This window comes from Tursiops truncatus, chromosome X (assembly GCF_011762595.2).
Source record: "Tursiops truncatus isolate mTurTru1 chromosome X, mTurTru1.mat.Y, whole genome shotgun sequence".
Lineage (NCBI taxonomy): Eukaryota > Metazoa > Chordata > Mammalia > Artiodactyla > Delphinidae > Tursiops > Tursiops truncatus.
In genome coordinates this window covers 110807805-110879893 of record NC_047055.1, presented here as the reverse complement: position 1 = coordinate 110879893, position 72089 = coordinate 110807805, and the positions used below count along the sequence as shown (strand labels likewise).

General features: G+C 40.2%; 1 protein-coding gene and 2 pseudogenes across 5 annotated transcripts; 1 reads left to right on the top strand and 2 right to left on the bottom strand.

Moving 5' to 3' along the window:
- Positions 1-24217: 24217 nt before the first annotated feature.
- On the bottom strand, positions 24218-29414 carry LOC101336788 (nudC domain-containing protein 2 pseudogene; annotated as a pseudogene).
- On the top strand, positions 29249-70277 carry MBTPS2 (membrane bound transcription factor peptidase, site 2). 5 transcript variants are annotated; one of them, XM_073799052.1, is made up of 12 exons: positions 29265-29487; positions 32336-32484; positions 34236-34461; positions 44012-44115; positions 45826-45953; positions 54172-54290; positions 54720-54776; positions 55218-55398; positions 63737-63831; positions 64197-64392; positions 65900-65975; positions 67324-70277. In XM_073799052.1, the coding sequence occupies exons 1-12, from the start codon at positions 29413-29415 to the stop codon at positions 67544-67546; spliced, it is 1629 nt and encodes a 542-aa protein (XP_073655153.1). In that variant the 5' UTR covers positions 29265-29412; the 3' UTR covers positions 67547-70277. The 5 variants fall into 5 exon arrangements, with proteins under 5 accessions (XP_033705277.1, XP_033705278.1, XP_073655153.1 ...); XM_019927700.3 differs by lacking the exon at positions 54720-54776 and having other exon boundaries at positions 29267-29487; XM_033849386.2 differs by lacking the exons at positions 54172-54290; positions 54720-54776; positions 55218-55398; ... (2 more) ...; positions 65900-65975; positions 67324-70277 and adding an exon at positions 48527-53447 and having other exon boundaries at positions 29249-29487.
- On the bottom strand, positions 64691-64800 carry LOC117310534 (U2 spliceosomal RNA; annotated as a pseudogene).
- Positions 70278-72089: the final 1812 nt, after the last annotated feature.

Here is a 72089-nt window from a genome sequence, read left to right as displayed (position 1 = left end):
TTCCCCAGTGCTGTGGTGGTAGGTTGTGGTGGCACCCATCGGGCAGTGAGGACTACTCCATCTGGACAGTGACACGCTGTGTTCATAAGAAGCCTAAATAGACAGTATCTAATCCAAATATTTGTGAAAAGAGCAGTCCCTGTGGCTGGGCTGCTCTTGGCCAGGCAAGATCAGACATGGCATATGTTAGGGTGGAGTTGCCACTTGGGTTATACTTAACATTCCCACATAATGGAGTCTTTGTGAACTTTTGACAATGCATAACCAAAGCATCTTGTTTCTCACACAGTTACTTCAGAGAGATTTTATGGCTGCCTGCTGAATGCTGACATGAAATAGCTTTTGTCTCAACTGCCGGAGTCATGAGGTAACAGTATTTGAAACACAAAGCTTGCTCCTATCTGTTTTAATTACTTTGTGCCTTTCTTGTCCATGAAGTACTAAATACAGAATTCATTTTAAGGAGGCTTTTTATACATATAGATTTCCTTCCGGGCTCCTTTTAAAGCCTACTCATGACTTCATAAAATATATAAAATTTGGGTTAAAATATGAGGACTGTTTATTGGCAACACCTTTAGGTAGCTCAGCCTCTGACGAGGGGAATGCCAAAATTCTAAAAGCTCAGAAATAGTATTTCACCTAAGTCCGGTGTTTGGGATTTGCCTCTGGATGATGTGTGAATCACAGGGCAGGTATACAGTATTTTCAGCCAAAGGGTGACTCTCTAATGACATAATCCAATTCTGGGGCTGCCATTACCTCACCTTAAGCTGATTCACTTTAATGACACACAGTGGGTGACATTAATGATATAATGCAATAAATAATAACCAGTGAATACCCTAAGTCAACCTCTTTGATAATTTTAAATTTGATTATGAAAAAAATGAGCAACATAGGATAAAGACTGTTTGGCAGTGCTAAGATGGAAATCGAAATTTAACATTTAGGATACAGTCCAATAGCCACCATCTTAAAATTTCCTTCTGCCCCCAGTTAGGGATAAGGAATGGCCTCCTCTGAGAGGGTAGGGTACATGGAATGGTACCAGGTAAGGAAGAACCTTCTAAGGCTCAGGTACAGAGCTAACTCTCAAGATTGGCCCTCTGCAAAAGTATGAGGTCAGGAAATTTTGCCTACCTGCAATCCCCCAAATCCCTTTCTTGGCCTGGTCCCCTTCTCCTCACCCTCCTTCCTCTCTCCCTTGCTTTCTCTCTAGTGGACGAAGGGGTGGTCAGGGAAGGCCTCAAGGTCACTGTCTCTTATCTAAACTCCCGGCTCTGATGTTTCAGTTAACCAGGTTGATTAGATCCATTCAGATCTAACCCAGACTCTTAGGAAGTGAATTTGTAGCAGCATTTCAGATTAATAGCTTACAATGGAAATGTAGTTTCCAAGCAGACCAATGGATAAGACATTCCCTCACTTGCAAGACAACCTGCTTACAAGGCAGAAGAAAGCTGCAATAGTCAGGATCAGCTAAGTTAGCCTGTGGTAACAAACAACTACAAAACTTCAGTGGCTGACAACAAGCAAAGGGTATGCCTACTCACACTATATGTCGAGCACAGCTCTGCTGCACGTCATATTCATTCAGGCTGTCGAGGCAAAAGGAAAAGAGGGATCACGAACCACAAGGGAGGGATACTGAAGGGAGAGAAAAAAGGGAGTATTTGGGGGAACAGTAATACAATCTACCACACGTACATGGAATTATTTTTCAGAAAAGCCCTAGACTTAGAGTTAAAAAGCAGGATTCCCTTTCCAGCTTTGCTGCCTAACCAACTCTTGACCTTGGCCATGTCACTTCACCTCTATGAGCTTCACTTTTACAATCAGGAAAATAAGGGACTGAATTCCATGACTCTAAAAGTGCCTTCCAGCTTAGAGACCAGAGGTTCCTGATGGCTATAATAGGGACCCTCTCACCAGCCAGGGCCTGGAGCGCATCGCCAAAATTTTTCTCTAAAGACTATAGGGACTTCCCTGGTGGTGCAGTGGTTAAGAACCCGCCTGCCAATGCAGCGGATACGGGTGCGAGCCCTGGCCTGGGAAGATCCCATATGCCGCAGAGCAACTTAGCCCGTGCACCACAACTACTGAGTCTGCACTCTAGAGCCTGCAAGCCACAACTACTGAAGCCCGTGTGCCACAACTGCTGAAGCCTGTGCGCCTAGAGCCCATGCTCCACAACGAGAGAAGCCACCGCAATGAGAAGCCCGAGCACTGCAACGAAGAGTAGCCCCCGCTCGCCACAACTAGAGAAAGCCTGCGTGCAGCAACAAAGACCCAAAGCAGCCAAAAATAAATAAATAAAATAAATTTATAAAAATCAATCAATAAATAAAGACTCTAAAACTCTTCGGACTCTATCAGAAGGCACCTTATTTGGCTATAAAAAGCCTGATATCTCAACTGGGTTTCCATATCTGAACCCCACAACACAGAAGATGATGCAAGTGACTCTGTTCTCATTTCTCCCAAGGAGAGTTGATAAGTATCATTCTAGATGCACAGGAAAGATAATTCATTACATAGAATGAATGCCCATAGCACACGTGGGTCTAATTCTCTCTTGAAACTCTCTTATAATTGTCACCTGGGTCCGTTATTTGGCTTTGAAGGAGCTCAGGTCTCCCCAAACCTTGTGACAGATTCAGTGCTGTCCCCAAATGTCTGCAAATTCCTTGGAGCTCATGACTTCCTGACCACTTCTTGGTAAGATTTCCAGCCCTTCCTGAGTCTCACTCACACATTTCTTCCTATTCTGTTTTCTCCTCTCGGTCCAAGAGGGAAATACAACCCCTTATCCTTCATTCAGTTGAGGGAAATCAGCTATGCAAAAGCAAAAGAACTCTATGTCGGGCTTCCCTGGTGGCGCAGTGGTTGAGAGTCCGCCTGCCGATGCAGGGGACACGGGTTCGTGCCCCGATCTGGGAGGATCCCACGTGCCGCGGAGCGGCTGGGCCCGTGAGCCATGGCTGCTGGGCCTGCGCATCCGGGCCTGCGCATCCGGAGCCTATGCTCTGCAGCGGGAGAGGCCACAACGGTGAGAGGCCCGCGTACCGCAAAAAAAAAAAAAAAAAAGTACTCTATGTCATGTGTCCCAAAAGTTAAAAACCCAAGTAGCAAAATAGATCCTTAATGTTTTGTTCCCTCAACATTTTTAAAAAATATTTATTTATTTATGTATGTATGTGACTGCGTTGGGTCTTAGTTATGGCGTGTGGGCTCTTCATTGTGACACGCGAGATTCTCTCTTCTCTCTACTTGTGGCATGTGGGCTCTCTAGTTGCGGCACACAGCCTCTCTAGTTGTGGTGCGCAGGCTCCAGAGTGTGTGGGCTTAGTTGTCCCGCGACATGTGGGACCTCAGTTCCCCGACCAGGGATCGAACCAGCGTCCCCTGCATTGGAAGGTGGATTCTTAACCACTGGACCACCAGGGAAGTCCTGTTCCCTCAACATTTAATGCCTCTGTTCTTCTGAGTGAATACTGTCATTCTTTCTATTTCAGTAGTCACCTGAATATTTTTCCAGGTGAACAATCATTCTATTTGCTGTGACTCTCTTTGTTTTCAAAATGTACACTTGAATTGCTTTTCAAAGTCATATATATTTGTTTATGAATACTAGAGTCTCCATTCCCTGTGGATCCCAACACAGTTTCTGGAAAGGGTTGGGAGGGGTGGGGTAGGCATCTTGAATTGTACTCATGAATAAGAGAAATGGTAAAACTGTTAAGAAGTGAGGCACCACTATGGAGAACAGTATGGAGTTTCCTTAAAAAACTAAAAATAGAACTACCATACGACCCAGCAATCCCACTACTGGGCATATGCCCAGAGAAAACCATAATTCAAAAAGACACATGCACCCCAATGTTCATTGCAGCACTGTTTACAATAGCCAGGTCATGGAAGCAACCTAAGTGTCCATCAACAGAGGAATGGATAAAGAAGATGTGGTACATAAATACAATGGAATATTAGCCATAAAAAGGAACAAAATTGGGTCATTTGTAGAGAAGTGGATGGACCTAGAGAACGTCACACACAGTGAAGTAAGTCAGAAAGAGAAAAACAAATATTGTATATTAACGCATATATGTGGAATCTAGAAAAATGGTATAGATGATCTTATTTGCAAAAGACAAATAGAGACACAGACGTAGAGAACAAACTTATAGATACCAAGGCAGGAAAGGTGGGGAGTGGGATGAATTGGGAGACGGGGATTGACATATATACACTATTGATTCTATGTATAAAATAGATAACTAATGAGAACCTACTGTATGGCTCAGGTAGCTCTACTCAGTGCTCTGTGTGACCTAAATGGGAAGGAAATCCAAAAACGAGGGAATATATGTATACATATAGCTGATTCACTTTGCTGTACCGTAGAAACTAACACAACATTGTGAAGCAACTATACTCCAGTAAAGATTAATTATAAAAAAAAAAGAACTGAGGCAAGTTGATCTTTGGCTCTGGCTTGGAGCTGCTCTCCTTTCTTCTCACATGCATATGTTTTAGTAAATGTCAAATGTTTCTATTTCAAAAATTTCTGAGTCTTTGGTCTCACTGCCACATCAATTTCAAAAGAAAACATTCCCCAAAGGCCTGCGTTTACAGCAAATACCAAGTACTGGATGACCTTGTTCTAAAAGTCGTCCCCACTTCCACCACCAGGAATTTCTCAAGCATCCAGCCTGCTGCATCATTACCTGTTCACCCTGCCCCTCATTCTCAGCCTCACTCTCACCCTAGTCCTTGCTTACTTGCTCACTTGCTCTCTCACTCTCTACTTCCCCTTCTCCTCTTTCCTGTCTTCACTCACTCCGGGAATTCCTATCCATTTCTATGTAGGCAATTTTCTTTGTTATCTCCTTTCACTCAATGTCCACATGCTTCATCTTCCATCTCCCAAACAGCCTATCAGAGGACTTAGACCCTTCCCTACACTCTGGTAGCAGCTGATATAATCAAATTTTCATCCTGCTGTGCTAGCTTAAAAGGAATCATTTGGTAGAGGTACAAATACTCCTGCTAGGATGGGTTTGACCAACCTTAGTAACCGTGTCAGCAAATTTCCTATCAGTGATCTTAGCCTCCCAGTATCTGGGAACTGGGTTTCCTATCTGTTTTGGTTCTCTCCTACTGCGAACAGTACACTCCAAAACCTAGGGGCTTAAATAACCATTTCCTTCTCTTTCACCAGCCCCTTGGTTGACTGAGCTCAGCTGGGTGGTTCTCCTGCTCCGCATAGTGTCATCTGGGACTGCAGTCATTTGGGGGCCCAAGTGGTCTGAAACAGTTGAGATGGCTCATTCATGTGGCTGGCAGTAAATGCTGGCTATCCAGTGGGATCTCATTTGGGGCTGTTGACCAGCATACCTCAGTTCTCCTTTACATGGCCTCCCCACGTGGCTTAGGCTTCTCATAGCATGGTGACTGGGTTATGAGAGGGAGTGTCTCAAGAATGAGCAGTCAAGCTTCCCTGGTGGTGCAGTGGTTAAGAATCTGCCTGCCAATACAGGGGACACAGGTTCGAGCCCTGGTCTGGGAAGATCCCACATGCCGTGGAGCAACTAAGCCCGTGCGCCACCACTACTGAGCCTGCGCTCTAGAGCCCACGTGCCACAACTACTGAAGTCCGCGCGCCTAGAGCCTGTGCTCCGCAACAAGAGAAGCACCGCAACGAGAAGCCTGCGCACCACAGCGGAGAGTAGCCCCCCACTTGCCGGAACTAGAGAAAGTCCGCACGCAGCAATGAGACCCAACGCAGCCAAAAATAAAAATAATAAACCAATAAATGTATTAAAAAAAAAAAAAGAATGAGCAACCCCAGAAGAAGCATAAGCTGCCAGTCCTCTTAATGACTGGGCTCAGCATTCCCAGAATGACAGCATAAAGCCAGTTGAAAGGCCAGCCCAGATTCACAGGGAGGGGGGAAATAAGTTCTACCCTTGATGTAAAGAGTGACATGTGCGTAGAGAGAGAGAAGGAATTACTGGGGCCATCTTTGGAGACTAGCTAGCACACTGTCTATAACTCCTCGGCACTTAGTGCCTGCTTCCCCAGTATCTGCTGTCAGATCACTGTGATAACTAGGTGTTGGGAAATCTTCTAATTATCCATGCAGGCCTACGATATTGACATTTTAGATCTTGGGCTATCCAAAGATAATCATATTCTACTAGTCCTTTCCTTGTAAACCAACCTTTTGGTTTGAAATTTTCTTTATAAAGCTCTTAGAATATTTCTTCTGCTTCTGTTCTTATTTTTGGACCCTGACTGTACTGTTAAGCATCCAGTCTGAAAATAGAACCCAGGCCACTTATTTTAACAGGGAAAATTTAATATAGGGGTTTAATAAAGCAGGTGTTGGAGGGTTGGAAAAGCCAAAGGGGAACACTGAGGTAACACAAAGACAATAACTGCAAGAAGTAGGTACCAGCCCTGGGGCTGGGGAAACAAAGGAAAGAAGTCAGAGTTGCTGGAGCCTCGAAGCTCAGAGGAAGGGCCCCATGGAGCTGGGACCCTGAGTGGGCAGCTGCTTGGCTGGTGCTGGTGCCTCAGATGTGTGAGAAGACAGCCTCGTGGAACTGAGGAGAGCATGACGAGAGGCTCCAGGAGTGCTATAAACAACCTAGAAAGTGGAACCAATTGGTGCTGGAAGCCACGGCTACTGATAAAGTGAAGTATAGTCGCCGGCTGATGCTGGACTCAGAAGGAGCAGTCCGTTATCAGTCTCCCAGCTTTGCAGTCTCTCTCCAGTGCCCCTACAGACAGAGCCTAACAGGGACAGCTGGCAAAGCAGAGATGTTTGCAGAGTCCCCGCCCTAGCATCACAAAGAAGAGTTCGGGAGTTGAGAAACAATGGCTTAATAACCTGCGCACTGCTTTCCTCTGAGTGCCAGGGGTTTAACTGAGTTATCTTCTTTCAATGAATGTAGTTTATAATATCACTTATGCGGATTAGTGGGGGGTGGGGGGAGGAACGCAGGAATTGCTAAATCTGTGAGTGAAAATGTACCTTAATCTGCACCCCAGGGACAGTCAGTGAACACTGAAGGGCTCTAATCAATAATCCACCCTCCGGGGTAGCTATGCAAACATGGCCATGTGAATCTGCACTGGGGCTTTTATGTTAACTTAAGGGGTGTTAGAAAGAATTTCTCATTGGTGAAGTGAGTGGTGTTTGAGATATGTGTTGGGCTAGAAAGACTGCATGAGGCTCACAGCTCTTGCATAGTGAGAAAATAAGAATCCAGCGTACCCAGCAGCCTAACATGTTGGCACAGCATTCTGTTTGAACTGGTGTCCTGCGTCCTTCAGAAAGGACAATGTGGCCTGATCTGACTAAAAGACCTGCTCACCTGTCTTCGGAATAGTGCTAAATCCACGTGGATTAAACCTTTGAGGCCAGGTGCTTGTCGGAATGACTAAGGAACTGACTCATAGGAACAGGTTGCCTGTTTGGGGACTGTTGGCTCTAAGTTACTTGTATGTTTGGCAGAATTTGGTCTGTGATGTGCTTTTACAGTAATATCCCTCCTGGTTGTAAGGGAGGAGATCCAGGACTCTCATCTGTCTCTGATCATTAAGTCTTTTCCTATATTAATCCAAAAACCTGGCAATGTCTGAGCAGCCACACTGGCTTAGATTCATTTACAGGAGCTCAAAGAGTGCTGGGGAGAGAACCCCAAGGACTAGGTCATATTTAGGGGGCTGAGTCAGAACAGCATGGGCAGCAGACCATCCATCCATGGACATTCTCCTTCCAGGGCTTCTCCCCGGAACTTAGGTACTGTGTGTGTTGAGAAGTCATCTCTTCACCCTACAGATCATGATCCTCCCAGAACTGCCCCCTCCCTCCAGCCCTCAGCCCACTCTCCCTCACCGCCACTCCTCGCCCAGGCCCTGTCCTGCTGGGCTCCTCTCTCTGGCCACCAGAACAATTCCCATCTCCACTTTGAGGGTTCACTGTCCTCTGGGTGAGTAAATGGGCAGAGTTCCCCAAGGCCATTGTTAGGTAGCTAAGACGAGAGTTTCGCGGTAACTTTTGAAATAATTGGGAGATGAAGGGTCACAACGCAAAGGATGGGAGGTATTACACATTTAGGAAGAGGCTAATCATACAGTCTAGAGTTCTCCACATCCCTGCTCCTGCGTATAAAGTGAAGTTTTCAAAGTCTCTTCATAACCATCTCCCACCACCCCCCAACACAAACACGAACACACACGCTCTGCCCAAAGGGATTACTGATCTCATTTGAGAAATAAACAATTCAGTGTTGCCGATCATGCCTAGAACAATCAGGCCACGTTTTCAAAGGATCGGGTTTTATGTAAGAAATGCAGAACATAAAAAAATCAATAAATGCAAGCGTCAATACCGTGACCTAGGATGATTTGGGCCTTTGGGGGAAATGGGAGCTATTTGGCACCTTCGGTTGTGATTTCTGTTCTACTGTTTGGTCAGGATGGGAATTTTCCAAGGCATTCATGCAGTTCATTAAATATGTTATTGTGTTGGCTTATGTTTCTCTTTCAATTTAAGAATTCAGCTCTTCAAAAACATTTGCCTGAAATGAGTCCAAGTAGTTTAGGCCTCAGAAGCAAATCCATTTTGACTAATAAAAGACTAATTCTCTAAATAAGCAAGATGGTTTTTCTTAAATGAGACTCTAATTGTGAAATCCTATATCCTTTAATCTAGCAAATTACTAGCAGAGACATTTCTAAGCCTATGCAACTTGGATCAGATTTCTCATCATCAGAAAAAGGAATAATTTCTCTATCATCAGAATTTGAAATGAGCTGCAAGAACATGGGCCTCAGCTGGCAATTACCTCTCGAAGTAAACAAATCCATATGCTGGGACCCTGGAAGGTTTGGGTCTCTTCCATGACTTTTCCCATCCCCTCTATGCACCCTGCTACCCTCCCACACCACACCACGCACCAGCCAGTCACTTTCAAATCCTTAATCGGCCTTCTTGTCTGCTCTTATTGGCGACTAGGAATGGCTCCTGTCTTTAACGAAATTTTCTTCCTCAAATTCCAGAGACAAAACATTACTGCTCATATTTTCATGCAGAGCAGCTAGTCAGGGGTGACTCATAGACTCTCCCAACCCTCAAGCCAGACTGTATAAATTGACACACTCTAAAAAGGAAAATTAGCATGTAACATCTGGGTCTCTTCACTCAGAAATGCATCGATTAAAATTAGTCTCCTGGCTATAAACAATAACTTGGAGCAGTGTATCTTACAAAGGCAGATCCTACCACTCCCTCCTGGGGGAGATGCCTTCGTCCCTTGGCATCCAATCAGCCACCAGAGCTGATCATTATTGCAGCTGCATCCTTTGAGTTGTTGCAAACATTATCAGCCCAGTTCTGTCTTTTTTATTATAGCCACAAGGTAAAGTCTCTCTTCAAACTACTAGGGTCACCTGTAGGCTGTCTTGCAGTGTAGTGTGTGGATGACAAAAGTCTAACAAAGGGGAGATTTGTGTAATAAAAATAAACAGCAGAGAGGACTTTGAAAAAGGCAAAGGATATGCAATATTTCATTGCCATGAGTTTTTTGGACATGTCTATATACTAGACTTTTCAAAATAAATTACTTTGAGCAGATCCTCAAACCAAATTATGTTCTTGGTTGTTTGTCCTCACTCATGTATACATTCGTTAAATAAAAACAAAGTGAGCACTCCCTATATGCAAGGCACCACCAATGTTAGGTGCTGGGGAGAGGATGGTGAAATACATCACAGTTTGCAACCTCATGAAGGTCACACATAGCCTATCAGGGAAGACAGTCAATTAAGTAAGAAAAAAACAACGCCTTGCGCTAAAGGCTCTGATAAAATCAAGTGTTGGAGCTTTGGCAATGCAGAGAAAGAGTAACTAATTCAGTCCTACAGGAGGTGGTGACATTTACATTGATGGCTGGGAGAGGCAGATACCCTGTAGTAAGTGGGGGGCGGGGAGACAGAGGTGGGGAAGGGAGAAGGAAGAGTGCGGCAGCACAAGGCAGTAGCATGGATGAAGGCTTGAAAGTGAGAAATAGTATGTCCCATAACTGGACCTGAAAGATGATCAGGAGAATAGAGTGAGAAGAATGCAGTGAAGGAGGTGGAGAGGTTGCAAGAGAAGAAGGTGGAAAATAAGAAAAAATAAGATTGTGAGGGGTTTTGGACTTGACCCTAAGGTCAAGGAAAAGTAGGATTGATTGTTATTCCCAATTCTTCACTCCCTTCACGTTAGAGAAGTGATCATGCCCTCACAACGGGCAGAGTGTACGTCCCTGCCTTTGGGTTTAGCAATGTGACTTGCTTTGGCCAAAGGAAAGTTAACAGAGAAGGCCAGAGGAAGCTTGAAGGAGCTCACTTGGTTTGACTCCCCCTCATGTGCCCCTGCCATCAGCTATGAAAAGGATATGCTTTGGGTAGGTGCTGCCCCTTCAGCCTGAGCCCTAGGATGACAGACACTTCATGAGCTAGAACTAAACCCAGCCAGAAGCCTGAGGTCCTACCCAGCTGAACCCAGCCTTGGTGAGCTGAACTGCCACTAACCCACAGACCCGAGAGCATGAAAATAATATTTCTTTTGGTAAGCCACTGAGATTTGGGATTGTTATATGGCAAAAACTGACTAAAATACAAAACCATGGCAAAGTTTTCCAGAGGGGAATGACATGGTCATCGTTATAATTTAGAACACTCCCTGGCTCCATTATGGAGAACAGACTAAAGGAGAGAGGACCAGTTGGAAGCGGCGTAGAGACCATTTGGGACATGGTTTTGTTAATCGAGAGAGAAATGATGGTGGCCTTGCCTAGGGTGTCAGTGGGAGGGGACAGAGAGAAGTGCTAATACCTGTTTAGTATTCCTTTTGTGCAGTATTCTTGTTTTGTGGGGCTTTCTCTTTCTAACATAAAACCTATTTTCCTCTAAGACCAAGATAAGCACAATCTCTCTAATACATTAGAGCTCAACAGCCTATTTAGCATCGAACTTCATTTGTTCATTCGGGTATTCATTCTACTGCCATTTGTTGAATGCCTGCCGTGTGAATAATAAGATATGACATCCCTGCCATCCCAGCACCCACAGTTCAGGAAGCAGAGACAGACACGTAAACAAATAATTGCAATAATATGTTGGAAGTACTATAATAAAAGTGAGAATAAAACCTACAGGAACATAGAGGAGAGTACGATCCTTTACTTTATTAATGTTCCTGGAGACATTTATATTCATTCATGTGGGCAGGGGGTTTTGTCTGTTTTATTCACTAAAATATCTCAGGTACCTAAAAGAAAATGCCTAGCACCCATAATTAGTAGATGGTTAATAAATATTTGGGTTTTGTGCTTAGTTTCCTAGACTTTGGCTCAGATTCACCCTCTGTCTCTCTCCGGTCTGGACTACCTCAGATAGCATTCCCCGGGGAACCGAGTTGATGGTCAATAGTTGTGAGTAGCAAAGAGAGTGTAGGAGGAAAACTGAGAAGACATCGCACTGGGCCACCAGGAGGCTGCTATTGACTTTTGAGGGCAGAGTTTTGATAGAGTGCTGGGGTAGGAGACCACACTGTAAGAGCAAGTGTCCTCATCCTGCTTTCTTGGTTTTAAGTTCTCCATCAGTGGGGATTAGCCTACTCGCCATATGCACTGTAGATGTGGGAAGGAAGGTACACAGAAGAAGGGCTAGAAGGATGGCTACTACCTTAACGGCATTTACCTTAACGAATTCACCCTGGTCTATGTCTGGCCCTCAGTTGTTACTGTCTATGAGCTTTCTCTCAGAGATCCTGATTCATGCTAACCACAAGGGACTAAATATTATGCACTAATATCCTTCATGATTAATTTTTATTGAGAAATATGACTATTGTGTGGACTTTTTTTATTCTTAGCTGTCTGACCAGTATACTTTTTCCTTTAAACAAGCTATATGGGATGTCTGTTTGCCAGAAGGTGGCTTGAGGTATATGGAATTAGAGCAAAGAAAGAGGGTTTAAATGTTAAAATACAATCAGGTTTTTCTTAACCTGACTTAATTTCATGGTTTGAAGTGTCAGACATTTTGGGGGGTATTTATTGAGACTCCCAGAACCTAAGGTTTACTAACGAGTACACAGGCTACAGCTGGCCCTAAAGCACTGTCGGCTACCCATCCTGAACACTGCTATCCAGAAAGAGCTAGGACTTAGTTTAGTGCACTTCATTCAGTAGGTTTTAGAGAATGTCTCCCCAGGACAGTGCATAGAAAGGCACTGCCCATGTCTACCTAGCTCACCCTGTTGTTTTCTAGGCTCCATTGCTGGCCACCCTTGTTTCTGATTCACACTTGGGTCTCCATGAAACCTCTGTAGGGAATTCACTACATCAAGGCCATGGGACCTTCCCACGTGGAATGTTTTAATACAGCAGGGTAGAATAGGCAAATACAATTTGTTAAGAAAGAAAAACAAACAAACAAAAAAACAGCAAGTGAAGTAGTGCTAAATAAATAAAATTTGCCTGGCTCTTCTTATAAAGCTGGTTGTAGTACTACAATAATGGCACACTGATTTTAATTGGGGGTTACACCTCCATGACAAGGGATTAGGGAAAATTTCACAAGTATTTGTTTGAACAATCTTTGGTCTTCCAATGAACCACAAAGTAAGAAATCATTCTGTCAGTGGTGTATTCACCTTTACATCTGCCCCAACTAACCCCTAATTAAGCAGTTTCAAGATAAAATTACATGGCACTGAATAAAATGTAAGCACAAGCTTACATTTTAAGCTTATCACAATAAGCTTTGATTCTTGTCAAAATCAAGGTAAACAGTATCACTATAGATCACTCTTTTTGTCGAAAATCAGCCTAACCCAGGCACTTACTGCTCTACAGGTTATTGGAACAGAGTAGCTGTTTTCTTTTCTTTCCCCCCACCCCCGCTGCGTTGGGTCTTGCTGATGTGCGCGGGCTTTCTCTCTGGTTGCGGCAAGTGGGGGCTACTCTTCATTGCGGTGTGCGGGCTTCTCACTGTGGTGGCTTCTCTTGTTGCGGAGCACAGGTTCTAGGCGCCTGGGCTTCGGTAGTTGCAGCATACGGGCCCTAGAGTGCGGGCACTTCATTAGTTGTGGCTCACGGGCTCTAGAGTGCAGGCTCAGTAGTTGTGGCACACGGGCTTAGTTGCTACACGGCATGTGGGATCTTCCTGGACCAGGGATTGAACCTGTGTCCCCTGCATTGGCAGGCGGATTCTTAACCACTGTGCCACCAGGGAAGTCCCCAGAGTAGCCATTTTCAATGGATGGTTACATCAGAATCAACTGGTAGAGGGAGAACAGCTATCTCTTACAACTTTTAACACCCTAACCAGAAAAGGAAGTCCTTTCATATTTGTTTAAATCCCTTGGTTTGTTAGTGTTGCTACTAAAATTGGTACATGGTTTCCAGTTTGTCGTTTTTCTTTTAAGGTATCTGTCTTCTTCAGATATCTGGTTATTTTGGCCTATGAACGTACATTCCCTTAGAGGTACTAGCTACTTGGCCTGGTAATATCTACAGGTAATGACTGAAGGCCAGCCCCTAATCTGGGTCAGCTCCAAAGTTCAAGGGAAGTAGCAAAAAAAAAGTACTCCCTATAAGCAAAGCCTCAAGGAAGGCACTAAATATATTATGTGCTGGGGACAGGATGGTGAAATAGAGTCAGTCGCCTGTTAACTCTCGTCCCACCAAACAAATTCTTGGGCTAGAGGTACACCTTTGAACCCACTTGGAGAAGGCAGCCTCCATCAGCTATGAGGGTCTGTAGGGAGTGCACCCTGCCCTCAGCCACTCCGCACCCCAGAAGTGCCTCGGCTCTACTTAAATTACTCCCCTGACCCCACTGCAACCACAGCTGCATGGCTGTGTGTGTGTCCCTCAGAAGTCCTGCGTTTGCTTTTTTTTTTTTAACATCTTTATTGGAGTATAATTGCTTTACAATGGTGTGTTAGTTTCTGCTTTATAACAAAGTGAATCAGTTATACATACGTTCCCAAATCTCTTCCCTCTTGCGTCTCCCTCCCTCCCACCCTCCCTATCCCACCCCTCTAGGTGATCACAAAGCACAGAGCTGATCTCCATGTGCTATGCGGCTGCTTCCCACTAGCTATCTATTTTACGTTTGGTAGTGTATATATGTCCATGCCACTCTCTCACTTTGTCCCAGCTTACCCTTCCCCTTCCCCATATCCTCAAGTCCATTCTCTAGTAGGTCTGTGTCTTTATTCCCGTCTTATCCCTAGGTCCTTCATGACCGTTTTTTTTTCCTTAGATTCCATATATATGTGTTAGCATACGGTATTTGTTTTTCTCTTTCTGACTTACTTCACTCTGTATGACAGACTCTAGGTCCATCCACCTCAACACAAATAACTCAATTTCATTTCTTTTTATGGCTGAGTAATATTCCATTGTATATATGTGCCACATCTTCTTTTTTTTTTTTTTTTTTTGCGGTATGCGGGCCTCTCACTGTTGTGGCCTCTCCCGTTGCGGAGCACAGGCTCCGGACGCACAGGCTCAGCGGCCATGGCTCACGGGCCCAGTTGCTCCGCGGCATGTGGGATCTTCCCGGACCGGGGCATGAACCCATGTCCCCTGCACCGGCAGACGGACTCCCAACAACTGCGCCACCAGGGAAGCCCGCCACATCTTCTTTATCCATTCGTCTGTCGATGGACACTTAGGTTGCTTCCATGTCCTGGCTATTGTAAATAAGAGCTGCAATGAACATTTTGGTACATGACTCTTTTTGAATTCTGGTTTTCTCAGGGTATATGCCCAGTAGTGGGATTGCTGGGTCGTATGGTAGTTCTATTTGTAGTTTTTTTAAGGAACCTTCATACTGTTCTCCATAGTGGCTGTATCAATTTACATTCCCACCTGCCAGGAGCCCTGAAAGTGTCCCAGCCTGGGCCCATCTCATATACTAATTTCTCAGCTGGGGGTGGGGGCTGCCAGACCACACAACTAGTGTAAATACAGAAAGAAAACCACCTGAGGAAAGGTTGTGATTATTAGTTCCTATGGAGCTTCTACATGTGTGGGGTTTTTTAATACATATATGTGTATTTTTTTTTCCTCCACTCAAAGCTCAGGCAAGGGCAGACAAGCTTCTTTGTTTTCTGCCTCAGCTGATGGATGGCTTTGCTTTCTACTCCACTGTAGCCTAATCAGGGTCCCAAGTCTGTACAAGGTTTTTAGTTCCAATTCCCCATCTTGTCTGTGCCCAGAGCCTTTTCTCTGTACCCCAAAAGCTGTTAAAACCCAAACCCAAAGTTACGAGTACTTGGTTACAAAGATGGGCGTACTCTCTTCCTCTTCCAGGAAAAATGAAGTGTCAGCAGCCACTCACCATGGGCAACTGTAGGTCTGGCTCTGATTTTGGCCCTTCAGTTTTTCCCTTACTATCCTAACTATGCATTTAAAAGGATGCTTGCCTTATTTTATCTGCCACTTCTAGGTGGATAAAAGGGATAAAAAAGGATAAAAGGAGCAGAAAGGCTTGCAGATTATCCAAACTGCCACATGGCCGAAATGCAGGTGGTGTCGAAGCTGAGGGAGCCTGTAAACATGGGCGTGTCCACACTCTATCCTCAGAGAGTCCCAGTCTTGCATCCGGCCAGGGGCCAGGGTCAGGGGTACTTTGAAGACACACCCCCACACCAAGCAATTCTGGTGTGTGAACCGGCTTAAGAACCACTGGAACACAAAATCACAAGCTTGGATAATCATATCATGTGAGGAGACTGTTTATATTTTGCAGGAAAACATGCTTTGCCTATTTTTCAAAAGAAATGAAAAATTTATTGGCATCTACAAAGATAAAATGCTTTTGCTACAGAGGATTGCCTTTGGGTGGTTAGTTCTTTTTACAGCCAATTGGATGCAGAAGACCCTGTTGGAATTATGTATCATTATATAGTGTACAATTCCATTTTCTAAAAGGGTAAGAAAAAATAGATGTTTACCTCATATTTCCTGCTTGAAAACTCCTTGGCCAAAATTTTGCTGGGCTCTGAGAACATTTTAAAACTTTTATAGCATTTGCTTTGCCCTGTCAATATGCTGAAAACCAGTATCAGAGATTTTGACCTTTGGCAGTGTTTTAGCTGAATGAATAATAATTCAGCAATTTTTAATTGTGTCACAGATAAGATAACTAATTAGATGAAAATTTTCAAGTGCCAAGTACAACTGCTATCTAATTTGCCGTTCTTACCAAAACCCATTAAATCTGAATAGATAAAATGTCCACTGTGAATATTGTACAGAATATTGTACAGAATTTGTACAGAAGGTACAAATGAAATTTTTCAAGTCACCTATCAGAATTATTTTGACACAATTTATGCTTTATGTAAAAGTAATAAAAATCTAAATTTAAAAATTAGCTTTCTGTAAATTTTATTAGTTATCAAAAAATATTAGAAAATAAATGCAGAATTTTCTTCTCAGTTATTTTATGCTGACAATCCTCATTATCATATCTAAGCAATGTGTTCTTGCCCCAAATTGAAGCAATCAGAAATCTATATTCCATATACTATGTGTTTTATATATGATATCTCATTTATTCCCTGCAAGAACCCCCTGCTCATATTATCCACATTTTACAAATGAGAAATGAATTTGCAAGACCGCACAACTAATAGGTAGCAGAGTTGCAATTTGAACCCAGGCCACTGAAGTCTAGAGCCTGTATGCTTAACAACAAAACTGCATGGCTCTTAAATTTAAAAACTAAAAAACAAAAACACACAAGCAAGAAACCTACTTAAGGAACATTCTAGGATCACAGTGTTTAACATCAAGTTTTGTAGGCTCGATCCCTCCAAATATATCCCAAATCCAATTACCTCTCACTGCCTTCACTGCTTCTCACTGGGACATTGCAGTAAGGGACCTCAGTGGCCCTCATGGCACAGTGTTGGTCTTGGGATCAGGAGTATAGACATCACCTGGAAACTGGTTAGAAATGCAGATTCTCTGCCCTCCAAGTCCCAGACCTGCTGACTCAGAAAGTCTGGGGGTGGGACTGGCGAGCTGTGTTTTCACAAGTCCTCCAGTGGGGTTTGATGCGCCCTCAAGTTTAACAACTGGCTTAACAGAATGATGCATTCGTCCAGTCTTCTGACAGCTTTGCCTACTTCAGACGGTCTCTACTGAACGATCCATCTTCTAAGAGAGAGAGTGTTCTATCTTTATGGAATAAAGTTTCACCTTCAAGAACACAGTGATCTTCTTGAATTCTTCTCAAATATGTTCCTCCTGCAACAGCTGAACTGGATCTGCACACATCCAAAACCTCAGGCCTCTGACCCTGATAATTTCCAAGGCTTCATGTACCCAGTCTATGCATAGAATCTTTTATACTGAAGCAGAGTTTAACACCAAAAATAATTTTAAAGGATTTCTGATGTCTGCTTGTGCCCCTCAAAGAATGTTAAAGGTGACTAAGATTAAAGGACTGAAAATATCAAGTCCGTACATGTCAATAATATACAATAAATTTGGGGGAAACATTTTTTTAATTTTAAAAATATCAAGTCTAGACAAGGACAGGGAGCAGCCAGAACTCTCTTGCATTGCTGGTGGAAATGTACATTAGTACATCTGCTTTGAAAAACTGTTTGGCAACAAATACTAAAGATGGAGATATGTCCACTCTAGGATCCAGTAATTCCACACCTGGACATATACCCAACACAAATGCGTGATTACGTCCACCATCACATATATACAAGAATGTTCATAGCATTGTTATTCGTAATAGCCAAAGACTAGAGACACCCAAATGTTCATCAAGTATATAGTCCAGAAAAATAATTTGTGAAATACTTCACAATGGTAAAAAAATAATAACCTGCTTTGCTACCTACAACAATATTGATCAGTCTTACAGATGTAATGTTGAGTGAAAGAAGGCAGACACAAAAGAGTACCTACCATATGATTCCATTCTTATGAAGTTAAGTAAACAGACAAAAACTAATCTATGGTGAGAGAGAGCAGAAGAGTGATCATTTCCTGAGTGCTGGATTGGGAAGGGGATGAGGAAGAGCTGTGGGGCGCTGGTATGTTCTGTATCTTCATCTGGGTTACACAGGTGTAGACATATGTAAAAATTCATCAAGCTCAATCCTTAAGATTTGTGCGCATGACTGTATATGAGTAACATCTCAAAATAAAAGAAAAATGTGAAATCAGCGAAGATCACGAAAGTGGATCCAGATCATAATTGACAGCAACAGCCCTAGAGTCAGCTTTCCTCTCCTCCCCGATTCCCTCACACACATACTTGCTACAGTCCCTCTGACTGACCAAATCCCCAACCTCTCTCTGACATCCAGCCCTTAGTTTGTCCTTTATCTCTCCCTTCTTTTAACCTTAACTCCAGGTTTGACTTGGCTTTCTACTAAATCCTTTTCTCTTGTCGATCTCTCAGGACCATCCCTTTCTAAGTCCATCTCGTTCTCCCAATTCCGCATCCTGAAAAATCTGAAATAGGACAGCAAGGACAAAATTCTCTTTACTAGATAGTTACAGGGAGAGAAGTAGAGAATGCTCAGCCAGTAATGTATCTTTTCCTCTCTCACACCCTCAGTTATGAAGTTAATTGAACTTTCCTAGGGCAGGAATACCACTGAGTAATTATTTCTTTTGAATGATAGTGGGCACCAGTACAAACAACTGGCTTCTCACGTAAAAGGCAGTAAACTTTGGTCTTGCTCTTCTTAGCAATATCTACTAGCCTATACCAGGAATTCCATGCAGTGTGTTTGTGTGTGTTTGTTTGTTTGTTTGTTTTGCTGGAGACTGTAAAAGTAAAGTTGGGAATTAGCACGGCTTCTGGAGAATAGTAGAAAAGCCAAGTTGCAGTTTCCTAAAATATGAATATTGGCAGCACATGTCAACTTTGAAAGGAACTGGTCATAGGCACAGAGTACAGAGGTAATCAATAGCACTTCCCTGGTGTAAGTTCCCAATGTTAAATTTATAGTCTTAGACCATTTTTTTCTCCCCCTGGTATCTGAGAATATCTGGGGTTTGGCAAATATATTCTCAAAGGTCTGTAGTAACTTATCCTTTTAGAACAGGCCCACAGGAGGTAACCAGGAGCAGGGGGCGGGGGGGAGTAGGGAATTATTATTTAATGGGTTCAGAGTTTCTGTTTCCGATGATGGAAAATTTCTGGAAATAGACAGTGGTGATGGTTACATACCATTGTGAATGTACTTAATGCCACTGAACTGTACACGTTAAAATGGTTATTTTTTAATAATATTTATTTATTTGGCTGTGCCGGGTCTTAGTTGCAGCACGCAGGATCTTCGTTGTGGCATGTGGGATCTTTAGTTGCAGCATGCAGGATCTTTTTATGTTACGTATATTTTACCACCATTTTTTAAAAAAACTGGTCCATAGGGACTTCCATTTCCAGCAATATAGCATATTAGTCATCCTGAAAAAACCTTCCTGGGACAAAAATACATAAAGCATTGGATAAAGTACTGTAAATATTTCATAAATATGTAGTAGAGGTAGTGGAAAGTAAGGGAAATCCTCAGAGGTTTTTGTTTTCTTTTTTTTAAAGGCAAGATGAAAAAACATAAATCCAGAGAGGTGAGATCTAAAGTTGGTGTCTGCCCTGCTGTCATCTGCTGACCTTAGCTATATGAGTGGGCCTTCAGTAGGGGTAGAAGATAAAGCTCAGAGACTTGGAAACTGGACCCTTGGTGAATGAACTAGAACAGACCAACCACTCCCAGAATGTGACCTTAACGAAACTTGCCTCTCTTGGCCTTGGCTATAAATAGAGGAGAAAAAAAGTCTCCCATGTAGTTTTCTGATTACAAACTGGACTCTAGTAGGTTTGAAGCCCATACGTCTTGGTCATTCCTATTGCTCCCAGATCAGTCTTCTTTTCTACCACCTTTTTTAAAATTTGAAAAATTATCATAGATCAATTTTTGGGGTAGAACACACCCAATTCATTCACCTGTTCTTCATATGATATATTTTTCAGACCTCTTATCCCCCTAACAGTATCCCTTTGGGTATTTTCTAGCTTGTTCCAGTATCTCCTTAAGGAGATAGTCATAATGGAAAATAGTAACAGATTTAGCTCAACCGACAGACTAGAATGGAACTATTACCACTCATGATTGACATTTTGGTTATCTACCACTGAATAACAAATTAGCCTAAAACTTAGTGGCTTGAAATGACAACAGTTATCATCTCACTATTTCTGTGGGGCAGGAATTTGGTTGTGGCTTAGCTGGGTCCTCTGGCTCAGGGTCTCTCACAAAGTAGCAGTCAAGTTGTTGGCAGGGGCAGCAGTCATCTCAAGGCTCAACCAGGGAAGGATCTGCTTCAAAGCTCACTCTTGTGGTTTTGCATAGGATTTAGTTTCTTGAGGCTGTTGGTCTGGGGGCCTCAGTTCCTTGCTGTCTGTTGGCTGGAGGCCACCCTCAGTTCCTTGCCACGTGGGCCTTTCATCAGAGCAGCTCACAGCATAGTAATTTGCTTCATCAGAGTGAGAAAGTGAGGAGAGCCAGAGAGAGAGAAAGGAAGACAGAAGTCACAGTCTTTTATAACCTAATCATGGAAGTGACATTCCATCATTTTTACCATATTCAGTTTGTTAGAAGCATGTCACTAGGTCCAGCCCACACACAAAGGGAGGGGATTACAAAAGGAGTGATTACCAAGAGGCAGTGACCATTGGAAGCCATTTCAGAAGCAGCCTACTACAACTGGACATCAACTTCTAATCTGAAACCTAAAATTGTGACCTACATTAAGGATTTAGATTTAAGTGACCCCAGGTTAGTGAGGTCCTTAGGTACTTGGAAAAGTAAATGCCAATTATCTCTGGAGAAACTTACCTCAAGCTCAGGTATTAAGTACTTCCACTAGATAGAGTTCCAACAAACATGAGTTTGCAATAAAAAAGAAAAAAAATGCAAGTCACCATGAATGACAATTAGCAGAAACAAAGAATCAGATCTGCCAATGCTACAGATACTGCAATTATCAGATACACAGTATATAACAAGCATGTTTAATCTGTACAATTAAAAATATGGCTAAGGAACAAGAGAAAGCAAAAAATAGTAAATCAGATTTGAAACAAAAACAAATATAATTTCTAGAAATGAAAAATAAAATAAAATAATTGAAATCAGAAAATCAATAGATGGGTCAAAACAGCAGATTAGACACAACTGAATGAAGTAAGATATAATGAACTGAAAGATAGATTTCAAGGAATTACCGGGACTTCCCTGGCAGTCCAGCGGTTAAGACTCCACACTTCCAATGCTATCCCTGGCTGGGAACTAGGATCCCGCATGCTGTGTGGCACAGCCAAAAAAAAAAGAAAGAAAGAAAGAAAGAAATTACCCAGAATGCAGCAAGGTAAAGACATGGAAAATGTTAAAGGAAAATAGACATGGAGGATAGAGAAGCTGTTACATCCAATCAGACTTTCAAAATGAGATGAACAAGGGAGAGAGAACATTCAAAGAGAAGATGGCTGAGAATTTGCCAAGTTTGATGAAGATGACAAATCTTAAAATTCAGATGACAAATCTTAAACTGTGCTGGTCTTTCAGCTCCACACCCAGGCTTCTATTCCCTGTAAGGTAGCACTGGGGTTGGGTGTCCACAATGCTTTTCCAGGCTCTTCTAGCAGCTGGCTTCCTCCTAGGTTCCACCAATAAGAAATGCTGGTATGTGATCAAAAGGTAGGAGGAGGGTAACAGCAGGAGTTCCTCTCTCTCTCTCTCTCTCTCTCTCTCTCTCTCTCTCTCTCTCTCTCTCTTTTCTCTTCCTTTTACTCCTTCTGGTCCCAAGCCCTTAGCAACAGCCACCCATCCATCCCCAATAGCATAGCTGTTCCTGAGATGGTGGCCACCTGCTCCACCCTCCTAGGTTCTGGTAACATAACCTCCTCCTTTTGGTGCCTTGAACCCTAGGGATGTGCTAGCTATTAATACTTTCTGCTTTCTAATCTCCAGGCTACCTGACCTTTGTTCCTCTTTCAATCTCCCAATACACATGTAGCCGATTCCCTTATCAAATCCTCTCTGTTTTGAAGTACCTAGCAGGGCTTTTGTTCTCCTGCCTGGACCCTGATTCATATGACGAATTCCAAGCAAGTTAGACAAAAGAAATCTACACCTAGACACACCGAAGTCAAACTCAGATCAGTAGAAAGAAACTAGAAAGAAGACAGATTGCCTAAAAGAAGTGACAGTTGGACTAACAATAGACTTCTCAACAGCAGCAATGGAAGCCAGAAAATAAGTCACATTCTCAAAATGCTGAATGAAAACAACTTTCAGTCTAGAATTATATGCCCTGTAGAACTATTATCTACAAATAAGAGGGAAATCAAAATATGTTCAGAGAAGCAGTAAGAGATTAATTTTAGAGCCTGCTGAGTTAAATAACAGGGATGTACTTATGTTTAGTTTACGCCTTGGGATTTGGGCCCTCAACTTTGCCTTTGGAAGTCCAACATAATAGACTTTATGAGAAGGCTTTAAGAAGAGAATTCCTAGGACTTCCCTGGCAGTGCAGTGGTTAAGACTCAGTGCTTCCAGTGCAGGGGCCGTGGGTTCGATCTCTGGTCAGGGCTGTGCGGTGCGGCCAAAAAAAAAAAAGTAGAGAATTCCTTATAGTTCTATGTCTAGGGAAGCTAAAATTAAAGAAAAATCTTATTGACAGTATCACTACAGACCACAAATCAGCATGCTTTTTCCTTTAAGGACCAGATAGTTAATATTTTAGGCTTTGTGGGCCATTAGGTCTCTGTCACAACTACTCAGATCTGTTGTTGTGATGCAAAGCTGCCAAAGGTAATGCAAACAAAGGAGCATGGCTGTTTTCCAATAAAACTTTATTTACAAAACAGGCAGAGGGCTGGATTTGATCCCCAGGCCATAATTTGACAATTCCTGCTACAGACTATGAACTATTTTCAGTAGTTGAAGATGATGGATTTTTCATATTTGCTGAAGCTATAAATCCTAGTTGTTAAGTTCCTTCTAGAAAATATGGTATTGAAAAACTTCCTGAATTGTATTCTGCTATGAACAAAAAGGCAATAGTATTAAATGTGCCATTATACCTTGGACATCAGACACTTGGATATGCAAAAATGACTATAAATCATATTTAAGTCTAACAGTATTGTAGATTAATAATGAATTCAACTCTGATTCTGTTCAATTGTTGAGAGATTGTTGAGGCCTCCCTCACACAGCTATCAACAGAATGCATTCTGACTGAAAAACTACTTGTAGGATGGAAAATCAGTTTCAAAATGTGTCAATTGTTATGGATAATAGAACAAACATGGTAAAGGCTAAGAGTGATTTAGGAATCATAAGCATACAGTGTTTTGTTCATATAACCTTCAGTACTGTAATCTGAAAGCAATTATAACTGTCTATAAGCAGAAAGATAGTGGGCCACTGCCTCATACTTCAGTCAAAGACAAAAATACATGATGTACAAAGGTTATTTTTTTTTCCTAGAAAAGTTTATTGAACATTATTCCTGCATCACACTTATTGAAAGAAAAACTTAATTTTCCCTGAAGGCACCCTGTCATTTCACATGATCTATACCCTAAAGTTTCTTGTATTAAAAATACAGGTTAGGGCTTTCCTGGTGGCGCAGTGGTTGGGAGTCCGCCTGTCGATGCAGGGGACACGGGTTCGTGCCCCCGTCCGGGAAGATCCCACATGCCGCGGAGCGGCTGGGCCCGTGAGCCATGGCCGCTGAGCCTGCGCGTCCGGAGCCTGTGCTCCGCAACGGGAGAGGCCACAGCAGTGAGAGGCCCGCGTACCGCAAAAAAAAAAAAAAAAAAGGTTAAATATGAGATTAGTAAACCGCAGCATATGAAAGTTCATGCCGAGCAAAAACAAGTCCAAAAAAAAAGCTACCATATATCAATAGAATAGTTCCTACAGTATTTGTTTCCTATGTAAATCATATTTGAATGCAATTTTCAGAACCATATTTAAATATATTTTGCAATTTGTTAACTGTAGGCGTCCACATTTTTCTTCCACCACATAATCTGTTCCTTTGATTAAGCTGGCAACATTTGCTAGGATCCACAAAATGCAGCAAGTTCACAGATATTTCTCAAGATTCGAGAAACCTGGTCCACCTTTAGTGTAGTTTCCTGAGATTTCTGCTCCGCTGAAGTTAAAACGAGGATTTTCTTTCTGGAAGCTTTTTCTGCATTTGGTCTTGCACCCAAGGATCAGCTGCATACTCAGATTCCAGAATAGAAGTCCAACAATTTGCTGCATCTCTCTTTGTAAGAACAATACGGACCATTTTTCTACCCTCCAGAGTCCACGGGTTCCCTCATCAGCTATTGTAGAATCAAAGAGTTTGCCCTTGAGGATCTCGTGGCCACCCACGGCCAGCGCCACATGCCGGCTCTGCGGGCCGCACTGGATATCCTGAGCGCGAGTGCCTGGCGACACCTGAACTTCAATGAACACCTCCTCCAAGATCTGGTACCACTGGCCCCACGGCGTTCTGCATGGAACCGCCCCACTGCGCTCCTCAAACAGGGCTGACACACTCCAGTCGCCTCCTGGCCCCGGTGGCCATCCAAAGGTTTTTGAATCGCCTTGTCATATATTTAACAAGATGTTTAAACAAGATGGAATAGCAGCTACTACGTGTTTAAAAGCCATCTAGAGCAAAACTAAAATAACATGCTTTTTAGATGAAAACAATGTGTCAACTTATTAAAACTGCTTGCAGAGAAAAATACTTTGCTTTCTGGAACCTGAGGAAGAAGTCATCAAACTGATGACTTCAGAGTACAAGTATTTCTTACATGACAGTGGCTGAAAAGATTCTCTTATCATTCTACTCCAGGAAGATGCTGAGACTGGTGTACATGAAATGAAACTGAAATATAAATGGAAAACCCCAGATGACTGGTTTCTTGAAGGCCAACTGTATTGCTCCTTTGCCGCAGTTTTAGAACCAAGGTTTAAGGACAAATTTTATTCACATGACCGTGTAAAGCAGCAGTTGCAGGCAAATATTGTGTGTGTGTGTGTCTGTGTGTGCGTGTGTGTGTGTGTGTGTATTTGGAGTAAAAAATATAAGCGTGGATAATACTTTCAGCAAAGATTCAAAAAAAATTTTCTTCACCTGGGACTAGAAGCTTCCGTCTGTGGGACTGCTTCAACCAAACTGCACCATCATCAGCAACCACACCAAGCTGAGGATATAAAATAGAGATGAGGGACTTCCCTGGCCGTCCAATGGTTAAGACTCAGCATTTCCACTGCAGAGGGTGTGGGTTCGATCCCTGGTTGGGAAACTAAGATCCCACATGCCGTGCGGCGCGGCCAAAAAAAAAACCGACATGAGCCTTTATCTTAGTTAGTTCCTATTAAAGAGAAGGGAAAGCTTAATAATTTTGTGGCAGCATCAATACTAGCAGTATCCCATAATGGCAGCACTAACCAAACATTTTCTGTTACACTGCCCTCCATAGATGAAAGAGAGCATCTATTTATGTGGTAGATGGCACTACTGTTTAGTTCCAGGTATATTTTTCTCTACTTCTAGGTATACGGAGGATTACACTCCTTCTGCCCTTTAAATTAGGAACAGCTATTTCACTAGTTTTGGCTCATGAAGCTGGAGTGGAAGGAACGTGTGCATGTCTGGGCCATAGCATTTCGCAGCCAGTGGTAAACACTCTAGTCCTCTCTCTGCTGCATTAAATCCTGAGCCTCACTTTGAGAACTGGGCATGATAAAATGGAGTCTCCATCAGTCTACCAACCCCTGTTGGATATGCAGCACAAACAAAAAATAAATCTTTCTCATTTTAAGCCTGTGGGATTTTAGGGCTTATTTCCTAAGCATAACCTAGCTTATCCTGACTGGTGTAAGTTAGTGTCATAAACATATAGTATAATGACCCCAGAAGCAAACTATCAGCTTACATTGATGAGAAGTAAATACTCGTGAAGGGGATGTCAAACTCTAAAAATCTGAATACTTACATTTTAACAGCAAAATTATAATATTTTAATATTATCTAATTTTTATATTTCATGTTGATTCTGGTATCTCAGAAGTTTATTATATAATAGTGATATTCTGCTTCAGCCAAATACTGATTTTTAACATGTAGCTGGTTTTTGTTTGTTTTCAGCCGTGCCATGTGGCATGTGGCATCTTAGTTCCCTAACCAGGGGTCGAACCCGTGCCCCCTGCAGGGGAAGCATGGAGTCTTAACCACTGGACAGCCAGGGAAGTCCCTAACATGTAGCTGTTTTGCATTCAGCCAAAATGTATTTTTGGTGCCTTCTAAAAAAAAATATACTAAATAGGGCTTCCCTGGTGGCGCAGTGGTTGAGAGTCCGCCTGCCGATGCAGGGGACACGGGTTCGTGCCCCGGTCCGGGAAGATCCCACATGCCACGGAGCGGCTGGGCCCATGAGCCATGGCCGCTGAGCCTGCGCGTCCGGAGCCTGTGCTCCGCAACGGGAGAGGCCACGACAGTGAGAGGCCCGCGTACCGCAAAAAATAAATAAATAAACAAACAAACAAATATATATATATATATACACACATATATACACTAAATAAAAATGATATGAATAAAAGCCTGGCTGTGCGTCCTTCAAGTTAGTTACTTGACAGAAACCTGAAACTATTTGTAAATTAGGTCACATTTCTTCTAAGGAGGAATACCTTGATCTTATGGAATACAGGTGTTTTTTGCTGCCACCTTGCATCCTAGGTCTCGTCTCTTCTGCTGCCACCAGCTGGCTTCCACTACTGATAAATTCCAGAAACCAGCAGGATTCTATTCAGTGTTTTCTTTTTTTAATTGTGGGGGAAGGGAATGTATTTTTTTTTAATTTATTTATTTATTTTTGGCTGTGTTGGGTCTTCGTTTCTGTGCGAGGGCTTTCTCTAGTTGCGGCGAGTGGGGGCCACTCTTCATTGCGGTGCGCGGGCCTCTCACTTTCGTGGCCTCTCTTGCTGTGGAGCACAGGCTCCAGACGCGCAGGCTCAGTAGTTGTGGCTCACGGGCCCAGTTGCTCCGCGGCATGTGGGATCTTCCCAGACCAGGGCTCGAACCCGTGTCCCCTGCACTGGCAGGCAGACTCTCAACCACTGCACCACCAAGGAAGCCCCAGTGTTTTGTTTTGACTGCTGGGTCCCTGATGAGAACACCAAGTCAGTTGAACAAGTAAAATTTTAGGTTGGGAACAGAAAAACACAATCAACTCATTTCCTACATATTTTGGGTAATCAGCCACACAGTAACTGGTTTTTGTCCCAGCAAGTGGTCCAGACAAGGCTTCAGGCTAACAAAAGAGAAGACATTTTAATTCTTAAGTAAATTTTCTCATCCTAGGAAAGAACAGTGTTAAAAGCTACAGTCATTATACAAGAGCAAACAAAGGTCAGTTCAAATACAATAGTGTACCAACAGTCTTAGTGTAGTTTTAAGCTTTAATAACTTCAGAAGTACAAACTCTATGAACTTACACAAAACATCACTTGAAAAATAAAATTATTTAAATTTCTTTCATGCTTCTTTGGTCTCGGGAATTTTTGAATAATAAATGTAATTCAATTTTTTGTTTCAGTCAACGTTTGCCATCCTCAGGGGGACTAAAAAATTTGAAATTTAAAATTACTTGAAATTCACCAAATTAAATAGTGTAAAAGAAATTTAAATAAATTTTCAAGTGATGCTTTATGCAAGTTTTCGGCATTTATACTTCTGAAAGTATCAAAACCTAAAACTGCACTAAGACTTTCGGGAAACCTGTACATGGAAAACTGTGGAGTCACAGGGTGCTTGAATATAAACTTTTATAATTATACCTAGCTTTGTCCAAAATAAATTGAAAGACTTTAAAACAACACATGTACACACATATAGGCAAGAAGATGTAAAACTGAGTCATAAGGTTTCTTGAAGCTAGGGAGATACGGTGCTAAATTATTAAAACTTTAGGAAAGGTATGGGAGAGTGAGGCAAATGAGTAACAGTATCTGTCATACAGGTTCCTAGTATGACACTATATTTTTACTTTGAAGAAGGCTGAGGGTGCAGTTTTATTTGGGATACTTGTTCTTAAGCTAGTATTATGTTCTCAGTATTTCGGTATTAGTATTACTATTGCTAATGATGATTTTCCAGAAAAGTAAAAACAAATAACTTTTAAAGACTTGGGCCTTAAGAAAATGCAAAAAACAAAGAAACAACAAACAAACAAACAAAACTCCATAAATACTAGTTTTCCTTCAGTGGTTCTCAGTCTTGGCTGCACAATGGAATGACCTGAGTTTAAAAAATACTGATGCTTGGATCTCATTCTGAAATTCTGATTCAAGTGGTCTAAGCTAGAGAACAGGCATCAGGAATTTTTAAAGCCCCCTGGTGATCCTAATGTTACAGCCAAGGTTGAGAACCACTGCGCCAGGTCAATATATGATCAGGTACACGTCAACAAAAAAATATGTACAGATGTTCAGAACTTTTTTTTAATGTAGCACCAATCTCAAATTTTATAATGGAAGAGGTTGAGAAAAGAATCTAAAGCTCAAAAAAATCATGTTGAACGAAATAAGCCGGACACAAGAGTATACTTATTGTATGATTCTATTTACACAAAGATTTAAAAATTAGAAAAGGGGTGATGGGAGGGCGAGGAGAGGATTAACCGGGAAGCGAGCGAGGAAAACTTCTGAGATGGAAATGTTCTCTATTTTTATTAGGGTACACAGATATATAGTTATCAAAACTCATCGAAATAGTTGAGATCCGTATTATGTTTTCGCTATATGTAAGTTACGCTTCAATAAAAAGAACGAATAAACATAATTAACTTAAATCTGGATACCTATGACAGAGTCTGAGCGGCGGAGACGATTATTATTTGGGATTACCCAAACCCCACTAGATTAAAAGGAAGCGCAAACCCCAGACCAGAACCGGAGAATGGAGAGCAGACAGCAGGGAGGGCCATAGCCTAAGAAATCGCTAGAGGGCTGGCAGCCGCTGTCTAGTTGATACCTAGACAGCGGCGCCCGAGTGCCCCGCTAAAATAAGCCCCCACGCCCTTTTCCGGTGCGCACACTGCCGTTCGTGCGACCCACCAGAAGGATCCGGAAGGAAACGACGCCACCACGAAAAAGGAGCCGGTGGCAGCTGGGTTTCTGCGCAGATGCTGGGGCTGTAGGCGCCGCGCGGCCGGGTGGTTGCGGCTCGCAGGGAGGACGCCGGCGCTCGCCTTCCCTCCGCTGCCCCCGCCGCTGCCATGATTCCGGTATCGCTGGTGGTGGTGGTGGTGGGCGGCTGGACTGCCGTCTACCTGACCGACTTGGTGTTGAAGGTGAGGGCCTCGGGCCTAAGGCCCAAGCCCGCGGTGCCAGGGCCGGGGCGCAAGGCCCTAGGCCTTTTCTCTTCCCCTGCCTTGTGCCTCCCGGGCTGAAAGCCGTGCGACCGGAACCCACGTGCGGCCTTCCGCGTGGCGCCCGGTCCCATGGAGTAAATAAAGCACGGCTGGCCGCGGGAGGGGTGTGGCGGCCTCCGCAGCTGCCGCAGTATCATTGCGGGGCTTTGCAGGCCCCGCAGCCTTCGGGTCCTGCCCGGGAGGCGCCGGTAGTGGGTTCGGGAGGGGCGGGGCCCTGCCAAACCCCGCGGCGTTGCACCTGGGAGGAAATAAAATATCCTCCTGGGAAAGACTTTGTTTGCCCTATTTGTCTTTAAGGCCACGACCCTCCAGAGACTGGTATTGGAATGAATCTAAATCAAGTTGTGATTTACATCAGTGGCCTCAAACTTTAAAGTGCTTATGACCATCTGGGGTTCCAGTTAAAATGCACATTCTGATTCAGCAGGTCTGGGGCGGGGGCCTAAGATTATGCATTTTTAACCAGTTCCCAAGTGCTACCAATGCTGCCAATCTACAGACCATACTTAAAAGTAGAAGGCTTTAGATAACTAGTTTCTGACTACTCGAATTCTAATTTGTATCTTAGACGCCGTTTCTTCACACTAACCCCGCTTAATACTCCCACCCCCGCCCCCCACACACACCCTGGGTGCACGGTCCATTCTTATTTGGGTAGCAGATATTATGGACAGTTGTCTGACCACATGCTTCAGGCACCCTTTCGGAATTGCATACTGGGGGTGGGAGTATTGTATGCGTGGAATAAAATCATGTAAATTCTCAAATATTTAATGAAAATTCCAATTATGACTAGTAAAACCTTCATGTTATGAATACTGTTTTAAATAGAGTACTGTAGTTTAGTATTGTGTGGTTTAGGCTTAACAGCAAAATGATAACTTTTGTTGCATTCAAACTTGCAAAGTGAGGAGATTATACAGTTGAATCCTTAGAGCAGTCCTTAGAGCTGTGCTCTCCCACTTCGTATCCATTGAGAGCTTGGGCAGATTACTCTCTGTTCCTCCATTTCTTCATCTTTAAAATAGGCATAATAAATGTAAAGCTCTCCTGAGATTATAGAGAGGATTTCATTAATTCATCCACATAGAGCCTTGCTACTCAACCTGAGATTCAAGGACCAGCAGCACTTGGCATCATCTGGGAGCCTGTCAGAAATGTAGAATCTCAGGCCTCATTCCTGACCCACAGAATCCGAATCTGCATCCTCATAAGATCCCCAGGTGCTTTCTCTGCACATACTTGGCACGGTGCTTAGCATGTCATGAGCAGTACAGGCCACTGCTGGTTTAAACAGTGATTTTGTTGTTTGGAAAAAACAAAGCCGCGTGATTTCTTCATGTTGCATGGGTGACAAAAATCCAAAATAAAAATAATTTTTCAAATCTCTATAGTCTCTGGTCCAGTGTGTGAGGTGATCAGGATGTCACTTTAATTTCAGTAAGAGCTCCTAACTTGCTAAGAGAGCACTATTCCTTGAGCGAAAGACGGATCTCTCATTCAGAGTATCCGCTTGGGGAATGGAGAGACCTCAGGTTTTAGGAGCCTGCACCTTCAGCTTCTCTGCTTCTAACTTGGTCTGCTGTTCCATCCTTGGTTTGTCTAGGATTTCCTCAGTAGACACCTGGAGGGGTGTGCCACTCTCCTTTTCCACGTCCTAGAAGACAAGCAGGTTTAATAACTTCACCTGAAGATTGAGAGCAGAGAGCATTATGGATCCAAAGGCAAACAGATACCTATATTCAGACTCAGGTCATTTTATGACTGTGATAGGGCTGAAATATCCTTCTAGATAAGTTTCTCAAATGGATGGGCATCTGTATGACAAAATACTTACCATACTTACTGTAAGAGGTAAGAGGTCAGTGGCAGTGTATGTAAAACAGCCTTATGTTATCCAAAATCTTACATTACTCAAGGACTTCAAACTTCCCTAAAGATAAAACTCTTTGCTAGGCTGCGAATAAGCAGCTGTCTCCCCAACAGTGAAGAATGTAAGAAGTTACTGAGACCAAGGTGGCTTTAGATAAGTTTTGTACTTTTTCATGGTCAAATTCAGCCTAATTTCTTAGGGTTGTTGCTCAGAAGAGGATAGAAAGCACCAATTCCAGCTAACCTGTCCCCTCTGTTGGATTGGCTGGGGGTCTTTTTTAATTACAACAAAAGACCTCTTTCTCTGGTAACAAGGCTTCTAGACCTGTGCTGTCCAGTATGGTAGCCACTAACTACATGTGGCCATGTAGCATTTGAAATGGGGCTAGTCCGAATAGAGATGTGCTGTAAGTGTAAAGCTGACACTGAATTTCAAAGACTTAATGCGTAAGTAAGTAAATAAATAGAATGTGAGGTGTTTCAATATATTAATTATATTCTGAATGATAATATCTTGATATTTTGAGTTAAAAATACATTTAAATTAATCTCTGTTTCTGTTTGCCTTTTAAAATTCGGCTACTAGAAAATTAAAAATTACATATGTGGCTTGCACTTATAGCTCCCATTATATGTCTGTTGGACAATGCTGTTCTAAGCAAAGGCCAGCAAACTTTTTTGCTCGTGGGCCGTAGTTTGCCAGACCCTGACTTCAGCACATCAGCCAATCCAAGACTCTTACTTTAATATCCTGAAGAATAAACATAAAGCTTTAAAATTATAAACATTTGATTAGTCAGTATCTTGCTTTCCTGTAGAAAACACTTTTATTTTCTTAAGCCTTATAAATTATTCTTCAAAATTCAGTGATGTGGAACTTTTCTTTCTCTCTTAGTCATCTGTGTATTTCAAGCATTCTTATGAAGACTGGCTGGAAAACAACGGATTGAGCATCTCCCCTTTTCACATAAGATGGCAGACTGCTATTTTCAATCGTGCGTTTTACAGTTGGGGACGGCGGAAAGCAAGGATGCTTTACCAGTGGTATTCTTTACTTTCTCTTTTTGGTTTAAATTAGTCATTTGTGATCATGAGAAATACTTGTTAAATGAACTGTTTCCATCATTTTCAATTTATTGAGTTTTAAAATGTTGACAATGTAAAAACTTTCTGGCTTTATATAAATTCATGGGATTGCATCATTGTGCTTTTGCATACATTCAAAATCAAGGTTCTGTGTCTTGATCTGGGTGGCGGATACATCGGTATACATATGTAAAAATTCAATGAGCTGTACGCTTCAGACTTAGGCACTTTGTGTAAGTTATACACCAATAGAAAGGCAAAAAGCATATGGAGCATTTTCCACCAGGAAAATAATCCTGGAGAATTCTCTCCCCCATCATGACACATAGAAACAAGGGTCCTGGGAGTCATAGGGCTCCCAAAAGTCTGCCGGCTTTCCTCTATAATTCTTCTGTGATACCCATCCAGGGCAAGGATATTTAAAATACTTATCATCCAGTAAGGCATACACACAAACCAATCAGGAAAATGGCCAGCCATGTTACAGCAGCAGGGTCCTGGAGCCCTCTGGCTATACCAGGCATATCCCTTTAATTTAAAATATTTTTAAAATCATGGTTTATAGTGTTTATGGTTAGGGGGTTTACAATGATCTCTGGGACACCCTAGAGACTGACAGTTTCTGTACTTGACAGAATTTCTAATATGGCAGTAGGGGGCCTTTGTCGAAATTCCTTTCTGTTAAAAATTTAGCTCCAACTAGAGTAGGGCTAAATATAAACGATCAGGTCATCAAAAAGCAGAAAATGCAACAGCAAATCAAAGCAAACAAAATAGAAATAATAAAGATAAGAACAGAAATAAATGAAATAGAAAGTATACAGTAGAGAAAATCAGCAAAGCCAAAAGTTGGTACTTTGAAAAGATTAATAAAATTAATAAAACCCTACCATGACTGATCAAGGAAAAAAGCAAACAAAATAGCTAAAAATCAGAATTGAAAGGAGAAACATTACTATAGATTCTGAGACTTGTTTTATTTTATTTTTATTTATTTATTTATTTATTTTTTGGCCACACCATACAGCTTCTGGGATTTTAGTTCCCCAACCAGGGATTGAACCCACGCCCTTGGCAATGAGAGAATGGAGTGAGACTCATTTTGAAAAATGAAACTATTGTGAACAGTTGTATACCTATAAATTTGACTATTTAGATGAAATGGACAAATGCCTTGAAAAACACAACTTATCAAAAAGTTAGAAGATATAATAGATTATTCCCAACTATAGAGGAGTGATTTCTAATTTCTAATTATTAAAACAGTAGAAGAAAGAAACTGTTGTTAAGTTTTACCATGTTAATATTTAAGCTCATTACAAAATTCAAGTAAAATAAAATGCAAACAAAAGAATCGGTAGATGAAAAAGAATGATGTCTATAATGTGAAAAGAGCTTTCATAACTACATGAGAACAAGATCAAAACAATGCTATGTAAATGAGCAAAAAAATATGAGAGGAAACAAACTTTTTATTGGGAACAACATTCAGCCTCTTCAGTTATGAGAGAATTGTAAATTATAACTGCTTAAAGAGACTAGTGCCCATGCTTCAGTCAAGTATCTGAACTTCAAGTAGGAGAAAGAAGCAGAGTTATTGAAATTTTTAGACATTGTTTTGAAGCTATGAAAGGTGGCTGGTTAATGAATTTTTTAGTCCATGAATTGTGAGGAATTGTACATTTATGTAATTTTTTTCCTCTTGACAGGTTCAATTTTGGAATGGTGTTTGGTGTAATTGCTATGTTCAGCTCTTTTTTTCTTCTGGGGAAAACGCTGATGCAGACTTTAGGCCAAATGATGGCTGACTCTCCCGCTTCTTATTCTTCCTCCTCTTCTTCCTCCTCTTCCTCTTCCTCCTCTTCCTCTTCTTCCTCCTCCTCTTCATCCTCTTCCTCTTCCTCACTTCACAACGAACAGGTGCTACAAGTTGTGGTAAGTGCCTTCTTATTGCTTTAAGTAGCTTTGTTGAAACATAGATATAAGAAATTTCTTTTGGATAGCATAATTCCTATCCATAATATAAATATGAAATAAATGAAAAGTCTCACAATTTCTCAAATTACTTGCTTAAACAAAATCATTAGTAAGAGTATAGCAAAGAATTGTTGCAATGTGTAGTAGTAGTAGTAATAATAGAACAAATGGACCACCACTAAGACTGTCAACAATTACACAAGTATTCGATTTAATTCATGTTGTCTTTTTTTTCAGTGCAAGGTTTTTTTTAAATTGAAGTATAGTTGCTGTACAATATTATATAAGTTGTGGGTGTACCATATAGTGGTTCGCAATTTTTTAAAGTTATACTCCGTTTATAGTTATTATAAAATATCGGCTCTATTCCCTGTGTTGTAAAATATATACTTGTAGCTTGTTTTATACCTAACTTGGTAATTCATGTTGTCTTCTTGAGGTGTTGAATAATTGTTACTGTCAAGGAATAAGCATACTGATTTAAGATCTCTATAATGTAGAAATAAATTGCATCTTAATCCTATGCAAAATGTTCCCGTTTCTTCTTCATGGCTTTCAGATTCTTAAGCAATAATATCCTTTTAATTAAAGGTAAAAGACCTTTTGAATGATCACTGTGATTTCTTGATATGAAGAATAATGTGCTGAGTTGTACTCCTTTGACTGTAAGCTACTTAAAATAATTCCCACTTTAAAGCACATGTGTAGACCAATACCTTATCAATTCATGTTTCCAGAGTTTGAAAGGGTGCTTTACCACTGACTAACTTCAATTTTAAATTTTTTACATTAATAGTTTCCATTTCCGTGAGTCATGGACGTTATGTTTTTAATCGTGTTCTTATTAATGAAATAGACTATATGAGTTAGTGACTTTTTTTTAAATTGAAGTATAGTTGATTTACAGTATTATGTTAGTTTCAGGTGTACAGCATAGTGAGTCAGTATTTTTGCAGATTAAATTCCATTGTAGGTTATTACAAGATAATGGGTGTAATTCCCAGTGCTATACAGTATATCCGTGTTACTTATCTATTTTACTTTATTTTGTTTTTATATCTTTATTGGAGTATAATTGCTTTACAATGTTGTGTTAGTTTCTGTTGTACAACAAAGTGAATCAGCTATAAGTATACAGATATCCCCTCCCTCTTGAGCCTCCCTCCCACCCTCCCTATCCCACCCCTCTAGGTGGTCACAAAGCACCAAGCTGATCTCCCTGTGCTATGCAGCTGCTTCCCACTAGCCATCCACTTTACATTTGGTAGTGTATATATGTCAATGCTACTCTCTCACTTCATCCCAAATATACAAACTATATAGTAGTTTGTATCTGTTAATACCCCTTATTTGTCCCTCCCTTCTTCCTTTTCCCCTTCGATAACCACAGGTTTGTTTTCTATATCTGTGAGTCTGCTTCTGTTTTGCATATACATTCATTTGTATTATTTTTTAGGTTACACATATAAGTGATAGTATACAGTATTTGTCTATCTCTGTCTTATTTCACTAAGCATAATATTCTGTATGTCCAACCACATTGCTGCAGATGGCAGTATTTCATTCTTTTATGTGGCTGAGTAATATTCCAGTGTATGTATGTATGTGTGTATATATATATATATATATATATATGTACATCTTCTTAATCCATTTGTCTGATGGGCACTTGGGTTGTTTCCATGTCTTGGCTATTGTAAATAGTGCTGCTATGAACATTAGAGTGCATGTATCTTTTCGAATTAGTGTTTTTGTTTTTTTCATATATATACCCAGGGGTGGGATTGCTGAATCATATGGTAGTCCTATTTTTAGCTTTTTAAGGAACCTCCATACTGTTTTCCATAGCGGCTGCACTAATTTACATTCCCACCAACAGTGCACAGGAGTTCCCTTTTCTCCACATCCTCGCCAACATTTGTTATTTGTAGACTTTTTGATGATAGCCATTCCGACAGGTGTGAGGTAATACCTCATTGTGGTTTTGATTTGCATTTCTCTAATAATTAGCAGTGTTGAGCATCTTTTCATGTGTTAGCTATCTGTATGTCTTCTTTGGAAAAATGTCTATTCAAGATTGACAGATTTTTTTTTAACTCATCTCTTTGTGGCCTCTACTAGCTGTGTCACTATGGGAAGATTACAAGTCATTTGTAGCAAAACATAAAGAATCTCTCCTATGGTAATAGCTCTTTCTTAGAGGTTAAAAGGATTCAGGTGGGTGAGGCCTCAGATGAGATGATTTATTTCTTCAGCAAACATTTACAGAGTGTAGTCTGCCTACTGGCCTTGTGCTTAGTCCTGCTTATACAGGGAACAAAATCCAATCCTAGCACTTACAGAGCTTTTAGTCTAGAGGGAGAGCTGCTATGCTTTTCTACAGTTGGACAGAGTACAAGGTGCTGCGGGAACAAAGACAAGCCCTGCTGAGGTGTGCCTGGTACTGGGAAGAGAGTAGAGGAGAAGGGAAGGGAAGGAGAGTCCACATAGCCTGGGAAAGGAAGATGGCAGTTGAGCATGCCAGAAACAGAGGGAACCATATAACATGGAAAGGCAGAGGGAATAATAATACTAATAATAAAACCTAGTTAGGGGCTTCCCTGGTGGCACAGTGGTTAAGAATCTGCCAGCCAGTGCAGGGGACACAGGTTCGAGTCCTGGTCCGGAAAGATCCCACATGCCACGGAGCAACTAAGCTCATGCACCACAACTACTGAGCCTGCGTGCCGCAACTACTGAAGCCCGTGCGCCTAGAGCCCGTGCTCCACAACAAGAGAAGCCACCGCAATGAGAAGACCGCACACCGCCACGAAGAGTAGCCCCCGCTCGCTGCAACTAGAGAAAGCCCGCACGCAGCAACGAAGACCCAATGCAGCCAAAAATAAATATAAATTAAATAAATTTATTTTTAAAAAATACTAGTTAATATGCAATGCTTCCCATGTGAGGTTTTTTGTGCCTATTTTATTTTATTCCTGCAGCAATGTAGAGGTAAGCATTGTTGTTATCCCTGATTCACAGATGAGAAAACCAAGGCACAGAGCTGTTAAGTCACTTGCCTGTGATCACAGCTAGTAAATGGTGGGTCCATCACTCACCCACCACTGACCTCAGAGCCTGTGCACAGTATGCTCTACTCTCTTAAAAAAGACCAGTAATTCCTCAAGGAACTATAAAGTAACTTTGACCTGTATCTAAGAGGTATATGGTGGAAGGTATATGGTGTAGGAGATAAGATGGGAGATATAGGTAGGGTCTGTGTTATGAAGGGCCATTCTAAGAAGTTTTGATTTTATCTGTAGATAACAAGTCTATGCAAAATGGACTGGAGTAGGGTTTCACCGAAGATGGGGAGACCATTTAAGAGAGCATTTGGAATAATTCATGTTAGAAGTTATAAAGATCTTAACTAAATTAGTGGTAAGGAGAATGAAGGGGCTGGATTCAAGGGATCTTTTGCAGTGGAGTTCTCAGACCTCAGTCATTAATTGAATGTGAGGCTGGAGGGAGAAGAAAGTCGAGGATGACTCTCAGGCTGCATGGCTGTTTATTGTTTGCCAAGAAAGAGGATAGTAGAGAAAGAAGCAGGCTTGGAGAAAATATGATCACTGGCCTGTCTGCCTGCTAGGATTAGAATGGCAAAAGGGTTTCTGGGGGGTTTTTGGATTTATTTCAGTTTAACAAGTTTGTTTGTGTTTTTGGTTTTTTTTTAAAGACACATTTATTCAGTGCCACATTTATTCAGACTATTACATTTAGCAGTCAACAGCGTGGGTACAAAGAAAAATCTATATTAAAACGCTTTGTTGGAATGCTTTACACTTTCCACAGAATAGAAGCTAAAATAATCTATTATACAATTAGTCACAAATATAGTCCTTGGGGTATTTTTGCCCATACACAGGAGTATTGTCTAAAATAGGGGTACCCAACTCCTGGGCCGCGGACCACTACTGGTCTGCGGCCTGTTAGGAACTGGGCCGCACAGCAGGAGGTGAGTGGCAGGCGAGTGAGCGAAGCTTCATCTGCCACTCCCCATCGCTCGCATTACCGCCTGAACCATCCCCCCCCACACAATCCATGGAAAAATTGTCTTCCACGAAACCAGTCCCTGGTGCCAAAAAGGTTGGGGACCGCTGGTCTAAAACATGTCTTTGTAGCAACTAGGCCCTGCCACCTCTGTGCTTGGTTGAGTTCCCAAATCTGTTGTAACCTGTAGCTTCCCTGTCACTTCTCTGGCTCTCCTCTCCTGCTAAGCTTTGTTTCCTGGCAGTAATTAAAACCTCCTGCCATAGCCACCTTGGTTTCGTGGTTTGGCAAAGTATTGGCCTCATCCCCCATAGGGGCCAGAACTTCTGCCTCCAAAGTTTCCTCCTTTCATGGGTCCAAAATTTGAACATTGATTGTTGTAATTGCCAAAATCATTGTAGCTTCCGCCACCTCCAAAATTGCTTCCGTCATTACCAAACAAACCCATTATAGCCATCCCCACTGCCACCATATCCCCCACCACAGCTGCCACCAGAGCCACCTCGGCCACTGAAGTTTCCTCCACGACCAAAGCTGTCATTCCCACCAAAACCCCCTCCACGACCACCACCAAAGTTTCCAGAAACACCTTGCTCTCTTTGGCTGGATGAAGCACTAGCCATCTCTTGCTTAGATAGGGCTTTTCTTACTTCACAGTGTGGTATTTCTGAATGACAGTCTTGTCTGCAGAGTCATGGCCATCAAATGGTACAAAAGCAAAGCCTCTCTTTTGCCATTGCCTCAGCCAGTCACTTTTTTCCCCATACTATTCAAAATAATCTCTTAGATGATGTTCTTCAGTGTCTTCTTTAATGCCACCAACAAAAATCTTTTTCACAGTTAAGTGGGCACCAGGTCTTTGAGAATCTTCTCTTGAGACGGCCCTCTTTGGTTCCCCAACTCTTCCATCCACCTCGTGTGGCCTTGCCTTCATGGTTGCATCCACCTCCTCGACAGTGGCATACATGACAAACCCGAAGCCTCTGGAGCGCCTGGTGTTTGGATCCCTCGTTACCACACAGTCTGTGCGCGTTCCCCACTGCTCAGGTGGCTCCTCAGACTCTCACTGGTTGTTTCAAAGCTGAGACCTCCAACGAAGAGCTTCCACAGCTGTTCGGGCTCTTTGGGAGACTCTGATTTAGACGTGACAGCAGTGGGGCTGGGGAGACTTTAATGATGCTTACTCAGCGGCGTCCACGAGCAGAAACAAAGCTAACAAAGTTTTTTAAATTTTTTTATTTGATAAATTTGACATGTTACTGTTTGCAAATTTAAGGTGTACAGCGATGTACACCTTATGTACTTTCATACATTTATTTATTGTAATATGATTGCCATTGGAGCAATATTTATCACATTATAGTACAATTTTATTGATTGTATTCTTTATACTGTGCATTAGATCTCTGTAGCTTATTTACTACTTGTTACAAGTTTGTACCCTTAAATACCGTCCTCATATCCATCCCATCCCCTGGTAACCACCATTTTACTCTCTGTTTTTTAATAGATTTGACTTTTTTAGATTCCATATATAAGTGCTATCATACTGTACTTGTATTTCTCTGATTTATCTCTCTTAGCATCATGTGCTCAAGGTCTATCCATGTTGTTGCAAATGGGAGGATATCTTCCTTTCTCATAGCTGAGTAATGCATTGTTTATGTACATGTACCACATTGTTTTTATCCATTCATCTGTTGGTGATCATTTGGGTTGTTCCCATAATCTTGGCTATTGCGAATAATGCTGTGATAAACAGAGATATGCATATATCTCATTGAAATATTTTCATTTCCTTTGGGTATATACCCAGAAGTGGAATTGATGGATCATACCTTAGATGTATTTTTAACTCTTTGAGGAACCTCCATATTGTTTTCCATAGTGGTTGGACTAATTTATATTTCCACCAGCAGTGTGTAAGGGTTACCACATCCTTGCCAGCACCTGTGTTGTCTCTTTTCTTCTTGATGATAGCCATTCTAACAGGTGTGAGGTGGTATCTCATTGTGGTTTTGATTGGCATGTCCCTGATGATTAGCGATGTGGAGCATCTTTTCATGTGCCTTTTGACCATTTTGCTGTCTTCTTTGGAACTACTAAATAGTAGTTCTGTCCATTTTTTAATCAGATTGTTGGGCGGGGGGTTGTTTGTTTTGTTAGTTCTTTATATGTTTTGGATATTAACCGCTTATCCGGTATATGGTTCGCAAAACTTTTCTCCCATTCTGTAGGCTGCCATTGGTTGTTTCTTTTGCTATGCAGAAGCTTTTGAGTTTGATGTAATCCCATGTGTTGATTTTTGCTTTTGTTGTTTGTGCTTTTGGCATCATGTCCAAAGAATCATTGCCTGAATGGTAAAGTGTTAATTTACAGAAGAAATTATTTCTTCTGTTTGCTTTTCAACTTACTCATAGAGCTTACAAAATATTGATTCAGTTAGGAGAGCCATGCTTTGGAACCATTAAGAAGTCAGCTGCCCTCTGTATATCTACCTGGCATGTTTTTGTTTAAGTTTGTTGTATCTCCTGACTTTGATATGAGCTCTTGTAGCTTAGAGCACATACTTTCTGTTTACTCTGTAATTCCCTACAGCCTCATTGAGTATTAATTCCCCAAAACCTGGCACTCTATATGTTATTGAGAGATCAGTATTTTGGTACATCTAATACCCTGTGTGATCACGGCTGAGACAGATGGGCAGTCGAGTATTGTTGCCAGCAAATAAGACCTACCATCTGTTGGTGTAGTCACATGTTCAAATCCTTACCTTATTTCATTATTACATCACTGAAATAATAAAGAGAAGAAATCAATATCCTATTGGATCAAGGCTACTGATTTTTTTGAAATAAAGGTAAGATAACCTGAATACTTTGTGATATAGAGGGAATGTATGAGTATTAATCTTAAGTACATAAATTTAGAGAGGAATCAGAGAAAAGGAAACTACAGATCTGAACAGACAGATGCCTGACAACATGGGAATGGAGCAGATATGTAGAAAAAGGTACACTGATGTTCTTGAAAAGAGTTGCTTAGTAGGGTCTGAGTAGAGAGAACTTCAGATAATGAGCATCATAAAAATATCCTCTGACCATTTACTTCCACATCTGGGACTCTAGGTTAAGGAAACACTTCCAAATTATAGAAAAATTAGTATTCATCAAGCTGTTTATCCTAACATTTATTACTATGAAGAATTAGAAACAACCACAATATGTAATTGAGGAATGGTTAAATTATGAGATTGTCATTCAGTGAAATGTTATGAATACATTAAAAATGATGACTATGAAAGCTAGTTTCATAACTAGAGAAAGGACTCTTGGAATCAATGAATTTAGAAAGCAATTCAGGCAGCATGGTTTGAATCTCCTCTTCAGTTACTAAAAAAGGCTTAAAAGTGAAATTCCTTTGTTATACACAAAAATAAATGTGCAGTTGAATTAAAATTAAAATGTGAAATCATAAAAGACCTTGAAAGAAATAAAAACAGGTTTCTATTTATAGGAACACAGAATGAGAAAGACATATGCATAAAACTAATGGCAGAAACCATGAATATTGATAGATTTGACTACATAACATTTTTTATATATCAAAAAACCAAAAGCAAAATAAAATTGAAAGGCAAAACTTGGGAATGCATCTGTAATGTGTATCACAGAGAATTAATAATTGATACTTGAAGCGATCTTACAGACAATAAGAAAAACATGAACACTCTAAGGAGAAAAAAATTGACAAGTCAGGAGTAGGCTACTCACAAAAGATCTATCAGTGGTCAAAAAGTAGGGGGAATATTCAGCTTAATAATCATCAAAGAAATAGAAATCAAACAATGGGATGCTTTTTATTCCTCTCAAATTGCAGATTTGAATAAAATGAGCTTACCCAAGGTTATTGAAGTGTCTGCCTTTGGAGAGCAGTTTGATATGTATCAAAGTCCTTTAAATTTTGTGTATAATTACCCTCTCTGTTAGGCGTAATGTTAAACAGTGGACAAGGATTATCTCCTGTAATCCTCAGAATTACCCTTTTATGTAAATGTGGTGATTTCCATTTTAATGATGGGGAAATTGAAGTACTGGAGGAATAATCCAAGGTTCTTCAAGGTCCCTTAGCTAGTTATGATGGAGCCAGAACACCAAACCCAAATGATATGTCCCCAGAGCCTGAACCAACCGTGCTTGTGTAACAATTTATTCCCTCCAAATATTTGTGTATATGTGTCCAAATATATTTATCACAGTATTTTATAAGAGCAGAAACCTTTAAAACAATTAAATGCCCAACAATCTACTCCATGAAATACGATGCAGCTATTAAAAATCATGTTGAACCAGAAATACTCATGGGAAAATGTTTGTGATACTATTAAGTGAAAAGGGTAGATTTCAAAACCATATTTATAATAAAAGAGTATAATTTTTTTTTAATATGTGTACATGAAAAGATTGGAAAGACATGCATTGAAACACTGAGAATGGTTTTTTGTTTTGTGTTTGGGGAACAGGAACGGTTTCTATTATTCTTTGAGTTTTCAAGTTTTCCTGCTTTAAACATATTTTGTAATTAATTTAAAATACTAACTAATGAAAGAAAGACGAACTTTCCTCCAGAAGGATACCTTTAGAGTTCCACTGCCTGGATTGTGAGAAATAGAACTTAGGAACGATTATTTATCTTGCAAGAAGATTCTTGGGTATCTAAAAAAATTTTACTGTGCAGCCTTTAAAATAGCAACCTTAAGTGCATAACAGTGGAGCACGTGGGTCCTTAACATGTCTGTATGTTCCAAATGCCTTACTTTCTGCATTAAATTTCAATTTTAGTATAATATTTATGTATCACTTTGATATGATTTTTCTAACCAATGTTCTAGACAAACTGATAGAAGAAACGAAGGGCCTGGTGCTCCCACACCAATAAGGCACTTTATTACACTGCCTTTAATGATCAACTCTCATATAACTTGATAATACTAAAATGAAACTCATTGAAGGGGGGTGGGGACATCCTGTATTACTCACATAAGTACTTGGAGCCTTGCAATAACACTTAGCGGAAGGAATGGGAACTGTAACAAGAATTCCCAAATCGGGCTGCCAGCCCTCGAGGGTGGATCAGCTACTGACTCCTTCACTGCCACTCTGCCTTCCCTGGCACTATGCCAGGCTCCCTAATTCTTTCCCGTGGTAAAGACTTCAGGAAGCTAACGTTTCAACTTTTTAACCTGGTGTTTCCTATTCTCTTTAGATTGGTGGTGTGCTTAGCTCAAAAACTGCCTAGTTCAAAAAAACTGACTGGTGTTTTTATATTTATTATGATAGAAATGGAGAAGTGGACCATCAGTTTTCATATTAGTTTTAGCTTACCGAACACTGAGTTTGGAAGGTTAAGTTTTAGTACAGAGTGAACATCGTGTTCTCTTGGTGCCCAAGTGTGTTTTTATCATTGTGTCTGTGAACAGGTTCCTGGCATAAATTTACCCGTCAACCAACTGACCTATTTCTTCGCTGCAGTCCTCATTAGTGGTGTTGTACATGAAATTGGACATGGGATAGCTGCTATTAGGTAATGATATTTACCTCTCTCTCTCTATTCCATGCAAAGAAGCTTTTCATTTAGGAGTATTTATTACTAAAATCTGCTACATTTGATACTTTTTCTTTCTTTGGATACTGCCCAATGCATATCCACCATTATTATTTTAAGGTAACTTCTCTTTTGTAGAGATTAATATATTGATGAATATGCTCAATTAACTATGTGCACATCTATAATCTGGGTCTTTCTATCCTTTGTCCTTTGCCAGCATGGTTATATCCTCATGGTTCTTCACTATTTTCATCCAATCCTGAAACCTAATCTTTCTATTCATCACTGGATCAGAATGATAACCACTGCACTCAAATCAAAGCCCATCCACCTGCCTTCTTAGTACTTTCTTTGGCTCATCATCTGAAATACTTTCCTGCTTCTACTCATGGCCTCTGCTGGCTACAGCAAGAACACTGAAAGCTCTGGGTTTGTTAACAAATATTATAGCCTATCTAGAAATCCAAGTGGAAAAAGATAAGGGAGGATGAGACCTGGGACTTGCTTCAAGTATCATGCCATGTTCTTGTCTTGACTATCCAAATGTATCATTGTAATTATACCTGAGCATTTTAAAGACTCCTAAATGTGTAAAATCCTGATGTGGGGAGAGATTGAGTCACAACTCCCCTTCACTCCCACATAATGAACACACATACTGATGGCAATGTGTTTCATCCTTTGGGTGTGTGGACCAGATAAAAGGCTTTAGAGGAGAAGATTTAATCACTTCTTATTACTTTCCAGTTGCTTATGAACAAGAGTCTATTGACTGGCAATAAACCCTCATCTTGACAGAGCATATACTGTTACACAGGTGTGCCATGTAGTGGTTTAAGTGGTCGGCTACTTTTTTCTTTTCTCTCTTTCATCTTTACTTCCACCTTAACTTTGCAGCTTTTAGGGTTTTACATAGAAAAGCATTGTTATTACAGTTTAATCATTCATAATATGTTTGTGAAATAGTTTGGGTAATATTTTATAAAATCCCACTGCCAAGAAAAAGTGAATTTTACAGTCATCTTATATAGTTAATGCTAGGTGACAGCACAATATATTTAGATGATGCTTTTTTTAGAGTAGCTGTGTGGTCTTACGAGGCTTTTAAATGTAATTCCAGTTTTAGAGAATGAATTGATAAAAAATAGTTCTCTTGAGGACAGTCTGAGCATTATGCATTTTTAAATGCAGTACTTATTTTTAACATTAATTCAACAGGAATACACTTAGATAAACCTCCACCTTTATAATGGCTAAGAGAAATATAAATATTTAGATAATTTACTTGAATTCTATTTTCTACTATCTCCTTCCCTGAAAATAATTCAGAATAAACCATAAAAATGTTTTTCATTTAGTTTCTCATAGAAATATTAACTATTTCTTTATACAAGTGACTAATTTTAAGTTATTTGCTCAGCATATTGGTTTCTAAAAATTTTTGAAGTTGTTAAGTCTATTTCAGAATGCCCTGTTTTACAAAATGCAATTTCACTGGTAACTAAATCTGTATGCTATTATAAAATTATGATGATATATATCATATATAATTTTTTGACTCTCCAGAGAGACTTGTATTTTAAGCAAGAATTTGAATTACAGTGGGAAGTTTTAAGATTACATGCATTATTAATCTGAAAAATGCAATACTAGTAGTAAATTCCTTTTTCTTATGTGATTTCTTAGGGAACAAGTTCGATTTAATGGCTTTGGGATTTTTCTCTTCATTATTTATCCTGGAGCATTTGTTGATCTGTTCACCACTCATTTGCAACTTATATCACCAGTCCAGCAGCTAAGGATATTTTGCGCAGGTAAAAGACTTAAATTTCTTTATTCATCTGTGTGTTATTAGTGGTTTTATGGAAAGTACATCACAACTGAAAACACCTCACCTTTTGGTTGATAAATTCAGTTTATAAGACTCTCAGTCAGGGCTTCCCTGGTGGCGCAGTGCTTAAGAATCCGCCTGCCAATGCAGGGGACACGGGTTCAAGCCCTGGTCCGGGAAGATCCCACGTGCCACGGAGCAACTAAGCTCGTGCGCCACAACTACTGAGCCTGTGCTCTAGAGCCCACGAGCCACAACTACTGAGCCTGTGTGCCACAACTACTGAAGCCCACACACCTAGAGCCCATGCTCCACAACAAGAGAAGCCACCGCATTGAGAAGCCCACGCATCGCAACGAAGAGTAGCCCCCGCTCGCCACAACTAGAGAACACCCGTGCACAGCAACAAAGACCCAACGCAGCCAAAAGTAAATACATAAATAAGTAAATTTTTTTAAAAAAGACTCTCAGTCAGAAGTGGTAGAGCAAAATAATTTACATTCCAGTATTTTTCATTTTTTTAACATGAATTATTTTTAAAAGATTGAGAAAATGAGAACATATCATGAAAATATGACTAAAGCATTAAATTAGACATAGGAGATCACTTGATAATCATAAGGAGTGTAATCCACAATGGAAATGTAATCGTGAGTCTTACTGAATAAAGTAACACATCATCAAAACAAAAATGGGAAAAGTACAAGGAAAAAACAGAAATGTAATAAGGGAGGCTTATCTCATCTCTCAACACATAGCAGGTTAAGTATGAAAAAGTTTCAATCATCAAAGCTCTAATTAGCAAGGTCAAAATCAACAGTTATGTCAAATCCTATACCATGACAATTTCTTTTCAAGTGCCCATGAAACTTATAAAAATTGGCCAATTTAATTCAAAACCATAATTGCAGTATGTTTAAAAATGATAATGAAATAATGTGTAAAGTTTTGCTAAAAGGAAAAGTCACTGCCTTAGGCAATTATTATGAAATAAGAAATTAAAGTAAATCAGTTAAACTGAAGAAGTGAGAAAAGAACTATAAAATAGGTAAGAAATGATGTAATTAGCATGCATATAGGCAAAAAATAATAAATTAGAAAAAATAGAACTGTTAAATAAAAGAGTTCTTTGAAGAAAAAAAAGATTAAATGGGAGAAAGCATTTATAGACAGAATTAGCAGTCAGATTGGGGAATGACAACTGATAGAGAAATTTTAAACAATTATAAAAGTGTTCTTTGTTCATCTCTGCAAAAAATTTTCACAAACCTGGATAATTATCTTTTTTTTAAAACAGCCGAAATTAACCCCAGTGGAGACAGAAAAAAAATATAAATAGGCTAATTACCATGGGAGAAATTAAGAAAGTTTAAGAGTGGTCCTGAAAGTTTCATAGGTAGAATTCTTTCAAGTCTTGAAGGAATCTTGAAGGAAAAAATTTTTCGTTTCAATTCCAATTTAGTATAAACTTTCCAGGTCGCATAGAGAAGGAAACTAAGAATTTTTTAAAAGTCAGTGTACCACTGATACTTGTAAAGCACAAAAAAAATTCTACAGACGGTTGGTGTATCTAAACAGTGCAAGGATGGCTTAAAATTAGGAAATCTTATTTGAATGTGGTAAACATTAATTACTCTTAAGAGAAAAATATCCTCATCTCAGCAGATATTGAAATCGGTATTTAACAAAATTCAACATCCATTAATGGCTAAAACCCAAAAATCTTTAGTAGAAGTACTAAACAGAAATAGCTGGTTACTTCCTAATGGTATAACACTTAGAAGCATTCCTATTAACGGGCAGGACAAGCATTCCACTGATACTGTTAAAAATGGCCTGTAAATGTGGGTCAGTGCAATCGAATAAGGAAAAAAAGAAGCATAAGTATTAGAAAGGAGTAGGCCTTTCCCGCCCATACTATTATATACCTGGCGGGGGGAGGGGGAGGGACAAAAAAGTCAATGGAAATGAAATACAGAAAAATTCTGTAGAGCCTGGTTGCTGTATTCAAAAAAAACAATAGCTTGGCGCGCTGAGCAAAGAGGCACGCAGCGGCAGGAGAGCTGGCGCACGCACGAGTGTGTGAGCGTGGGCATGAGCATGGTCCTGCACTCTGCTGGGGTGCCCCAGCTTAGAAGCGCATGTGCGGGGTGCCCCAAAGCACATGTGCGGGGCGGGGTGGGGGGGAGTGCTCCAAAGCGCATGTGCAGGGTGCCCAAAGCGCATGTGCCGGTGGTGCCCCAAAGCGCATGTGCAGGGGGGAGTGCTCCAAAGCGCATGTGCAGGGTGCCCAAAGCGCATGTGCGGGGAGGGGGTGGTGCCGCAAAGCGCGTGTGCGGGGTGACGCAAAGCGTGTGTGTGGGGTGACGTAAAGCGCATGTACGGTGGGGGGTGTGCCCCAAAGCGAACGTGTGAGGCGGGTCCAGAAGCTTCCACGTCGTCTGCGTTTTCCGCGTCCCGCACCGGAAGCGCCCTCTCTTTCCTCTGGAGCTCGGGCTTTTCTCTCACAGCCTTTCTTTTCCGCGGCCGCCTTGTCGTTCGTTCGCTGCCCAGTAGCCAAAGCCTCAGAAGAGCCCTCGGCCATGGCCTCAAACAACATTTTCTACATCATGACAGAAAACTCGGAGATGTACGCAGATGCTGTGGAGCTGCACCAGATCCCTGTGGAGACCGTCCCTGTGGAGACCGTCCCTGTGGAGACCGTCCCTGTGGAGACTGTCCCTGTGGAGACCGTCCCTGTGGAGACCGTCCCTGTGGAGACCATCCCTGTGGAGACCGTCCCTGTGGAGACAATGGCGGTTGAGGCAGCCAAGGAGTACGAAGACATCAGCGGCAGCTGTGTCCACGATGGCCACCACCATACGTCTCTGCTCGTGCTGCAGCCTCTCATTATCAGCACCCCAAACCAAGGGGACTGCAACAAGGAAATGATCATGATGCAGATGCAGGAGGAGGTGATGGGCTACTACCGGTCTGAAGACCTGCAGGTCACCAACCTGGAGAACAAGACGGCCATCCTGGCCGACGAAAACAACTGCTTCCAGGAGACCCTGGCTCCCTTGTCACCACCCTCCACGTCCTCCTCGGCCTACAGCCACAGCAGGAAGGACAGTGGCCAAGGCACAAAGCCCAGCGATAAGAATAGTTACGCCGGCGGCAAGGCCAGGGCAGCAAGCAGCTCCGAGGTGGGCAGCGAGAAGTGGGAGCAGGAGCAGGTGCACGTCAAATCCCTGGAAGGCGTGTTCGCCGTCACCACGTGCTCCACGTGCGATGAGAGAGGCCACGAGACTAGACAGGCTGCTGAGAAACGAACTCTTGGTTATTCAGAGTACCTGACGGGGAAGAAGCTGCCTCCTGGAGGAATTCCTGGCCTTGACCTCTCAGATCCCAAACAAGTGGCAGAATTTACTAGAAAGAAGCCCCAGAAAACCAAAGAAGAGCCCCCGAAATCAATAGCTTGCCCTAGCAAAGGCTGCATGAAGATGTTCAGGGATAAGTCTGCTTTGAGAAAGCATCTGCACACCCATGGTCCCAGAGTCCACGTATGTGCAGAATGTGGCAAAGCTTTTGTTGAGAGCTCAAAACTGAAACGTCATCAACTGGTGCATACGGGAGAGAAGCCCTTTCAGTGCACCTTCGAAGGCTGCGGAAAAAGCTTTTCCCTGGATTTCAATTTGCGTACCCATGTGCGAATCCACACCGGAGAGAGGCCCTTCATATGCCCCTTCAATTACTGTAATAAGACATTTACTCAGTCAGCTAACCTGAAAACTCATATCTTAGCACATGCTAAGAATAAAGATAGACAGTAAAAAGGAGAGAAGAAACTTCTCAGGCTCGGAAAGCATCTTCCAATAATGTGATGGGAAATAAATATGCCTCTTTTTTATGTACTGTTTCTAGAAAAGAATTTTTTTAATGACTCTAACACGTCTAAGGGTCAGGTTTTGATAGGTTAGTAAAAGTAAAATTTAAAAGATAAAAAAAGTAATTCTTTATATAAGATAACATTGTTAAGATGTTCTGTCTTGTTCTGTAATACAGTTTGAAAAACGTTATGTTTTTGTAACATTTGGTCACAAAAGGACAATTCATGAAGCTCACATCAAAAGACTGTTGTTTATACAACTGTGCTAAACATGGGACTTTTCACATTCTTTTAAATATCAAGTTCGTCTATTTATGATTTTAAAGTTACGGATTTTCTAAATGTTCACATTTATACTTTTAAGAATACGTTTAGTAGTTCTATATATGGTTTTTCTGGAAGTAGATAACGTTGGAGATTTTCTTTAAAAGAAGGACAGTTACATGCATCTATAAAGTATTTTCCTGTTTAAAAAAGTTATATAGGTTTAGTTTGCCATCTTAATTTAGGTTGTATTCTTTGACATTAACACATTTTGCATAACTACCTTTTAGATGCACTGGATTGTGCAGTATTGAATATTGGATGGGATGTAGTAGTCGATTTAAACCTGTTTTAGTCTTTTTATTTTCCCCCAAATACTACCAGGTGCTGTCTTTTAGTGTCATTTCTTTGCCTGTTTAGTTAAGGAGTGGTGCTCAGTTGTGGAATATGTTGTGTGTGTATTGACTTTTTAATACTTGGTACATACATCCCTTGTAATAGAAAAAGCAAAAAATAAAATACCTGTTCTAAAGAAAGAAAAAAACTTGCCTATATAAATGTTGTACCTAGAAAATAGAGAAAACAGGGAGGGTACGACTGGCATCTGGTGGGTAGAGGCCAGGGATGCTGCTAAACATTTTACAGTGCACAAGATAGTCCCCCACAACAAAAAATTATCTGGCCCAGAATGCCAGTAGTGCCACTGTTGAGAAACCCTGCTCTAGAGAAAGTAAAAATTGTAACAAAAATTTGTTTGGTATACTCAAAAAGCAAATCATTAATGAACAAGAGATTGTTTAAATAAAGGAAATAAAGGTACCTGCATTGCAATTTAGCCATCATGGGCAAATCTGGAATCCAACAGGGTGGTCTGGTACCAGCTGCATCCCTGACAAGAGATAGGAGAGTCCAGCCCAGAGAGTCAAAGAAGCAGTGCTGCTGTGTGCCCCTCTGACTGTTGCTTGGATGAGAAAAGCCAGGGTCGTATGGTGGTGTCATCCTGATAAGGGAGAGGTCGGGTGCAAGCTTTTAGGCCCTCCTGAGGGGTTAAGGGGAAAGTTGAATTTAGCACATGGTAATGGTGGCAAATATAATCAATGGGGCTGGATTATTTTGTGAAATTGTCTTGGGACTAGCAACAGGGTGGTGGGGTGGTATAGCTGTATTCCTAATTAGTTTCACTAGAGTAAATTCCAGTGGGTCAAAGAATTAGAGATTTTTTTCTGTTTGTTTTAATTTTGTTTTTTAAATGATGCTAGGGACTTCCCTGACCATCCAGTGGTTAAGACTGTGCTTCCACTGCAGGGGGCATGGGCTCAATCCCTGGTGGGGGAACTAAGAACCCGCATGCCTCGAGTGAAAATTAAAAAAAAAAAAAAAACCTATGAAAACAATACAAGAAAACACAGGTGAGTGTCTTCTGTAGTCTTGAACTGGGAAAGGCTTAATACAAAAGGAGACATTTGACCTCACCAAAATTTAAAATGTCTGCATAGGCAAAACTATAAACCAAGCCAAACAAACTGGAGGAAATGATTATAATACCTCGTACAGAAGAACAAATTCCTCAGTGTATGTATTACAAATAATAATATATATAAATTAGTTTAAGAAAAAAAAGACAACCCAGTCAAAAAATGTAAACTGATAGTGGATAGAAGTAAGCAATTCTCAGACAAAAATACAAATAACCATTTAATAAGCATGAAAAATGTACAAGCTCACTCATCATTAAAGAAATAGAAATCAGAATGAGATTTTACCTTTCACCTAGCAGATGGCAGTCTAAAGTTATGATAGCATCCCATCCAGTATTGTTCAGAGGGTGGGGAAACATATGCCACTTAGAATATAATGCAAACTTGTTGGAGGTCAGTTTTAATGCATGTATTTTTTGACCCAATAATTCCATTTCTGTGCAATTTTCCATACCCTCAGATGCATTCTTAATTAGATGCATAACAATATGAGCAAAGCTGTTTGTTGCAGCATTGTATGAAAAAGTTAAAACAGCCTAAGTGATCATTAGGAGGGAACCTTATAAATAAGTCAATGTTTTTTTTTGAAATGGATTACTCTGTAGTGGGTATAAGAAGTGGGTTAGATATGAATGTGCAGGTGAGGAAGAAGTCGAAAATATATAAATGAAAAAGCAAAATATAGTTTGTGATAAATAGCTTGATACCATTAGTGTTTTTAAAAGATCTTTCTGGGGCTTCCCTGGTGGCACGGTGGTTGAGAGTCCGCCTGCCGATGCAGGGGACACGGGTTCGTGCCCCGGTCTGGGAGGATCCCACATGCCGCGGAGCGGCTGGGCCCGTGAGCCATGGCCGCTGGGCCTGCGCGTCCAGAGCCTGTGCTCCATGGCGGGAGAGGTCACATCAGTGAGGGGCCCGCGTACCGCAAAAAAAAAAAAAAAAAAAGATCTTGCTGTGTGCAAAACAGAAAATATTGTTTACCCAATATGTCCTGGACTAGAGGAACATTTTACATTGTGAATATGATCCATATTAGCTAGGTATCTGGCTGCTGTAAAAGCTAAAAATAGTAGTGACTTAAACTCTCATAAAACATTGCAAATGTAAGTAGTTCAATGCTGATATGATAATTCTATGATTTGGGGGACTCAGACTCTTTCTGTCTTAGCTCTACTATTCCCAACATGCAGCTTCTGCGTCATGGACTCAGGTTTAGCTCCATCATAGCTACATTCCAGCCAGTAAGACAATCCCCATCACTTCCACTTGCATCCTTTTGCCGAAACAGTCATATGGCCATACTCAGCCTCCTGAGAGTCTGGGAGATGTCTTTTAAGTTATGTCTCTATCATTATAGAACACTGGTCCTCAACCACTGGTGCTATCACCCTCCTGGGGATATTTGGAATGTGTGGGGTGAGGGCAGTTGTTTGCTTGTCTCAGTGACTGGAGAACACTAATGACTTTCAGAGGATGGAGTCGGGAATGCTATATGTCCTGTATTGTAAAGGACAAGACCTGCACAACTAAGAATCACACTGCTTAGAGAGTGGGTAGTGTTTCCACCCTGCCTTATGAGAAAAACTGTACTAGAGGGCAAGGATCGGTATGGGAGGGGGGGTAATCTAGAGGTATGCTAGTGAATGTTTAACATCTAGCCCTGGAGGAGAGGGTGGAGAGCTCTGATATGTAGCATTTGCTGGTTTCTGTGGTGTAAATACTCCCACCGTGGCCAATTTCAAAGCGCCAACTTGAAGTTCCTGAAGGAGGAGTTGGTTAAAGAGGCCCGGTCAGCTGTGGCAAGCTGGTAGGAGCAGGCTCCAGCACACCACTGGGTTCACCTAACCATCTCTTCAGAGATGGCAGAGATAGTTATGTATAGTTATATATAGATATATATATATATATATATATAGTTATATATAGTTATATATAGTTATATATTATATATATAGTTATATATATATAATATATATATAGTTATATATAGTTATATATAGTTATAGTTATATATATATAGTTATATATAGTTTTATATATATATAGTTATATATAGTTATATATAGTTATATATATATATATATATAGTCTTGATGTAAGATACATACCCCAGTTCAGCAAGAATGTTTTTTACTTCATCATAACTTTTATTTGATAGCTCTGAAGTTCCTTTCAAAGATCACAAGTATGTTTTTTTTCACAACTATGTTTAAATTAATATGTATACATTTTCTGAGAAAAGAGTAGTAAGTAGAAGATATTCTATTCATTATATACACACACACCTTTACATATATAATAGAGGTATATATGTAATCGAATATAGATTCTAATAGTGTTAAATCATATTAGCATGTGGTCTTCCTAGTATTGTATTAACATGCTCATTTTAGATTTTAATATCTGAAATGGAAGAAACCTCTAACTGAACATCTGTCTTCTGAACTAATAAGTAGATCTATCTGCCTCACAGCTTCTTCTGGTTACTTTACTAATTTATCAGAATGCCTATGTATTATGAAGTACAACTACCTGGAATGATATCATTCCTGCCCCTGGTTGAGCTTATTCCTTTTTTTCCCTCTTTTCAGGTATCTGGCATAATTTCGTCCTTGCACTCCTGGGTATTTTAGCTCTTGTTCTCCTTCCTGTAATTCTCTTGCCGTTTTACTACACTGGAGTCGGGGTGCTTATCACTGAAGTTGCTGAGGTAAATAACAGATTACTTGGGGTATTTTTTCGCCAGATTTTGTGATGTAACACTTAGCATTTTATGTCAGGAACTTTTTTTTTTTTAAGGAACTTTTATTCAAACTGTTCTCATGTACAGAATGCTCAGTTTCTCCTGAAGAAATTACTGTAATCCTTTCAAATCAAAGAAATAGTTTTGTGAACTACATTGGCTCTTTTAAAATACTGAAAATTGTTTCTGTTCTGAGTTATAAGGATAGTATCAAGACTTTCTAACTGTAGTTTGATTAAATGCATCATTTACCTTTACTGTTTATTTTTATAACTCTGCTTTTGAGTCAGATGTCTTTACTCCTAAGAAGTAAGAAAGATGGAACCTAGGCTAGCCAGCAGAACATTTCGTGGGAGTTTAAATTAATGTCTTCAACTCTGTATTTCACTCCCTTAGACTACTATGATGGTATCAAGTCTTCTCTTCACACTTTGGGACAAGGAAAATTACCTTGTGAGCAACTGCCTCATGTACTCATGTGTTCATTGTGCTGACGGTATTGTCTGCATATTTGGGACTGTGTTTAGATAAGTCTTATAATTTTATCCATTGATGATATAGGACATTGAAAGCATTCTGATGACTACTTTCACAAAAAATTTTAATTAGCAGTTTGGGAAAAAGTTTATCATTTTAATCTTAACTGTTGGCAAGTGGGGTTTGTTTGGTTTTCATTTGTGAAAAATTCAAAATTTTAGTGAAATATGAAAAGTATAATTATTGGGTGTTATTTTGTTAATTTTCTAGGACTATACATCTTGGATTCAAAGCTGGATTATTTTCTACATTATTCAAAATAGTCTACTTAATTAAGTCAGTGTCTTTATTATTTGCTCAGATTAATCATAGCTTGTCTTCACACATTATCTGATTTAATTCTGCCCTCTTCCCAAGGACTCACCTGCCATTGGACCCAGAGGCCTTTTTGTGGGAGACCTTGTCACCCATCTACAGGATTGTCCTGTTACAAATGTACAAGATTGGAATGAATGTCTCGATACCATCGCCTATGAGCCCCAAATTGGTTACTGTATAAGTGCATCAACTTTACAGCAGTTAAGCTTCCCAGTTAGAGGTGTGTATATTTCCTCAGTATAATATAATGCTTCAAGCAGCAGTACTTGCCATTTGCTAATTCTTAGATCATGTCTGTAGATTTATTTTGTCCTAACTTATTTAAAACAAATCAGTAAAGTAATAATAAGCCTAAACTAGTAAACATTCTTCTTGGTAAGTTAGATACTAATATGTATGTTTTGTTTATTATATATTGTTGTTGAACTTCTAACTAATTTCATATTTGATTTTCAGAACTCTAGTATCTAATTCTTTCAGCATTTAAAAAACACTTGTGTTAAGTCAGCATTCAAGCTCAAACATAACCAATTAACTAAATTCCAGCAATTAAATACCCTTGTGCTGTATGGATGGTGGCATGTCCAAAGCTATTTGGGGTAGGGTTTTTTTGTGTGGCAGTCATCCAGAGGAAGTCATCTTGGTGTCCGAAAATACCCACTGAAGTCACATCTGTTGTTCTGTGTCGTAGGCGACAGGGTGAAGCAAGTTTATTCTCAGAAGCTTCCAAATTTATTTTTAGCTCTTCCAGCTCTGAAAAACCAGTCTGCCAACTCTTCATACAAAATTATGGGGACCCAAATTATTGAAAGTGCTGGAAAGCACAAATTATGCTCACAGACTACATCTTTAAGTCAAGAAATGCCTGGATACTTGTCTACATCTACTGGGGTTAAGAAATATGATTAATTATCAAGAATAACTGTATTAAAGTACTGTGTACAACAGTGACAAAGTAGTAAGAACTGATTTAAAATTTTTTTCAAATGTAGTCTTCCATGTATAACCCATTTTTAAGAATTTTTTTTATTGTAAACATTTTTCAAACATACATAAATGTCAAGAGAGTAGTACAGGGAATTCCCTGGTGGTCCAGTGGTTAGGACTCCACGCTTTCACTGCTGAAGGCATGGGTTCAGTCCCTAGTCGGGGAACGAAGATCCCACAAGTCATACAGCACGGCCCAAAAAAAAAAAAAAAAGAGAGAGAGAGTAGTATAAATGAAACCTCATGTATCCTTCTCCTAGCTTCAGCAATTATCAACATTTTGCCATTTTTTTTATCCAGCCTGTCCACTTTTGAGGGAAGTATTTTAAAGCACATCCCAGGTATCCTGTCATTGTATCCATAAACTTCAGCATATCTTTAATAGATGATGACCTTTTTAGACATGACCACAGTACTATTATCACACCTAACAAAATTAACAATAATTCCTAATACCTGCACTCTTCTCTGGTTTTGTTTTTATAGTTGGTTTAAGTTGGATGGTATGCCTTTTAAGTCTCTTTTAAGTTGTAACAATTCCCCCTGACTTTTTATTTTTAATATCATTTATTGAAGAAACTGAGTCATTTGTTTTGTCAAATTTATCATTAACATGTTCGGTATCCCCCAAATTTCCTATAGATGGTAGTTAGGTCCAGAGGCTTGATTAGATTCAGGATCCATTTTTGGCAGGGGCAGAAATACCTCGTAGGTAGCACTCAGTACTTCATATTGCATCTCATGTTTTTCCATGTATCGCATCTTTTCAGTTGGGTGTGTAATCCACAGTGTGTTCTTCTGTAAGAGAAATAATCCATAATTTCATACTTCTTAAGTCCTTTATCATTTTCCTCAAGTTTCTCTAAACTTGGTACAATCTGTATTGAATTACAAAAGCCAAAATGACATCGTAATCAAATAAAGCTCTCTCCAGTAGGATTGTTTTATTTAGAATATCTGCATTTCAGATGTTTAAGCTTTTGTCTTTTTTCAGGCAGACAGAATGGAAGTGAAATTTTTCTTGAAATACTCTGAAACTCTTTCCTTATTAACTTTTTGAGTATTTCACTATTATGGATCATATGCTATATTTTGGAGGTATTTGTTTAAAAACCCAAAGCAGATATTACTCTTCCCACACTAATAAAAAAATCAATCCCAAAATAATAATTCTTCAATATATGTCTCATTTCCTTAGGAGCGACTGTATTAGGATACTTGCTGATTTTACATGATGACTGTATCTGATAAACCCGTACCTCCATTTAATCATTTTTAAATGGAGTACATATACTCAGCCAGACTGTAGAAATCTTAATGACTGTAAATGTAACTTAAAATATATACTAGATTTTTTTTTTTTTTTTTTTTTTGCGGTACGTGGGCCTCTTACTGTTGTGGCCTCTCCCGTTGCAGAGCAACAGGCTCCGGACGCGCAGGCTCAGCGGCCATGGCTCACGGGCGCAGCTGCTCTGCGGCATGTGGGATCTTCCCGGACGGGGGCACGAACCCGTGTCCCCTGCATCGGCAAGCGAACTCTCAACCACTGCGCCACCAGGGAAGCCCTACTAGATTAATTTTAATGGCAGACTTGACCAAAGTGGCTATGGACATTTAAGAAAACTACGGGGCTTCCCTGGTGGTGCAGTGGTTGAGAGTCCGCCTGCCGATGCACGGGACACGGGTTCGTGCCCCGGTCCGGGAAGATCCCACATGCCCGTGAGCCATGGCCGCTGAGCCTGCGTGTCCGGAGCCTGTGCTCCGCAATGGGAGAGGCCACAACAGTGAGAGGCCCGCGTACCACAAAAAAAAAAAAAAAAAAAAAACAAGAAACTATGGATTGATATTATTTTACATGTATCTAGGGACTTTTGTTATCCTACATTATGAGTAGATGGCAAAGATATAGCCAAATATGGTAATGCAAAGTAGCTCATAATCCAAAAGTGATTCATATTCAATTTAGAGTAGAATTCAATATACATAATTCAAATTCTGAAAATTTATACCACTTGAAAACAATAAAGCCACCTTAGAAAGATCTGACCCTGAAAGTGCTCATAAGCTGTCCCAGCCAATCATTTCTGGCCTCATTTCATACCCTGACTCTCCCAGGTGTAATTTTAAATTTTTAAAGATATTCCCTAAGATATTAATTAATTACGGTATTAATTAAGCAGACTAGATGTTCTCCTTAAAATATTAACAGGTATATTTCTGGCAAATTAGAAAAATGTGGTTAATCAACATGAAATGACTATTCATTTTATGAAATTGTTGGGAACTATTTTTTCTTCTGTCAGTCCTTTCTTTTTTGATTTTTAAACATTAACCTGCTAAACTATGAGCAGCACCAACAGAACCAAGGCTGGTTTAATTACACCTCTGCCCTTGGTACATGGGGCAAGAAGCCTAAGGAGCTTGTCCCACACACTCCTTGCAGATTGAATGGCCTTTCCAGGAAGCCCCAAAAAGGACATTGGGTGAGGCTTAGAGCCCTTTGTACCTGGAATAAATCTCTGGTTTCATTCTGCATCAGAACAGAACAAAGTTCCCCTCTTCATATTCAAGCCTCTGCTTAATTTAAGATTGCTCTGTGTCCATATGCCACTTAGTGATTTGAATGAAACTAAAAGTTACAGACAAGAACTAGTTTGTTTCTTTTTGGGGATTATTTTCTAACAAGTAGCTTGCATCCTCTTTCTTTAGTTTCAGGAGACACTCTTCATATATGCCTAAAGCTAAATTCCTTTTTTTCTTTCTTGGAAGCATTGTCTTGAATAAGAAAGACTACTAAGTCCAGCATTTGAATGGCATTTTAAAAAGAGTGAGATTGAATACTAAAGGCAACCGCTCCCTAAAATGAAGCTATGAGTCCAGACACAGGCATCCCCTTTGAATAGCCTATATTCCTGTTCAGAGGAGATGAGGGTATATACCTGTAACTGCCTGGCACAGGGAGTATTGTCCTATCTTATGCATCTTTAACTGAAGTGAGAAAAGGCCGTTCCTGACTTAGTTTACAATAGTAAAAGGAAAACTCTGGAAATCTTTTCCACATAGTTTGAGTACCCAGATTGTTTTTATGCTCAAATCTTCTCTAATGTTTAGAAAAAAGTGTCTGTTCTCCCATTGTGAATATCAAGGTATCATCCAAGGTTTCTTTGCTCTCACCAATTGAAGAGAGAGAGAGAGTTTATAATTTTTTAACTACTTGGTACTAGGTGGTGCTGGTATAAATTCTACCATAGAACTAAGAATAAAGGGACTTCCCTGGTGGCGCAGTGGTTAAGAATCTGCCTGCCAGTGGAGGGGACATGGGTTCAATCCCTGGTCCGGGAAGATCCCACATGCCGCGGAGCAGCTAAGCCCGTGCGCCCCAACTACTGAGCCTGTGCTCTAGAGCCCGCGAGCCATAACTACTGAAGCCCGCGTGCCTAGAGCCGGTGCTCCACAACAAGAGAAGCCACTGCAATGAGAAGCCTGCGCACCGCAACGAAGAGTAGCCCCCACTCGCCACAAAAGCCCGCGCACAGCAATGAAGACCCAATGCAGCCATAAGTAAATAAATAAATAAATAAATAAATAGAATAAATAGGTTTGCATGCCTATATTGGAACTCTAGTTACATTTATATATTTATTAAACTAGGGTAAGAAAATTGTTCAATTCATTTTAGTGATGTAAAAAGTAGTGAGTACTGTGAACTATAGATTGAAAAAGTCTCTTCCTTCCAGCCTTATTCCAAAATTACCTCTGGTCTAGACCATCCTTTGAAGACTAGACTATTTCTACAAGTATCTTAGGGCCCATCTTAGGGTACATTCAGAATATGCAGGTTCTCCTTGTAATGGAATTATGAAACTGTTCTGGTCTTAATTTCCCTAATTCTTTCCCAGTCTGGGGAGATTTAAGGGAGAATTCTAATTTCCTAGAGTTAAACTGAAGCCATGAATGCCTCTGGGACCTCCCATTGCAGTCTTTTTTTTTTTTTTTTTTTTTTTTTTTTGCGGTACGTGGGCCTCTCACTGTTGTGGCCTCTCCTGTTGCGGAGCACAGGCTCCGGACGTGCAGGCTCAGCGGCCATGGCTCACGGGCCTAGCCTCTCCACGGCATGTGGGATCCTCCCAGACCGGGGTACGAACCCGTGTCCCCTGCATCGGCAGGCGGACTCCCAACCACTGCGCCACCAGGGAAGCCCTCCCATTGCAGTCTTGAATGTGCCTTCCAAAGTAGAATTGGATTGGTCTCTCATGTTGATAGCAGTATACTAATGGGAAAATTACCTCTGGCATACCCGTCTTATAGGTTAAGAATTGAGTCACAGAAATTAAGTGACTTGTCCTTTAATGTGATCCAGTAGAAAAGATTCTAAAATAAAATACATTTTTAAATGTACAACTTTTTTAAAATTGATAAACAGAGAAATATCAAGTTTACTTCTCACGTGATAACAAAATAATGGGAAATTCTGTATGTCAGGAGGCACTTCATTTTGTCATGGTAGCCATAGCCATCAGTTTATGTTTTAATTGGATTAATCACCATAGGAAGAAGCCATAACCTAGAGGTCACAAACTGGTGGTAACCTAGAGGCCAAATCCAGCCAGCCTTGACAGATGTGTATGGTTTGGCTTGCACAATATTTTTAAAATTCTTAATTGGCTGCCAATATTTAAGAGGTTTCGGGACTTCCCTGGTGGTCCAGTGGTTAAGACTCCACTGCAGGGGGCACGGGTTCAATCCCTGGTCGGGGAACTAAGTTCCCGCATGCTGCACAGCACGGCCAAAAAGAAAAAAGAAAAGGTTTCACATGAGGGTCCAGACTTCTTTCTCATGGAATAAAATAGATGATCTCTTGACTCTCGGCCCCAAGTTGAGTGGCCTAGAACAAGGTATGTATTCTCTAATTCATCACAACCCCCACCATTTCCTATTTTTTCCACACACTATCCACTTCATTTATTTGATACCTGCTTGGCCCCTTTAAGCTGTTGTATTATCAGACATGCTATATCAACAGTGATATCAAATTCTTGACTTTTCAATTCTGTGTTGCATACATTCCTCCAGGAAAAAATAAGAATCAAGCATCAGATGTAAATTTTTAAAAATCATTACTGATACAAAGGCAAGTGGCATAGAACACCATTTATGTATTCAGTGCATATTGAGTTATTCACCTTATATAAGATACTGAGAAACTTTTCCCTCAAAGACCTCACAGTCTAATCAAAGAATTAGACCATGCCCACATTACGGTACAAGGTTAAATATAATTAATGACAAAAAGTATTGGGAGTTGTGAGAGTTGATGGCAGTCAGTCTTGACTGAAAAGATGAGGACAGGCTTCATAGCAGCAGCTCTTGAGCTGGGCCTCAACAGTGAGTTTAATTTCAGGAGACCGATATAAATGAACCTCGGCGCCACAGACTAGAAGTTGGTCAGGGAACTGCTAATAATTTGGTTCAGCAAGAGAAGAGTATGAGCTAAGGTGACTAAAAAAAAAAGTAGAAGTCTTTATGTTTTAGGCTATGGCATTTAGACTGTTTGGGAGCAGCACAGAGTCTTTGGATATTTGGATTAGAAGAGCTACATTCTCAGAGTTCTACACTGGAAGGTTAATCTGAAGCATTCAGTATGTAGGACAAGTTTGCATATGAGAGCTAGGTGGTAAACTAGATGCGTTAGTACTCTCTTCAAATGGGTCAAGTGAGAAAGAATTGGAGTCTACCCTTTAGTGGGAATAAAGAGAAAAATAATGAGAAGGTAAAAATTGGTGCGACTTGGCAACTGATGAGAAAAAATACTGAGGGCTTTTGCCTGGATCTTTTTTTTTTTTTTTTTTAATCCTAAACACCTTTTTACCTTATAGTTTACCGTTAGGGCTGATGAGTGATTATAGGCACAAGTTTGTGCCATTAGTTGTTCACAGTTTGCTTTCATATTTTAAATATTACTCATCACCCAGAATTTAAATACCCATTCAGTCATGGTAAGAAAACAAGGCAAAACTACCCACACAGCTAGCCATTGCAGAGGAGAAATTGATGCATCTGTTAGTTTACTTCACCTCTGTTTTGTTCTTCGCGTTGGCAACAGTGCGTGTTTAAGGACATCCAGTCTAACCAAATGATCTAGAAGAAAAAAAGAAAAGATTTAAAAACAAACAGAAACCTTTGCCTGAAATATAAAATCCTTATAAAGTCAGATTGCATATCAACAACCATTTTCACGCCAGCACTCCTAAAGGCACTCTTGTTAATAATGCTTTTCGTAGTATTGGAAATCGGGGATAACTTTACTTTCTCTTCTTCAGCACATATGAGTATGGTAGTAGGTATATAAGATTCTAAGTTTAATTGGTCCTTGCCACACATCAATTTTTTTTTCTCTCTTTTTTTTTTTTTTTGCCACACCCCGTGGCATGTGGGATCTTAGTTCCCCGACCAAGGATCGAACCTGTGCCCCCTGCAGTGGAAGCTGGGAGTCTTAACCACTGGACTGCCAGGGAAGTCCCCACGCATCAATTTTGCTTTACAAGTTTGATGTGCTGAATGCAGGAAACCTTCCAAAATAAATATATGGAAAAAAATTTTTGTCCCAGCTGTAACAGTGATTTAGCTTCCTTATTCTACCCTAGACACAAGAGAAGCAGTCTACCAAAGAACTTGAAAAAATAAATGAATAATGGGGATACTTGCCCTGTTTCTGTTATCTTCCAAAAATGGTAACTGGATTACTAGTATGCAGGCAAATATGTGCATATCTGTGGGGTCCAATTGGGCTGCCCTGGTTCTGTGGGGAAAGCCTCAGGATAAGCCTGGAGGTGGGAGAGATATTTGATATGATGTCCTTAGGGATGAGAGTCTCTTAGGCATCCTCTAGCTCAGTGGTCCCCAACCTTTTTGGCACCAGGGACCGGTTTCGTGGAAGACATTTTTCCCCAGGGCAGGGGGCAGGGGTGGTGGTTCAGGTGGTAATGTGAGTAATGGTTCAGGCGGTAATGCGAGCGATGGGGAGCGGCAGATGAAGCTTCGCTCGCTCGCTCGCCCGCCACTCACCTCCTGCTATGCGACCCGGTTCCTAACAGGCCGTGGACCGCTACCGGTCCGCGGCCCCGGGGTTGGGGACCCCCTGCTCTAGCTCACTGTGCTAACAGCACAGCACAGGAGTTCAGTAGTGAAATTGGATCAGTGGATCAGCAGCATTAGGACATCTAATAGTGGCTCATTAAATATTTGTGCTTGACCACCTGGAGTTATTGCAAAACCTACTGAGACCCTGGAACTCCAGCTTTACGAGTGGATAAGTTTATATGAAGACAACTAACCTAGGGTAATTGATGCTTCTTGATTTCAAATTGGATGTATCTCTTTTTATAATGTAAAATCAAACTCTGCAGTGAGTAGCTGACAAGCTGAACTGTCAATTATACAGTTGTTTCTGAATTCATATGCATTTTACTTAATTCTTTTTGTCTTGAAAGCAAAATTCTTATTACAAATGTACTTCTGTGTAATGGATTCTTTTTTCTAATAACAGATTTTAATAAACCATTTCTCTTCAGCATACAAACGGCTAGACGGTTCGACTGAATGCTGTAACAATCACAGCCTTACAGATGTGTGCTTTTCCTATAGAAATAATTTTAATAAGCGTTTGGTAAGTTGTCCCTGAAGCAGTCTTGCTTGCCTGATATAATTATTACAAAATAAGCATATAGAACTAAAATGGAATCTACAAAACCATTGCCCTTTTGCTTTGTATAATTTTATTAAAATCTCTACATTTCACATGTCATATTTCATCTGAGAATCTTTAAAAATTTTATAATGGTAATATCTTATTTGGCCAAAGTGGAATAATTGAATCTAATTTATAGTAGATACACATAAATGGCATTTTCTTTATATGAGCTTCATTCCTAATATGCTAGGTGACATGAAAGATATTGAAGTAATGTAACTTGGTGTTTTTCTTGTTAACAAGTCATTTTTAATATTGACTAATTAATGTTCTATCCCTAGCATACATGTCTACCTGCCCGGAAAGCAGTGGAAGCCACCCAAGTTTGTAGAACCAATAAAGACTGTAAAAAAAGCTCAAGTTCAAGTTTCTGTATAATACCTTCTTTGGAAACTCATACTCGCTTAATAAAAGTGAAACACCCACCTCAAATCGATATGTTGTATGTAGGACATCCACTGCACCTTCACTACACAGGTGGGTATTATTGTGGTAGACCCTCAGAATATCGCTACAATGGCATATATTCTCAGTGGTAGCAACTCAGTACACATCTTGCATTAATTTTATTTATTATATTTGATCACTTTTCAGAGTCTTGTTAACTTGTTCTTAAGCACGAAATGAAATTTAAGCAGTAGGAAAATAATCTGAATTTATAAAGCAAGATGGAGCTGAACACCATGTCTGCCTATGGAGAGTGACACATGACGCATTTTTCCTTCACTACCGTTTATATCACATAGATGATCTCTAAGATATTCTCTGAGCGTTTATTAAATTTATCCAAGCTCCCAAAACAGTAGCAAGAGCAGCATATGTCAAAGAATGCCTGGAATCATAGTGATACTACACTTGATCTTAGCCAAAAGGCCGAGAAGCGATTGGAATCACAGTGATAATGATGATAAAGTAATTTGTGCATGACACATGCATTTTATATGAATATAATTTCAAAACCGGGCCAACATAATTGTTTTAACAGTGGCAACATGATTGGATTAAACATATAGCTTCTCCATATGGCTGAAGATCACACAGTCTAACTTGTTGTACAAGATTTTTTTTATGTTCCTTTTTTTTTACCAGTTTTATTGAAATATAATTCACATATCATACAATTCACCCTTTTAAATTATACAGTTAGCTGGGACGAAGTGAGAGAGTGGCATGGACATATATACACTACCGAATGTAAAATAGATAGCTAGTGGGAAGCAGCCGCATAGAACAGGGAGATCAGCTCTGTGCTTTGTGATCACCTAGAGGGGTGGGATAGGGAGGGTGGGAGGGAGGGAGATGCAAGAGGGAGGAGACGTGGGGATATATGTATATGTATAGCTGATTCACTTTGTGATACAGCAGAAACTAACACACCATTGTAAAGTAATTATACTCCAATGAAGATGTTAAAAAAAATTAAAAATAAAAAATAAAGTGTACAGTTCAGTAGTTTTTAATATATTCAGAGTTGTGGAACCATCACCACAGTCTTGTTCCAGAATATTTTCATCACCCCAAAAAGAAAGCCCATACCCATTAGGCAGTCATTCTACTTCTCTACACCCACCCACCCCCAGCCCTTGGCAACCACTAATCTACTTTCTGTTTCTGCAAATTTGCCTGTTTCTGCACATTTCATATAAATGGAATATTTTGAAAAATATTTTGAAAAATATTTTGTATTTTTAAAGTCAATCTCTGTATTTGGTAGTCATAGTTGGTATATAATCAGTTTTATCATATTCGCACCTCAAAATATAAGTACACTGAGACATGAATTTCTGTATTCCACTATTTTTATTAGATGTTCTAGAATTGCCAATTGCTTTTATATGTGGGCCATAGAGCCTGCCTGCATATGTTTGGGAAGGGCTTTCTCAATCAATTTAATAGGCTAGCCCAATTTTTAGTCATATGGTAAAATTCATAATGCTGTTGCTTATCTGTATAAATAATATTATTTCTTATTTTTCTTTTTTAGTGAGCATCACCAGTTTTATTCCACGTTTCAACTTTCTAAGCATAGATCTGCCTGTGGTTGTGGAGACATTTGTCAAGTATCCTTTCTGGCGTGAAAGATGTTTTTAAAATGTGCTACTTGGGGGCTTCCCTGGTGGCGCAGTGGTTGAGAGTCCGCCTGCCGATGCAGGGGACGTGGGTTCGTGTCCCGGTTTGGGAAGATTCCACATGCCGCGGAGCGGCTGGGCCGGTGAGCCATGGCCGCTGAGCCTGCGCGTCCGGAGCCTGTTGCTCTGCAACGGGAGAGGCCACAACAGTGAGAGGCCCGCGTACCGCAAAAAAAAAAAAAAAAAAAAAAGTGCTACTTGGAACTTCATTAGTTTTACCTTGATTAGAGAGCATGAACAGACCTTACAAGTATCAGTTAACTGCTAATACCAAAAAAAGAGACTTTAAAGTTGAAAAAGATCAGATTGTACCTAGGGAGGAAGAAGTCAGAGAAGAAAGATTGATTGGGAGGAGAGAAAGGTTAAGATGTCGAAGGGAAGGAACCTAGAATACAAATTGAGAGTTGAATTTAGGGGTATAAAACCTTTTAGTACGTTTATAAAGGATGAACGCTTCAGCTACTAATGCGGTGATGAATTCCACCCCTTCTGAGCCTGTTGGCTCTGATCAAGTGGAGGAATGCGTAAGGGAGATCAAACTGGTTTCCAATACTAAAATAGCATTCAGAGGACAAAATCTCATGTGTTCTTTAGCATATTATATTTGCATGTAAAAAAAATTTTAATTGGTTATTATATAGAATTTCAATAAACTGAACAGTTTGGAAAGGTTCTTTATTTTTGTCACTTTTAAATCTTTAATTTCTTTCCTTAATGATTTGCAAAAAAAAATGAAACAAAACAAATGAGCAAATTAGTAACAAATTAGTTAACAGATGAGTTACTAAAAAATGTGTACAGTCAAAATTGTACCTTGTAGACTGCAGCTTTTTCTCAGAGATATTTACACTGTGACCTTACAGATGATAGTAAAATAGAGTTCAAGGGGCCAAAATCTTTATATATCTAATATAACGTATACTTCGTAAGGATCAAAAAGTAATTTTCCCTTATTTCTTATTCCTTTCTCTTGATGTATAATTAAAGGATTAGAAAGAGTTAGTCTTCTGAAGGAGTTCATTACAGATTGTCTTGGTCTACAAGTGGTTGGCCTTTATTTTTCTAGTCAAGGTTTTTGAACTTCGAAATAATATGTCATTTGTTTTAAATAGTAGAGATCTAAGAAGCAATGGTGTATACTGGTAAGCAGAGATTTAAAGAAAGGAAGGAAGTCACCTGTAATCTCAAATCCAGTCCTGGTAAAATGCCTGCTTCTGACTCCCACAAATGTGCTTTGCCCTCAGACCTCGCCGTAAGCTCCTTAACCGATTTTAACCAGGTACCTGATTTCCCTCTCGGGAGCTCTGGCTATTGTTAATGCAGTGCCCTGCTTTGCTTTGGACGGACAATGGATTTTAAACTCTTTCCTAGATGCTACTCTTACCTCAGTGATTGGAGACAATGATGTCAAAGATCTGATAGGATTTTTCATCTTGCTTGGTGGCAGTATACTTTTGGCTGCCAATGTGACCCTGGGACTCTGGATGGTTACAGCACGGTAATATCTGCACTCATTTGATAGAATCTCTGAGTTACAATATACAATATTGAAAACCTTACTTGGTGTGAAATATAAAGTGTTTCCTTAAAATTACATTTTAGCCAACAACTTTAAGTTCTTTATCCAGAGTATCCAAACTATGGGATAAACAGAAGAAATGAAAGGCATAGTCCCTGATTACATTCTAGTTTTAAAGACTGAACCTACAACCTTCAGATGCTTGTGGAACAATTCCTAAACAAGTGCAAATTCATGTTAAACCATTTTTGTGTGGCTACGTATCATGTTGAAATAATGTAAAGGAAAACAGAATTGGGTAGGATTAATTGGGAAAAACTTCTTGAAAAAGCATCATTAATCCAGATTTGAAGGAGACCAGACTTTGGCCAAGTGGAAAGGTGAGCATTTTCTTGGTCTATATCTCTTGTCCCTTGTCTTGTTTGAAAAGTATTTTTAAATTAAATTGTGTATTATTTTGTACTCTGACAACTGAGGTCTGATTACAATTAAATTAATAAAATTCTGTAAAAGAATCTGCTGACATGAAAGGGAAAATCTTTGTCAAATGATGCCAAATAAATGAACAAAGAGGAAGTAGGGTCTGTAATAGGGTGAGACATGTTTTGCCCCACAAGAGTTGCCTCTTTGATAATATGTCCCTATACTCTCATAAAGCAACACTACCCTTGACATTCAGAGTGAGCTGCAGAAGTATCTGCCACCTGCAGTATGTGAGCTGAGACAGTTAGGGGTGAACCTCAGAAATGAGCCAGGTGGGTCTTGCGGCAGGTCACAAGACAGATCAAAGGACCTTCTGCAGTCTGGGTTACTGTTCTCTACAGAGCTTCAAAGCTTGGAATCCTTCCAGGGTAGGTATTTTCTCTTGTGCTGCTGGAGCTATCTGGGGCCTAGCTCCTAGGTCCCTGTCTTCAAGAAGCAATTACCTTAAAAAAAAAAGAAGCAATTACCTTAAGCCCTGAACCATACTCTGTCCTCACCAGTGGCTCCGATGTTTCTCTGTGTTGGGTAATTAAATATGTAGTCCTTGCTTTCCATCTTTCCCCTAAGCTACCTCTGTGGGTCCACGAAAGACTTGGTAGTAGAGTGAGTATGGCTGCATGTGAGTACAAATGTGGATTTGCCAGTGCCCGAGAACTGCCTCTTGAGCCCAAAAGAGCCCTGCCTAGTTTGAGATCTTTTGGACTGGAGATGCAGCCCTGGAAGATCTGGGAAGTCAATAGGCCAGTGTGAAGCTGTTGGTATTAGAAGTATATGAGCAAGCTCTTTCTTTGATGAAAAATATTTGCTTCTCTCATATACTCAAGAACATGAGTAGTCATGTATCCAAGTTTTTCATTAATTGAGGTATTCGTGGGGTTCACCTCTTTCAGATCACTGAGTTGCTTTTTAGGCACCAAAACTTTTTAACCATTTTTAAGGAAACTTTAGATTGTATTATAAATCTGTCTGCCTTCTTAAACAGAAATTATATATTGAATATAATTTTAATATTTTTAATGACTCAAGGTCATCAGTTATTACCACTACTTAAAACTGTACAAATTATTGGTTTATCCTAGGAAAAAGGCATTTGTTCTGTTTTTAGGCAGACAGTCTTTCAGGATTAAAGTATATTAACAGAGTGATACGCAGACCTGTTCAGGTAGTAAAGTTTGGGGAATACCATGAAATACTTACATAATTAATTCTATTACATGAACTAAGCAGTTTATTAATGGAAATGCTATATATGTGCAGGTCAGTTTTTTAAAACTGAGAAAAAAATTTAATAGATGAAATCCTACCTGTAAACTTCTTTTTCTGGGTGGAAAAAAAACCCCAAGCATGTCATTTTCTTATGGCTTTTAAACACCTTGGTCTTCTGCTACACTGGGTCAGGATTTGGCAAACACTCTAATAGGATATTGAGCACATCAGTCCCATTTTTACAGAAATGGCCTCATTGTGTAAGAAAGGAAATGTTATGTGTTGTTTCTTCAGCTTGATTGTGGGCACTTCTAGAGCGAGGACCATGTCATACTCATCTTTGCATCCCTGGCACAGTGCATGAGACATCAAAAATACTTAATAAATGTGGTTGAATGGATGATGATTAGTGTTATTTATGGATTAGAAAAGCATGTTTCTATTTAAGTAAGCTGTAAAAAGTATTATTGAATATACTGTAAATATATAACATAAAATAATAACTTGGAAGGTCTGTGTCCCTGATATATTATCATCTTTATGAAAATAGTCCATTTTGGTTTCTGTAGAGCAATTAGAAAAATGAATTATTTTGAGGATTTGAAGAAAGTGTTGTGTTGGCAGTTGTTCAGCAGTAAAACTTTATTTTCAGTGTTTCTATTCTGCACTGTTTACATTTTTCAGGGTTGTTTTTAATCACTTAAAATCCGTAAAGGATGTATATATTCTTTTTAGCATTTCAGTTTGAAAAGACATGCAGTTAAACTTGACCTTCTGATAATCGCTCTTACAGGTCACTATCTGTTCTAACAGTAGATTGTAACCATGCACTTCATGGATATGTGGCTCTTAGTCATCAGTTTGTCCTGTGGTATTTATTGAATGTCCACATACTAATGGTACACAGGTATTTTTTTCTATAAATCTTTCAACTGAGCTGTAATTCATTCTTAGGCTTTAACTTGAAGATATCGTAGTTGCTGGCGTTTAATGTTTAGCAATAAAAGAATAAATGTGTACCAGCACTCTATGTTTTATCATCTATGTGTTGTCTTTTTTTAAGTTTGTATTCTTTTCTGTCAAAATTTTTCCCTTTACATACAGTACCATCTTAGATGTTTTAAAATTCTTGATTCTAAAAGCAGCCTCAGTTTTCACTCAAGCAATCTGTATATGAAAGTTGTTGGTAGGCCACAGAAAGAAGTCTTTTTTAAATGAAATCCCTGTACTCTCACTACTGTTTTGGAAATGGCCTGTTCATGGATAAAGAAAGAAGACCATCATGTTTCGTTAGTGACTGATAGAAGTCTTCTCTAAGTCTATGTTTTTAGGAATTCGTGAAAGAAAGTGTTTCACCTTTTGCCCTAGCACTTCCTCCGTTGTCCACAGAGCCAACCTCCCTCCTACACACACACACACCACACACACACACACACACACACACACACACACACACCCTCACATTCTCTTTCCTTCTCTCCCCCTCCCCCTCTTCCTCTCTCTTCTTGGTTACTAAGGGCCAGATAAAATAGGCTGGGAATTTACCGCAGTTCCTGATTGACTAGTAGCCCCATCTCACACCTCCTCTTTGCCTCTGATCCCATTATACTACAGTTAAGAGCCACAAGACTAGATGATTGATTATCTATCAGCTTTACTGAAATATAATTAAATACCATAAAATTCACCTGTTTAAAATGTACGATTCAATGTAAACCAGTTTTCTTTTAATGACTCATCAAACAATAGTATACATACGCTTTAGTATAATCTATCCTTTTAAGTACATGAACACGTGATCAATGATAGAGTTAAGTAACAAATTTATTTTTAAGGGAAAGCATGTGGATATACTTTATTGAAACAGTAAGCCTTTTTAAATCAGTGCATATGCAAGCTACTCTTGCTGTTTAGGCCATACTAATTTGAATAATCCATTGTATATTTTATCAGACCATGGCAAATGAATTCAATGAGGGGAAAGCCTCTATTTCAGAACCTAATGCTACAATAGGTTATATTCAGGGTGGAGATAGAAAAAAATGGCTAAAGGAAGTTGCAGTTCTAATTACCAAGCAGGTTATATTGTGTAATTTGATTTCCCATTAAAGAAAGGAAAAAAACACCCTTATATCTTAGTTTTATTTAGCTAAAGATTGATGGATATTCAATAAATGTCCCTTATTATCTGAATGCTTCTCAGACTTTTGTACTGAAGTGCTCCTGACACTGTAGAGAAGGGAAAACCCAGAAGTATCTAAGAGTAGAACCCTGTAATTGGCTCTCCATCCTATAAAGTTGAATCTCACTTTATCTTAAATTCATGTGAATTTTACATTCCATTAATCAGGCATCATAAAGCCAGTCCTCCTCTTAAAGATATGAAACTCTAAACTGTAAAAGAATTAAACCCTATGAATATTAAGATTTTTCTTCATGTCTAAAACACATTGGTAGAGGGAATCCCTGGCAGTCCAGTGGTTAGGATTCAGCACTTTCACTACCATGAGCCAGATTCAATCCCTGGTCCAGGAACTAAGATCCCGCAAGCCACCCGGTGTGGCCAAAAAATAAATAAATAAAATAAAATAAAACACATTGGTAGAAAGTATATAACAGCTGGTCTGTAGACTAGTGACAGCCTATGTTGGTGTTTTTGGATCCATAGTGAAATAAAGATAATGTGTATTATCTCTAATTACAAAATAAAGATAATGTATGTGTGTTGTTAAAAGGTTGCCTGCTGCCCTATATCAAAGAGCCCTCCTTTATTTGGAGTATGGAAATGCAATAATTTCACTTAGCACTTAAGGGCTCTCTGTAACTGAAATTTATTC

Coding starts and splice junctions, on each gene's coding strand:
- MBTPS2 (XM_033849386.2), top strand. CDS start 29,413: ATGATTCCGGTATCGCTGGTGGTGGTGGTGGTGGGCGGCTGGACTGCC. Junction 29,488..32,335: donor TGACCGACTTGGTGTTGAAG/GTGAGGGCCTCG, acceptor TTTCTCTCTTAG/TCATCTGTGTATTTCAAGCA. Junction 45,954..48,526: donor GCTAAGGATATTTTGCGCAG/GTAAAAGACTTA, acceptor GCTGCCCAGTAG/CCAAAGCCTCAGAAGAGCCC.